Consider the following 72,089-nt stretch of genomic DNA (forward strand, 5'->3'; position numbering starts at 1 on the left):
AAAGTCAGAAACCTAGATGCACAGAGAATGCTGATTAGTAGAAGCCAGTGAACTTCAAGTTCACATTTGTAACATCTGGATCAATAAAGTAGCCATTCAAATATTAACAAAGACCCATCTATGTCATGTGAAACATCAGATTCTGACATATCATAAGGATCCAAACACAAAGAACAAAAAAAAAAAAAAAAAACCTCAACACTACATTGACTTCTGTGTTTGACCAGTGGCTTTACAGTATAGGAAAAAAAACAAAACACCACCCTGATTGCACACCATTGACCATGTCTTTTTATACATCAAAACCAGGAAAATTCAGTTCATCTACCATGTGCTACAGAGATATTGGGCTTTCAGACCTAATGCCATGTTGTGCTTCTCCATCACTCTTGGGTTTTTCCTGTGAAGAATGAGTTATATAAGTTTACTGAGTGCCAGTTTTATAAAATAAAGCAAGCAATTACTCATCATGTAGCTGGACTTGATTTTAATTGGAGCCAAGTTCATGAACCATTCCAACAGCGAGGCCACAGAGAGTCTGATTCCGTGAAAAGCCATCAGCAGCCTCCAGCACTGTTCATTGCCCCTTTCAACTCATAGTTATGTAGATAAGGTCAACAAGCAGACCTACATGCTGTAAGCAATATTGTTAGACATAGGCTAACACATGACACAAAGCAACCCTAGTTTCTTAATTAACAAAGGGGTCTTGAAGAAAGGGCATACAGTCCCACAAAGTCCCTAAATATGGCTAAATTGCTGGTTCCATGGAGCAGGTCACAGAGCCTCCGAAGAACAGAGACATGTAAACTCTTCTGCCACACTGTATTAGGCAGAAATAATTTCTTCGCACAAGCTTTAGTTGTGGCTGATTATAATTCCTATTAGAGTTGCAGAGATTTGTTATCACCATGGAAAAAGGATAGCTATTAAACAAAGTAGTGCAGATATTGCCTGCTCCAGAGAAACCATAATCCACATTCTTCAGATATAAGGTTAACAGTACTTACCCCCACCTACCCCCATTTGCTATCAGCCTTTATGTCACTTCTCTTTGATCCTCTCTGTTGCTGCTGTTTTTTCAGCTGCTGTTAAATGCCTGTGAATATTTTCCTCTAAGAGGAATAATTACAACATCATGATGAAAGCTGCTCCCAAATAAGTACATTCAAGGGCCACATTCCATTATGCACTTACAGTCCTAGTCCCCCCTCACATTTGAACACCACCTGCTTCTCATCTCTTAGAGGAGCAAAGTTTCACACTATCCTTGAGGGAACAGCTTTCATACTGTTTGATGCAAGTCATTCTCAACGAGGTACTACAGGAGCAAGCCTCGTGTCACACTGCAAAACACTACGAACGCGGCTCCCCTGCCAACAGGCATCCTTTTGTTACTTAGGGAAGTTGCTCCCATTTTTGTTGCTAAGAAACAATAACGACCAGTGCTTAAGATACAAAAGCAGCAACCACAGAGAAGTGGGAAGAGTGCTGGTTTTACTAACTTTACTGGTAGCTGAGGAGCATTCTCCTGGGAAGGGCAAAGATACCCTGAGATTTGGGCTGGAGGAATGGGCTGGGCACAGCTTTGGGCTCTCTCTCGCTCTCTCAGCTTTGGAGGAGGCCGGTGGAATTGCTGCTTACTGGTGGGTAATTTGCTGCTGCTGCCAAAGCCCAGTCCAGTCCTGCTTCTTCTGCCCTGGGTGAGCCTTTGCTCGTGAGAGCAGACACTGAACTGGGATATTACTAACACCCCACCTCACTAAAAAAGGGACTTTCACCATCTGCTCAGGTGTCTCAGGGGAAACTCCGGGATCCCAAGCCCTTTCCCTCTCCCGGGGAGCCTTTCCCTGCTGTTCAGGAGCCCACGGGCCACTAGCCAGATCTCCGCAGTTTCTCTGTGTGAGAAACAATGCTCACTTTTAAAATCCCAAAAGCATATTAAATCTTAACAAAAATACAACAAAAGACTGAATAAGGAGAAAGAGCAGCGCTGGGAGCATAAGATTAAACCACCATGTGCTCGACTACAAAATTCTGCCTTTTATGTCCCTAGCCTCTCCCAAGTTGTCAGTCAACTCCTTCTCTGTCATCCATTGGTGATTCCTCTTTTACATCTTGATTGGAGGTCAGATGTCGTTTTGCAGTGACTCCTAGTAACAAGCTGGCCCTCCCCAAACACCCGACTACCAAGGCCATCCCATGACAAAAATAGAAGGGGGAGGGAAAAGAGGACTGTGGGAGGATATATTACAATAATATAACTATACATCTACAAAACTTCTCTTAACACACTGTTCCGGTTTGAAAGATGGGTGTCTGCTAGGAAAAGCAGGGCCCTCCTTTGAAATGGAGAAAGCAAATTCTCTCCCTTTGAATTATTATAATTTTGAAATTGAGGGGCTCTCAGGCAAAGATATGGGGATAGGAATAGCAGTTCTTTACTAGTATATATAACAAGGCAAACAAAACAACAACTATGGAATTAACAGCAAACAGAAGAGGGACCCAGTAACGCTCCTCTCGGCCGCAGGCACCTTTGGTGCAGTTCCCGTCACAGCCAGCAGGGGCGCTGGCAGATTCCCCGTGGGCAGGGCGGGTGCGATGCTTCCCCCGCGGCTGCAGGGGCACTGGGGTGTGGCGGCTGTGTCCCAGATGGGAAGGGATGGAGGAGAGAGGCAGGATGCTTGGAAACAGCAAGCTAAAGCAGCAGGGTGTCCTAGCAGGCCTGGGGTGTGGGGTCCAACAGCAGCAGAAGAAGAGGCAGCTCCTGGCATTGGAATGGTGGTGGTAGCAGTGACCTTCCTCCTCTGAGAGGAGGAAGATAACATTTTTTGCTTTTTACCTACTTCTAATCTCACGGTGTGTCCCTGCCACCTCTCAGAGAAACTCACAAAAAGCCAGGGAGGTTCCCCTTCCTCTGCCCTGTCAGAAGGACTTAGCCATCAGTGCTTCTTAGCATGTCAATGGAAAAAAATTCCACAGCTAAAGAGGAAAGGAAAAAAACTCTCCTGCAACACGTATACATAATATTAATCCCTTAATTGTGAGAGCCAACCGTCACATTACTCATCTCACATTACATTACTCACATTACATTTGCTGCTGCTGTGGGTTTTTTGCTACGCTGTAGCTCCAGAGCCTTTGACGCCCAGATGCCCTGTGGTTCTAGCGACAGCTGTGGCGTTTCTGACACATCTCATTTAGCACTCCAGGATTTTGCTCATCTCTGTCATTCCAGCCTGCTGCTTCCGAGATCCCTGCTACAGCTGCTTTCGCCGTACAGAGGGCACCGACACTAACTGTGCGCTGGCAGTTCACACAGGAAGCCGCTTCTCTCTCTGCCCCCGCCCGCCATTGCCGTGAGGGAGAGCGGCCACAGCGCCCCCTGCAGGCGCGGGGGAATCACGGCCCCTGCCCGGCCGGGAGCCCCCAGCGCCCCTGCTGGCCGTGCCTGGAACTGCAGCGCAGGGAAGGTGCCGCAGATGATTCCACTGCCCAATCACCCAATCACAAAAAAGTGGAAAATTTTTCCTGACATCGAACCTAAACTTCTCCAGGTGCAGCTTAAGACTGTGTCCTCTCACTCATCAGTTGTCGCCTATGAGAAGAGACCAACCCTCACCTGGCTACAGCCACCTTTCAGGTAGTTGTAGAGTGATAAGCTCTCCCCTGAGCCTCCTTTTTTCCAGGATAAACAACCTCAGCTCCCTCAGCCATTCATCACAGGGTTTGTGTTCCAAGCCTCTCACCAGCCTTGTTGCCCTCCTCTGAACACATTCAAGCATCTCAATGTCCTTCCTAAACTGAGGGGACAGAACTGGGGGTAAAGCCTCACCTGTGCTGAGTACAGGGAAAGAATGGCTTCCTTGGTCCTGCTGGCCACACTATTCCTGATACAGGCCAGGGGTCATTGGCCTTCTTGGCCACCAGGGCACACTGCTGGCTCATGTTCATTCAGCTGCCATTCAGTACCCCCAGGTCCTTTTCTACCTGGGCACTGCCCAGCCACTCTGTCCCCAGCCTGTAGCACTGCAGGGGGCTGTGGCCAACATGCAGGACTCAGCACTTGGACTTGTTAAACTTCATGTTGTTGGACTTGGCCCATCCATCCAGCCTGTCCCAAGCACAGACCCCTGAGGGACACCACTGGTGACTGATCCCAGCTGGATGCAGCACCATTCACCACCACCCTCTGGGCCCAGCCATCCAGCCAGTTCTTAACCCAGCAAAGAGTGCTCCTGTCCAAGCCATGGGCTGCAGCTTTTCCAGGAGTTTGCTGTCAGAAGCAGTATCAAAGGCCTGTCCAGGTTGAAGTCCAGGTACACAACATTCACAGCCTTTCCTGCATCCACCAGATGGGTCACCTGGTCATAAAAGGAGATCAGGTTGGTCAAGAATGACCTGCCCCTCCTAAACCCATGCTGGCTGGGGATACCCTGGCCATCCTGTAGGTGCTGTGTGATGGCACATGGTCTTCATTGCAAGGGAAGCTCCTGCCTTCCTTGGCAGACACCTGTCTTTCAAATCAAGACAACTTGGTGGCTTAAGCTGTCTGTGGAGGTGCCATGCACAGATCTGCACTGCTGCTAGATGCACCCCCAGCCACACAGGAGCTTTACACTAAAGACATCCTGCTTATATTAACAGCCACGCGTACATTAGGCAGGAAAAAAGGCCAAGTGTCGCTGTAAGACTTGTGTCTAAAGACTAGAAATTGCCAGAGAAATTAGTTACTTCTATTAATCAACTTCAAAAGCCTATTTGAATCTATTAGTTTTAACTTTCCTATCCAAAACGTGCTTGTTGCTCCCAGTTAATTGTAGGTTAGGGTGGGCATTCTTCTGAAATAACGATGGACTAAAAGATTATTTATTACAGCCAATTAAATAAACATTATAGAGAAATGCCTCCCTCTTATCATGGAATCATTTCAGGAAAGCTGTGTGTTCTGCTATATGGAAGGACAGGCAAGATGATCGTAAGGATTATCTAGCCTTGGAGTAATTCATTAGAAGAAATAGGAGCACAGCTGGGCTTGTGACAGAAACTGGTAACATTAATGGAGAAGGAATTAGTGGAGTAAATCCAACATTCAAGCAAGAAGGGGAAGGCAGCAGGAGTAGGGCTGTGGTAAAGGACACTGTGCCCCCTAAGATCCTCAGCCATTCACAAGCACCATCTTAGACCAAAGTCCCTCTAAAGTCACCTCCTCTATACAGATGGGCCCTTCCATCCTTAGCATTCCACAGAGACTTATAAAGTAGGATATATTCAACTATGGAGCACCTTGAACTACAGAAATCATCATCCCTAGCCTCTAATCAACACTGCTGACAACCAGGCTCTTCAAGGTGAAATTCCATCTATCACCCCCACTAAGAGGGGACTTGAGCCTGTCTTTGCCAAAGTTGCTGCACCATGAGACAATTTTGGCCAGTTTTCCTAAGGTAATGAGCCTTAGAATTCATAAAGATAATTTTTGCAGAACTGGTAAGAATGTAATTACTAGAGTAAAGAATGGCCCTTACTAATGACACACCACTGACCAAAACAGGGGCTGAACTAAAATGTTACACGCTCTCCCTGCTCTCAGCCTGGCTCTGCACTTCCCAGGGAGCAGCAGCACTGAGCACTGTCAGAGCTGCAATTAAATCTGGAACTGGAGAAAGCAATGGGACAGAAAAGAAAGCCAGAGAAACACACAGCTCAATTTCATTCTTAATGGAACATGCACTGCTAAAGCAGCATCTATTTCAGTGTATTTACACAGGAAAGTTGTTAGCAAGTTGTAGCAATTTTTGTGGATACAGAATTTCACAATCAGGACAATTGAGCCCCTTTTAAAAATTAGGAGTATGTTAATCCATTACAGAAGATAATACAGAGACCAGATTTCATTTGCAGGATATATTTTAATTTAGTCCTGTGGTGATTTCGTTGAGTCAAAAGTATCTTAAAATGCTTCTGAAACTCCATTTGCAAACCTCACAGAATTCAAACCACTTTCCTTTAATAAACTGGTCATTCCTCTTCTTTAAATGTCATTATATCTAACATTTCTGCTTTGTTTCTTGTAGCATTAATCTCAGTTATTGACAGTCAGCAGTCAAACTCAAGATGAAAGGAATTTTCTTGCCATGAGTTAATGCATTTTGCATCCTGATAATTCTTTCTTCATTCCTGCTGTTTTAAACAAAACTACACAGAAGCATCATTTTTGTCTTTTACTTTTAACTGCTGGCTGATAAAACAGACACGCATCCTAGGAGTACTTCATTATGTTATCTGCCCCCAGTTGTTTTTAAGACAATTAATTATTTGCTCACCAAAGCTATATAATGACACAAAAGTTCTTTGATACTCCTAAACAACAACAATCTCCATACTTTGTAAAAGTCTACTGTATAGACATGGCTATGCAGAATGCTGTAAAATTGCTTACAGACAAATGCTTAATAAAGTGCTACTGGAGAACCACTAATTTGTATTTTATCTTACTTGCATTTGGCTCTATTACTTCTTGTTTGTTTAAAAGATGTATTTTTAATTGATGGCTGCAACCACTAAATCTCTGTTTAATGAATCTTAACTTTAACATATTCAAATGCACATAAATATAGCATTTGCTAGTGTTGGCTGTTCGAGCCTCCAGTTTCATTCCTTTGTTCCTTCTATCATCGCAGATCATGGTAAACCAGTAGACAGAGGCATTTTAAGAAGTATCTTAGAATTTCTTAAAATACAGCTACATTTTCATATTTACTGTGCTCAAGCTTCCCATCACTCCCCACTTTATGATTTGGCAGCAGTGCAGATTACACTGAAGAGAAGGGACCAGACCTCATTTTTCCCCTCCAAGATCCACAGACTCTGATCTTCCATACCTCCTTTCACCTTCTCAATACTCCCTCTGCTTCAGCCTCAGACTTTAAGCAAGTTGCCAGAGTCACTGCCATGAGTGGATGGCCTGAGATGCAGGTTGCAGACAGGTAACATGGGCATCACTTTCTCGTGTGCTGCAGCAGGCAGCTGCTGCTCAAGGAACTGGCTCGGCTGAGGAGATGGTGTAGCAGCAACCAGCAGAGGCTAAATCATACTGCAGAGAAGTTGTGCACAGAGAGCATTGCACCAAGCAAAAAGAGAAAAAACAGTTCTCACCCCAAAGAGTTTATTTCTGTAACACAAGAGGTGGATACAAACAGATGGGGAAGGAGGAGGGAATGAGAAGACACTCCGATCAGATCATCAGCACCCAAAGTGCTGTCAAGACCTGCCAAAAACAAACTTTAATGAGATTTTTAAGGGGGTGGATGCTCATTAATTTTAGACAAAAAATGTAAACACTAAGGGCTTACAAATCCAGTTCAGTTCAGAGAAGAAAATGCCATGCTACTGACTAAGAGGAACAGGATTGCCTCTCTAAAGTGGGCACCAAGCAGCACCTGTTGGTTTAATGGTGCAGAGTTACCATGGCAGTGCAACCTGCAAACCCAGAGCCCACATGCCTGTGCTGCCCTTCACCCAAGGACTCTGGACAGCTCGGGTACCTCCCCAGCCTCACATCCTCATCTCTGGAAACAAAACAGCTGCCCAGGCCAGGGGGACATTGCAGAGCTTCCTGATTTCCTCAGAGTACCACAGACAGCTCCCAGATCGCTGTCCTTTATTCCTGGTGCTGTTCCATAGGCCGGTTCAAACTGCTCCAGGGCAGAGACTGGGGTTGGGTTTTGTCACATGATTTTGGGAGTCAACTTTTCCAGATATATCACTGCTCTGGGTGCCAACTCCCAGTTTGAAAAGTGGTGCTTACAAACTTGATTCCCTTCAAAGAGTGGAGGCATATTAGGTGCCTAGATCTTTTTCAGCACATGAGATCTAGACTTTATTTTATTTTTAAATAAAAGTTTCCACTAGACTTTGAGAATATTGGGACTTGATAGAATCTGTTGATTTAGAATATGAGTGAATGTTAAGATTCTTTTTCAACTGCAATTTTCAAATATAATTAAGAGAATTTTTATTATAAATCTAGAGAGATAGCTATTTTTTTTTCTGTTCAACACAAGGTCATTGCTAGACATAAAGAAGCAAGATAGATTTGGGGCACTGTTTGCTTAAGGGCTAAGTCTCATTCCAAATAATGATTAACAGGAGATCAAAAAAGGGAGAGGTTGAATGGAGTAAAGCAATTAAATTATAAAATACAAATGGAAAATGAAAAGCATTTGTAGCCAAATGAACATAGACCAAGTGACCAATGGTTTCAGGGGATTAGACTCTCATGGTAATAATTACATATTAGTAATCAGTAACAGCATATATTCAATATTCAGCTGAAATGAAAAAAGAGAACACACAACTCTCCCACAACGGACATTCAGTTTAGATAAACTGCACATGGAGAAGCTTTGTACAAATGAGTGCCCATTTGCAAGGTGGTTTTGCTACCTCTACTAGTCTGAACATAATTTCTGAGCACAGTTAGGATCAAGTGTGGTTTGACCTGAGAATTTTGTAGCTCTGAAAGCTCTTGGAAAAAGAGATCTTTATTAGACACAGATACCCTTTTTTATGCAAATTAATTCATTTTCAAGCCTAGCACATGTGCTCAGATTTATACAGTACAGCTCAGAGAAATCAGCTCCATTTTAGGTTCCTAAGTCTCTCATTTTAACAGAACTGCCCTGGAATTTGTTTTAGAAGCCTGTTCCAGACCATGACTAATCAGAAAGGTGCTGCAGTTGTGCAACCATGGATTAACATGGTGTACTCTGTGACTGACACTTTCAATTCTAGATTGATCACAGAGGGCTGTTTTCTTCCTTAAACTAAAGATAAACTGCATCCTTACCATGCTATTCATTCATCCTCTTGACAGCTATGCTCTAGAAAGAAGTGCTGCAGTCAGCTCAGCTGTATCTATTTCACTGGCAAATCCTTCAGGGAAACACCCACACACAAAGCTCCAAGCTTTACTTGACCTTAAATAAATAAATAAATAAATTAGGATGTTAGATGTTTAGGAAAATAAAAGTGCTACAGAAAGTGGTATAAGTAGTTCATTAGACAAACTCACTCCTCTTGTGTCAGAAAAGAACAGGAGGCATCTTTGCACTTGTGTTTGGGAGGAGGTTAAACTACCTGCCAGGACTGTTTGTCACTGAACACAAGAAATACCTGGACAGAAGGCTGTGTTGAATATGGCATTAGAACATCCTGCTTAGAGTAGGAACTAGAAGCATTGGTCCATACTTGGGATGAGACCTGAAATATATCAACATGAGAGATAAAATTGGAAATTTCAAAAATGCCTCTCAGTGCCTCTCATTTCCTGATGGCAGATGTTTCTTGATACAGCTCCAGCTCACTGGGTACTTTGTGGTGCACAGCAAAGAATCAAACACCATAGAGAACCCAGGCTAGGGGAGAATGAGGGCATCAGGCAGATACAAACTACAGCTCTTTTCAGCAGAATTTCTGAACCCAGAACTGACTTTTTTCTTAATAGATTATTCCTTTATTAAAAAAAAAAAAAAAAAAAAAAAAAAAAAAAAAAAAAAGTATTAACCTAAAAGTCAAAGGTTTTTATCAAAAATGCTATTTTCTTACAAATTTTTCAGTCACTTTCAAGGGTGAGAGGAGACAGTAAGAGCTTATTCACACCATGATTTTCAGTGTAGTGTCCTTCAGCCTGTGGCTTAAACACTCTCAGCCGAGGCAAGGCTATAATTAGTCTGTACTGCAGCTAAGCAGGAGAGTCCACATAGCTACTAAGTATTTTTCATCTGAGGGAAAGTAACATCCAAATGCCCACGGAATGACAGACTGTATTTTGTGAGCAAACGCTGAGAACCTACAGATGGTTTATGGTACCACAGAGTAAAAAACTCAAACCCAAACTGCATCAAACCCCCTGCTCATTCGTTCTAGTAGAAAACAGAAAACCTATCTGGTGGTTGAAGGTAGAAGGAGAAGCAGGAACCTGCTGCCAGTATCTGCTGTCAGCAGCAGGAGGAGGCTGGGGCAGGAGCTTGGCTCTGAATGCTCCAGGCAGCAGAAATGGCAGCAGGGAAAAGGCAGCAGAACCATCAGTAGCAGACAAAGGTATGAGAAATGCTGTCTTCATCAAACCCAAAATCATTCCCTTACTTTCCATGTAAGAACACAATCAAGTATAAAATTTAAAAATGTGTAATTTTCATTCTTCTGATGTTCTATGACATTCTGCCCTGTTCCTGGCATTTGTTTGCATATGTCTCATCAAAGCAGACTGGGGCATGACACTGATGCATCATTAGAAAGGACAAAGCCTACTGAGTACAAAAATGTCACCAGCACAAGACATGTCCCCTCTCTCTTCTTGATCAAATGATGGCAAAACTGGGGCTTTGTTTTTTCATCAAATTGGGCCAAGAGAAGGAAAACTACAGAGACAGTCCATTACATCATTGAAAGTCATTTTATAGGAACATAATGTAACACAGAAAGTGGTACAAAAGAGTGCAGGTTTTGGGGAAGACTGAGGAGTGTGGTGGTGAGTACAGGAGGTGTATACATGTCAGCCATCCAGGTAAGTTACCTGTGGTGCCATTTCCTCCCAAAGAATCTCCTCTCTTTCCCTGCATGTCAAGCTACATACGTGACATCTCACCTCTGAGCTTGCCCCTTCTCTTCCCCTCAGTCACTCCTCCAGCCCTCTTCAGAGAGGTGCTCATGGTTGAAGCTCATAGCTCATAGCAAGTTCTGTTTTCTATCCCTTGTTTGCTCTTTCCTTGCAGTTCCTTTCAGCTGGTTTTTGGCATTTTCTAGTCTCTCCTCTTGGAAAACTAGCATGATTCAGTCGTTCCCATTCTAAAGCATCTAACCTTCAACTATAATTGGCTCTCCTACTTCATTTCCTAATACACTTCTTGCCTATTTCTATCCCTCATTGGCCTTTTTTTGAATTTGTTCTAATCAAGATGAATGATAGTCTTACTCAGGTCCCAGAAACACCACTGTGCTCCCACTGCTGTGCCCAGTACTTGCATCATACATGACCAAGCTGATACTCTTGAAGTTTCATCTTTTAGCAATCCTTCTTCTCCTCCCACTTTTTGAGGTAAAGCTTTGACATTATCTTAGGTAGATTATCCTCACGAATTCTGGCAAGGGTCCACAGCCATGATGACTTTGGCTTTCATTTTTCCCTCTCTTAGCACTTTCCCAGCTGCAAGCTCTCAGTTTGTCAGCAGAGAAGGGATCTGAGTCAGAGATCCATCCCTCCACTTTCTGGTTCAACAAAATAAATTTATCTGCATTCAGAAGTCTTTGGCCAGCTTTGGCTCTTGTCTGAACACTGGCATAATTTATTCAAATCAGCACAGGGTGTTTATATCCAGAAATACAAAACAAGGCTCTCAAATACAAATAAAATGGTATGATAGTAACTTTACAAGAATTAGAAAAATACCAATAAAAATTTGTTGATGGAATAAGCAGTAGGGTGAATCAGCACCTTAGTGATAGCAAATTTTCAAAAAATCAGGAGTACTGCTTCCTGCTAGTAGGAGGGAATAACAGTTAGTAGGAGGGTGCAAGAAAGGACTATTCTCAACATTTCAATTCCAGCCTTAGCAGCAGACAAAATTATCCAGTGTCTCAATGTACAATTTCCTGTGCATCATAATATAAAATCATTGAACAAAATCTTCTTTACTTGACTGTCACTTTAATAAAAAGTACAACTTCAGAAAAACCCATCATCTTAATTTGTGCAGGAAACAAGACAAGTCTTAGGATGTGTTTCAGTGGCCTAAACTGAAAGAGCAAAAGCAAAACAAAAAGCACCATGACAGAGTTAAAAACTGCTCAGGCTATGAAGCTTCCTACAATGAGTGTCTCATCCTCACCTGGAGCAGAAGTTGTCCATTCTGGGGGATGAGCTACAAAATCATTGACAACACGCCCCTAACCATGGAATGATAGAAAAATAATTTAAGACACAGCTTCTCTGGCTCTGCAAAGTAAAGGAAGTTCTCTTTGTTAGACTTAGAAGAAAATACAGATACCTGTACTTCTGTTAAACACTCCTATATCCAATAATCTAATATCAAGATGAAATATGTTTTGTGATGGAAAACCCGTGTAGTCCATTTACTGATTTTATCAGTGAAAATGGATAACTGAAAGTGTATCTCCAGATGTTTGAGAAAGCACCAAGAATAACTAAAAAGTCTTAAACTTTTTTAGTTTATTAGGGTAATATTCTCAAGAAATCAGGTTATAACTCCAAATTAATTCATGGCAAGGTACTGGCCATCTATTACTGGGAAGTTGTTCTTCAAAGGGCCTTCCAGAATCCAGTGTAGAGGACAAAAATAACACCCATCTGAATCGTTTGTAAAACAAAATGAAATGGCCATCATAATTTCTCCAAGAGACAGAATGTGACATGACTACAGGACTGCAAAATATGCACCTTCAAACTCTAATCCATGGGCAAATCGTTTTTTGCCATTTTACCTGGGAATGTACTGTGTACTTTGGGGATGACACACTGTCAGAACCAGCCTTTGCCATACTGGCACACCTCCTGTAGCTAAATATGAGCTCAGAGAGGCTGCACTTTAGCTGCTTGAAAGCTCACAACAAAGCAATGGCAATGATAAATAAATCATTTGCTGGATTTTCTTTTCACTTGCTAGTGCTACGACTGGCAATCACTCCAAGCTGGGAAACATTCCTCACTTGCTATTTTGGAGTAGCTTCACCACTGACATAGCAAAGCACTGCTTGCATTTTGGTCTTTTTGGTTAACAGAACATCTTCATTTTCCTCTGAGATATCCCCAAAATACTTCATGCTTTCTGGCCAATGGGATTATTATGAAAAATTAAAATAATTTTGACTTGGGTTCAACAATACTCCAGATGTGAAATAAGCCAGGAACTTACAGGAGACAAGTACAAAATTACTAATTTAATTCAGCCACACAACAGAATACCTAGGTATCATTTATGACACATTTAATTGTTACTCACATTATGTGAGGCACTAAAGATATTTATAACAGTCACTGATTCATTCCATTTCTTTTATATTCAATGCCTAAGAACATAAGAGGTTTAAAAGTGATGCAACCATCAAGATTTTAGGCTTCTTTAGGAATTTGTTTTGTTAGAGTTTGGCTATGTAAGCCTACACATTCAAGAGAAACTCCCACAAGTCAGGCTTGTGTGCAGACTCTGAAAGTCATGGGTTTAAGAGAGCCTGAATAAAGTCTGGAGCAGTCACACAGGTTCCCATGCTCCATTCATTACTTCATTAGTATTGTAGCCACAGTCTAAGAATTCATGTAAAGAAGCTGTCAAAGGAATTTGTGTCAATGATCCCTTCCTTTTTTTTTCCAGCACTAGGACTCCAAGAGAAAGGATCTGAACCATATCTGTGATACTTTTCCTGAGCTCACTCCTGTTCCCATTTCAAGAGAAAGGTATTTTAGTTGTCTTCATGGAAGCTGAGCTAGTTCCAGTCCACTCTTATTTTCCTCTCCCCCTTGGTCATTTGGCAGCTCATTTAAACTCTCAGAAGCCCCCAGCATGTGCTGCAGGTGAAGGGGCAATGTTCCCTTTCTGAGTAAAGGCTCTCAACACAGCATGCTGTGGACCTGTGAAAACTTGTCTCATCACTAATGGCTCATTCTGTCATTCACCAGGGAGGCATCTCACATTGTAGAACAGAACAGAACTGTTGCAGATGGAAGAGACCTATGGTGATCATCCAGTCTGACTAATTTAGGGCTGACCAAAAGTTAAAGCACGGTCCAAATGCCTCTTAAACACCCACAGGCTTGGGGAATCAGCCACCTCTCTAGGAAGCCTGTTCCAGTTCTTGATTACCCTCTCAACAAAGAAAAGCTTCCTAATCTTAACTAAACTGTATAAACTTGGTGCTGCCCAGAGATTAAAATATTTTGATATGCTTACACGTCTGCTGTCTTTAAAATACATTTTCGAAGACACCTCAAAACATCCCTTCAAAATGCAAGAGATTTAAAGAGTCCATAGCAAATTCCAAAAAACATGAACACACAAATGCCTCAGGGCAGAACACAGCCATGTCCTCAGCTGCTGTTCCTAGCAGCAGGAGAAAGGCAATTCAGAAGTGTGGCAACACTTCAGCACATGAAGAACTGAAACACCTCTCCCTGTGTACCCCAGTTACACTAAGAGGAAGAACTGTTTAAACACCAAAGCTGGCTCAAATGCACAACATTCTGAAAGTGATCTGAGCCCTCTAGTGATGGAGAAAAATAGTGAACTAGCCACTCCTTTGAGTAAGAAAATGTTTCTCATTAGACTTAAAGATGAAGCAATGATAACATTTCACCAACTCCTTATGCAAGTTACATCCTGGAATTTTCCTTATATTTATAAAACATAAGGTAACAATACAGCTGAGTCATACATGAATAGTACAGAATATATTAAGTACTCTTCACCCATTTTATTTTGATCTTGGACATTTTTTACTTTATGAGAAGTGCTATGACCCTAGTACTACACTAACTATGAAATCCACCAATAGATTATGAATTGTTAGTTCTTTTCCAGTGATATTCTATGTCATCTCCCACAACTGAACAAAAGTTTTATAAAAGGAACAAACCTACTGAAGATGAGAGCTGACCACAAAGACTTAAAAACACTGCTAATACATAGATTAACAACCTGATATTTTCTTCTGACCCCATTTTCCTGCTCATATAACTGACCTTACACTCACAGTATTGATCTTGGCCAGAATGAAGCAGGTTTGGTTGCATTTTAAATGTTTCGAGCAAACAACCCTCTGTCCATCAATCTTCAGCATTATACATCACCTCAGATAAAAACACATGGTAAATTCTGCTCTGTAGGAAAGATTGTTGGTTTAGGGTGGCCCAGTCAGCATCCATGGGCCCAAATCAGCCTTGGGAGCCCAGCAGCCCAGAGGGGCACAGCTGGACACCTAGCCTGACCTCCAGTGAGCCACAGCAAGCTGTGCCTGCCACAGAGGCACTCTGCACACCCCACAGCCCAGGTCATGTGCAAGTCTGTGGAAGGGTTCCCCAAGATGTTCTAACACTTGTTAAGTGGTATTATTTCTCATGGCAACCACCACCCAGGCTTCTGAGAACCCTGTTTTAACTCTGATTTACAACTTGACGCCATGATTTCTCTAAAGGCAGGAATTTTCTTTTACTGCAGAGAGCTCAGGTCATGAATAGTCCCTAAAGAAAACCTGATTCTTGAAAACAAGTTTTCAGGTATAGCTCCTTGGTGAAAAATGCTGCTCCATGCCTGGGAAAAGAGGGCTTTGTCTCACACCCAGGCCCCCTAAGTGCCTCCAAGATTAGTATTAGCTGGAGGCTTTTTAGCAACTCAGTTTTCGAGTAATGTTGAAATCTCACCTAAAAATTCCTTTTAATCCATCCCAAAGTGATTAGCAGCACACATTTGAAGAAAAGTCAGCAGATTCCCACTGGAGAGAATTTTGAAAATCCCTTGAGACCTCAAAAAGAGACAAGGTGAAAATATTTGAGATAAGGGGGGAAAAATTTGGACCAACAAACATTGCTAGCAACAACTTAATTAATACATGAGTAACAATTAAGATTAAATTTAGATACGCAGATGAAGAGCTTGTGATGATATTCTTAGTTTGTTCACAAAATACAAATAAACTAGGTGTGTCCCAGAAATACTGACCCTTTGAATTATTTTGCATTATTTGAAGACAAACTATGTAAAACAGGCTTTAGTTAGACACTGGAAAATGTAATTTTGCATTCTTTTTAGAGCACCCCAGAGGACAACTTCATGTGTGTAAACAAATACTCCTGCATAGTCCTTGCTGGTACTAATAGGAACCCCCATTAACCACCTGGAAAAAGATAATGATTACCTACTGAGACTAGACCTCATTAATTAGCAGCACTGCTAATATAAACAGTTAAATGCTAAGCACTAAAACCAAAACAAAAAACAAAAGAAGAGGCAAACAAAGAAAGAAGAAGGTAGCCAGCATGAGAGTAGGACTGTAAGCTGTGCCTGTTACCACAAAGAAGGGCTGCAACAAAATAGGACGTTAAATTAGTTTCAAGAGACTGCAGTGGTGCATGAAATTATTTCTTATGGTGTGCTGCATAGATCCATCCCCTGTGGGAATGCAGACCTCAAACAGAGATAGCCACAGAAAAAGGACTGCTCACAGGGGTTGCTTGAATCAAGATGCCTGAAGACACAGGGCATGTGAATTTCACTGCTTTATTCCTGAAATACCAGTTTAAAATACTAATAGTGGTCAAGTTTAGTTCACCCTCCATGAATAATTGTCTGGATTTCTTTTCTGCAGAACTGATTTCATGGCTAGATTTCCAATATTATTAGAACTTCAAATCTATTCTCATAGTGCTATTACACTGATGGGTCGGGCAAAACAGTATTTTCTCCAGGTGTAAAGTAGTAGCAAAATGAAAGCCCATCAAGAGGAAAAGCACATATTAAACCCACCTCCTAGCAATCATTATGAATGGAGTTATTTATACAGCCTTATTATATGAAAACCTGCATCTGTGCCTTCTTTTGGATGCCTGGTAAAGGCACACACCTGCATATCAGGTACAGGCACACACCTGGTACAAGCACACACCTGCATATCAGGTACAGGCACACACCTGCACACATGGTACAGGCACACACCTGTTAAAGGCTCACACCTGCACATGTAGTAAAGGCACACATCTGCACACCTGGTACAGGCACACCCTGCACACCTGTACATGCACACATCTGCACACCTGGTACAGGCACACACCTGCACACCTGGTAAAGACACACACCTGCATATCAGGTACAGGCACACCTGGTACAAGCACACACCTGCATATGTGGTACAGGCTCACACCTGCACACCTGGTAAAGGAACACACCTGGTACAGGCACACACCTGCACACCTGGTATAGGAACACATCTGCACACCTGGTACAGGCTCACACCTGTACACGCACACACCTGCACACCTGTACATGCACACATCTGCACACCTGGTACAGGCACACTCTGCACACCTGGTACAGGCACACTCTGCACACCTGGTACAGGCACACCTTTGCCTCTTTGCTGGTCTGTACCCTTGGGGTGCCAACATATGGTTCTCTACAATTTCCAGTATTGTGATTGTGAGGCATTCAATTGTGAGGTATCAATTGTAATTGATACCATTCTCCTCATTAGAGCCATTTTCAGCAGTTCTATGTACTGACCTTTTTCACTGCCATTTCCAGATATGAACAACACCTTTTTGGTACAAGTAAACATAACATCAAATAAGCATCAAACAAGAGATATAGAGAAGAATGACATCATACAGGCCCACCACACCAGGAGCTCAAACTTCACATTCTCTCTTGAGGCCTCACATAAATTCTGACCAGTTCATAACTAGTGGTGGAATAATGGTCCTAACTGTCCTAATATCATTTCTCTTTGTAAAAAACTGTATTATCTCAATGAAGCTAAGGCCACTCCAAGGAGGAAAATATCCAAATGGGATCCATGCTGATAGAGTACAAGTTAGATTAAGGGCAGCCCCAAGGCCAAGCTTAAATACTAGATGTTTTGATGCCCTGTCTTCTTGCATGGCCAAGCAGAAGTAGGGCACAGTAGCAGCTTAAGGGTTGGGTAGCTGAGGGGGTTCAGTCCAGGCAATCCTTTGAGTGAGAAACTTGTTTGTATGGATTAGGGAACAGAGCTTCACCATCCTCTCAGAGTCAGTCAGAAATTGTCCAACAGTAAACAGAGTCCAAGGAAAAAGACTTCAGAAATGTGAAACAACTACAGGAAGAGTGGAAGGCTCTTTGCAGCACCACAGATACACATGGGGTGGTCTGAAATGTTATGTACAGTTTGGAACACATGTTGAGTCTGATGAAGACTCAGGATTTGGGCCATATAGGACTGCCTTCCCAAATCTACAAAAACTGAGTTCTAAAAGGTAAAATTCAGGGTTAAATCCACCTGTTAATGCAGATAAAGCTGATGACTCAAATCACAGGATCGTGGAGCGATGAAATATAGAGGCACCAGTTGCACTAATCTTTTTGCAGCCTCTTATCTGTTTAGATTGATGTTTGAAAACAAAATAATCTCCAGCAAGGCTAGACCTTGGGAGGCCTTTCACCATTGCATTTAATTTAAAAGCTTTATAACGCTAATTAATAAACTCACCCAGTTAATTACAGTATATTATTATTACTGAGATAAACGTCTTGTTTGCAAAGAAAGGTCTAGGAAGATAGCAGTATTAAGTGACAAGCATGAGAGATTAATTTCTAAAATATTCCTTAATGTCTCACAAACTTTTAGACACTAAGACTTGCTAGACAGTGACTCAAATTGAGCTTGGATATTTGCCAGGTAAAGGCTCTATGTTATCTAACAGCCCTTCTTCCAAATTGGAACTAGATGTGATTCAATTCTTCTTCCAGTGAAGCCCAGAAAACTTTTGCTGAGCACAGTTGATCAAATAAGCTTTTCTAAATAGTTTTGTATTCTGAATACTTTTTTCCTATGCATGTGGCCAATGACTTACAGAAGAGTAAGTATATGTTATCTTACCAGGAAAATGGGAAGGAGACAACTTGTGATAAGGCCTGAACCTACCTGCATTTAAATCTATTGCAAACCTCAAAAACTCAGTGGAAAGGTTTAGACTCATCAACCTCCCATTCACCACAAAGACAGATGAACACAAAGGACACTGGCACAACATCATTTGTATGTTACTACATAGTAGTACCCAGGAACTCCATGCTGTTAATGCTGGATGTCCTACAGCACACACACAAAGCTCATAAAATGCATAACAAAGCACATTAAATGACTCCATTAATGGTTCTGTCCCTGAACAGTCCCACAATTTATTTTTTAAATTCCAGCCGACTGTTGAAGTTGTCCATATAGATGCAATTCAGAGGACCTGGAAGAGATTTCATTTTTGCTATTGCTAAAGAGAAAACTTCTGAGCCTCTCAGTGACATTGGAGAGGAAAGTAGAATCATTCAAGTGCTACTACAGTATTTCACAAGAAGTTAAAACCTGATGGTATTCTGCAAGAAAAAAGTGGGAAAGTATTTACTAACATACTTTTAATTGGGAATTTGGCCAAAGTTATAAACAGCATATAATATTAGTCAACATCAATTATTTTTTTCATAATAGCAGGTTTTTCTCTAAGATGTTTAATTTACAGCACTTTTGACAGCATTGAGAGCAGGTGTAGTACCAAAAATGGTACTGTTTATGTTGGAATCAAATATCAATTTCAAATTTTGTTTCATTTAAAATACGTGTTCCAGGCATAAGCAAATCCTTTACATCTTACATTGCTCCTTGCAAGAATGGAAGGCAATACTTCTCCTTCCATAACTGAGTCTGTATATAAGAACTTAATCCTGGAAGGATTGACCTCACCTCTCAGGTTTTCACCTTGGAAAGAGACTCTTTGCATTTTTTTTTTTAAACAAACAACCAAAACCTCAGAAACCAAAGAAAGAAAGCTGGCAAAATGTGATGTGATGAAAGCCAATGACAAATGTTACAATTCTGTAAAAAATAACTATTAATGTTATTTAGAAATGTATGTTGAGACAAAGGGATGCTGAGTAAGTTCATACAACAGGCAAGCATTTGGATTTGGATAATCAATAAGCATCAGGCTCCATTCAAAATCTAGGTTAACATTAGCAAAGACCAAGCAAACCTTTTTTATAATACTGTTAGGCAAGATGTGATGTATCCCTCCAGAAATCATGGATTTTTGTTCTTCATGACAAGATCTATTCTTCTGAGGTGAAGGTGATAAATTAGTTAAAAGCACAAAGCAGCCAGAGAACTGAAAGATGTAAGCTTCTTCAAGAAGCTGTGAATCTTCAAGAAGCTGTGTTAGAGCCTGTGCCAGCAGCTCTTGCCAAACACAAGCACAATTAACCAAAGTGAGTCTGCAAAAGTCTGCAGGGAAAACAAACAGGGGCAGGGAGAAAAGGAGATGGGAAATGTTCATCAGATCTCATGTCTGAACTATGAGACAGCACAAAACAAGGTGGTCATGTAGCAGAGAGGAAAAAGCTCTGTTGAGCAAAATAGAACATGAGAAGAGATGGTAAATGGATACAGAAACACTGCAAGAAAAAAAAGGTCGGTGAAGGTACAGGTCTTTTTAAAACCCTGAGGATTTATCACACAGAACATCAGGAGACAAGGCAGCTATGAGATTGTGTGCCCAAGAGGAAAGCAAAGCTGTAAGGAGGAGTTAAGTGGTGAAGGGACAACAGCAGATGCTCTCCCTAAAGCACAGTCATGGCAGAGTTTGCATGGCACTGAAATCACTGTTGGGAGGGCTCTAGTTTGGCTGCAGGGCAGGTGTGTGAATGTTTGTGTGGGTGGGTGTGGCTGTGCTGACAGGCTTGCTTAGACTCCCCTTGGTGATCATACCACTGTATCAGGAAATAATGTGGGAGGAACAACCACAACAGCTATCTGCATATCCTTGAGTTATTATCTATGCAAAGACAGAACTTTGCAGAGGTCAGTGTAATTACTTGTAATAAAGGGGTTACAGAACCATGCAGCTGTAAAAAAACCCCAAGCCAACAAAACAAAAAACAAACCCACAGCACTTAACAACCTTCCATCTAGCAAGACTACAACCCCTTGGTATTGCTGATCTTAGGAGTGGCAATACCCAAACACAGGCTGAGGGAAATATATTATAAGAAAGAACTTTATTATAAAGACTCATCATAAAGTAGGAACAAAAGAAATGGAAGAGCACTGAAAACACACAATTTCACAAGCATCCATCAATGCTATGACCTCATGGCCCACTCTATGACCTCTCCTTTCCTTCTGGTGGATATATTTTAAGCCAACATCTTTCCCACAAAAGCACAAGAAACAAGACCACGCAAGAAAGCCCCTAGGCTGCAGTTTGCATTACAAAATCCATGATATTTGTGCACAGCTTCTGCTCCCAGGCAGAGGCGACTCCAGCTGCCACTGAGGTCCCATGTCACAGAGCACTGCAGGACCTGCAGGAGCCCTGGAGGGAGCAAACAGCCTTGGGCCAGCTGGACCTGGTGTCTCCAGCTGCTCTGGGACTCTGGCACCTCACATTGGCTGCACCCCGTGAGGCAGTGCAGCAGCTCAGACTGGGTTACATGGCCTGTGGCTGGCCACATTTCACCATGCTCCTCAAACAAATCTTGTTTGGTGAAATCCTGCTCCCACAAACAAAAGCAAGTTCAGCTTTTTTGTTAAACAGCTCCTCTCTTGCTGCTGCCCCTGCTCCTGGGGACCCATCACGTGTTCGTGCTGCAAATGTGCAAGATGCCAGGGCTATGATAACACAGAATACAAGATGAGGGCTAAAACTTGCAAGGTTCATGTAGAGAGAGCAGGGTTTGATCATCCAAAGAAGGCCAGGAAGCTCCCCCAGTAGATGGAGTGAGTCACAACATAAAATTAAAAAAAAAAAAAACAAACGCTGAAAGACCCCAAGCCCATTTGTTCTATATTTGAGATAAAGCAACAAATTCTGGAAACTTTCCCAAGAAAGATCAGGAGTCACTTTTTGCCTGCAAGCAGCCAACCCTCAACTCTTGTACATCTTGGAAAACCAAGCAGAGGCCACTAAGATCTCCAAATAGTAGGGGGAAAGAGAGATGCATCTATGTGGTCCTTTTCTGTTCCCCTTTTACATTTTCATTTCATGTTGCCATTTTTCATTCTTGCCTCTTTCATTTCCAAAGGATTTTCAGGATTTTCAAAGTAGTGCTGTTTTAAAAAGCAACAGTTACTAGAGAGTCTGCACTAATTGGATGATGTCTCTCCAGAGGTTTTCCAACACTGACATGGTGTTAGTATTCCTCTTAACCTTTTGATATCATAAAGCAAGCATAAGCTCTAAAGTGAGATAAAGTAAAATACCCATGAAATTAGTAGTTTCATCTAGTTGCACTGCAATGCACTACCAGTACTGCAGTATGTTTTTCCCTGACAAAGAAATCACAAACAAATATCAAGGGATTTACTGAGAACCAGAACAAAAGTGAAGCAAATATGGATGGGAAGGAAGAGGATGGTAAAGAAAATGTCTGGAGTGCTGCTGACCTTCCTCTGTGCAGGGCATCACTGTCCCCCCAGCATCCCTCTGTCAGCTCTGAGTGTCCTCTGCAGACAGACCACAGTGTGAGTCCATCATCTAGCATGCAGCTTTGTGATCTTCTGCTATCCAGAGGCAGAATTTTAGATCTAATCAGCATTGCCTATCTTACAGAAATAATGAGAAAGAGTATGCCTGTTCCATAACTGAATGTCATTCTGCAGTAGCTTCATTGGTCAATCTTATCATCAGAATTATAAATCAGAGAGACAGATGTATAGCCTGGGAAATTTTCCATTTTCCTCAAAGAAAAAATGGCAAAACAGAGGCTACTCAGCAGTGCCTGCTCTCAGAAGCCAGAACTATAAAAATGCTACCAGCAGCACTGAAGATGATTTGAGTTTACTTTGTGTAGGGATCAACTGCAGCACAGAGCACTTTTTTGGAGTTCTAGGGCCAGCCAGCTTCTTGATAACCAATAAATTAAATTGTCCTTTCTGACAGCCACTCCACAGACTTCTCAGCAGGGAAATGTTTGTTTTAACTGAATTTATTTCCTAGGCTCACAGGGGAAGGAGAAAGAGAACTTCTAGCTTTAAATGTACTATATAGCATGCTGGTAAATTTATATTGACTGGTAGAAATGCATTATGGTCAGTGTTCCTCCACTGTTAGTTGCAAGTGTCTTCATATCTACAAACATTCTGTCACATCTTTCCCAGGGCTCAGAAAAGGAGAATGTTATCCCAAACCACATTGCTTCTTTAAATACAAGGAAGCATTTCTAGCACTCAAGTTAATTTGAGAAATCCAAAATTATCTGTGTCTATACATTTCACAGGAACATTTTAATATTGGACAAGTATGTTATGAGTTTTTTAAAAAAACTAAAGCACCAAAACAACAACAACAGCAAAAAACCCCCACCAGTTTGCAATAAAGCTACTACTCATCAATTATGTGCTAAAGCACTACTCCACAGCAAATTTTCTGAACAAGAGTACAGATTGGTCTTGGATTTTTCTTGAGTTTATAGTTATAGAATTACCAGAATGCCTGAAGCAAACAAAAATAGTACACCAGCTAAGAAAGCTTTTCTTAGAAAGCTGGTGTCTTCACCATGAATGCCCTTCAGATCCCCCAGTGAACAAGACCTCCACAGGCAAAAAAATGAACTTCTGCTCACTGAAATAGACCTACAACATTTTCAGTAAAATATACTTTAAACAGACATAAGTTCTTTTTTATTTTTTTTTTCCAATCCTACATATCAAGGGATCAAACACTGGATTATTTTGTGGAAATTCTTCCCTCAGACTACACTCCAGCCTAACTGTCAGTCTCTTCAGGTGCTCTCTTTAGAATTCACCCAATTTAATACAGGCATGTGGAAATTTGTTGTCTATGTATCAGCTTGTCACCTTAGGCTATCTTTTTCATAAAGACGGAGAAACAGGCATTTTCAGAAGGAAATTCACCTTACCTGTATCTAAGTTAAAATTTATATATGAACCTAACCCTCAGCTATACAACATTTTCTAAGTATGGGTTTTCCCAAGCTCAGAGTCTGCTAGTTTCTAGTAAGAAACTAGTTATGGTCAGAGGTGAGAGCAAAGGCACATAACATTAGAAGAAAACAATTTTAAGAAGGTGGTGATTTTGAATTTAATAATGAATCATCCTTGATACTCATACAGCACTTGGTCAAAATGATTTAACAACGCTGCAAGGTCCTTAACCTCCTCAAGCAAAGATAGGGAGTGACTCATCATTTAGCACCAGTTGGAATTAGATTATTCTACCCTGAGATATTAATTCTTTACCCTGTGAAAACAAAAAAAATATTCAAGTTTGGAGTTCACCATCATATTCTGCCTCCCTGTGAAACTTCACTAATAGCAATTCTAAAACAGCATTTCCCTACATAACTGCAAATTGGTTTCACTGCACATTTAAAGGATGTGAATTTTCCCTTTGTGATGGTTCCTTCAGTTCTCATTCAGAGTAAGAAGTATCTGGTGTGGTACTTACTGGGGAACTGATGTCCTTTTTTAATGAGTACCAGAAGAGACAGATACACAAAGCATGAGGAAATAGTGATTAAGTTTCTGCTGTCCATGGTATCCCAGAGCTTAGCTGTATTGCATTTAATGATTTTACACTCAAGCAAAGAGAACTGTGTATTGTTTATGTAAGGACTTTGCCTCCTCTTAAACATGAGATGAGACACTTGATGTTATATCCCAATGTAAAACGAGAGGAAGAGAACTGATCAATCACTGTAAAGGAACTATCATTCTGGGGAAAAAAATGTTCAGTGTCTCACTGTCACTTACCATGCCCAGCCAGGAAAAGCTGGCAGGAATAAAACAGCTATAAAATAAGCCAGATCAGCCTGAGCAAGCACTGAAGAGACTCAACAACCATCATGGCTTTTCAGACTGGGCAGGGGCAGCAGAGAGGCTGCTGGCCCTTGTGAAACTCTGGTCTGGTGAGAAGAGCATAAACTTCTCAGGAGAAATGCTCGAGCTTCAGACCCTGTTCACAGCTCCCACTTTGGTAGCAGGGGCTGCTTTCCCACCACAGCAGCTCCACACACAACTCACACTCAGAGTTCACTGCACTAATGAGGCCAGATCACTCCCTGGATATTATCAGGGGTATCTAAAGAGAGTATCCATCAGAACACACTCATAGTTTCAGTGTCATTCAGCAAAGCTTGAGATCTCAGCCCCCACGAGTTCTCTCTTAATGATTTCCAAAACATCAGTCTCTAAAAGTCTTTCGTTTTTCCCTTGTAGAGAGCAAAGAATATCTTTATGTCTTCACTGAGAGCAGAAAAGGTTTACAGGAATGAACAGATGAGAGCTGGCACCTCACCATTTCAAAGTACACATGGGACCATTCCTTTCTGCACAACAGCAGCAGAGGATAGCATCAACACTAATAGCCAACACTTCGACTAGAAGTGACTGTACCAACATAACAGTATTGAAATTAAACCATTTACCAGCAGCTGAGCTAATTCAGATATCTTTATGTCACATTCCTGTTGCTGCAGAGCAAAGGAAAACATCTAGAAATGTGAGACCTAACAAGACCAAAGTTGTACCTGCTCATACTATATTGTTTTATCTTAGCATTCTGCAATTTCATCCAGCTGTAAAGGAAGAACTCAAAAATCATGGCTCATTGAAACAGCTACAGAGGAAGGAGAATGAATGGACCCTTCCCCACTCAATCATGACTATTTGCAGAGGAAATTGTGCTGAAATAGGGGTTTACCAGATCTGCAGCTGGGTAAGACCCTGCTGCATCGATGCATCAAAACAGGCACCCACTGGCACGTAGCTGATCCAGGCTCTGCCTACAGCATCTGCTCTCTTTCCCCTTTGGTTTCTAGACTCTAATCTCTCTTGTCTCAGCTAGTTTGGCCTGCCCACTGGGCAGGCTCCTGGGAAACAGCTGTATGTGGGGACAAGTCCTGGAGCTCCTCCTCAGGTCCACCCTCCTCAGACAGGAGCCTCCTGGTTGTGATGCATTCTCCCACCGTGGCTCTGTCTATCTTCAGCATCTTTTACAATCTGTGGTTAGCACAGAATATGCTCTTCTGAGTGACTGTTGTTCCATCCACCTCCTCTATAGTTAACACTGTTTCTAGAGTGTTAGTTATATGTACAGCTCAGGCTTTTGTGTAGCTGCTTCCTTTCTCTCCCATCAATTTATTTTTTCATTGTTGTAATTTTGTTAATTTTTCCTATAAACTTTCACCTACAATTTAATTTAGGCTTTAAGTTAATGAAGTGTTCAGTTTATAATAAGCCTTTTTCAGTTACTTATAAATTCTGTTTACCAGAAAAATTTAAACTACTTGCTGGTTGAATTTTTGCCAAGGCTGTGCTTAATAAAGCATTTCACCCCTGCCTATCCCACTGGTTTAATATTTGGCATCAAACCAAGTGTGTCAGCTCTCCAGATTGTGTCAATGCAGTTCACCTTCTCAGCTAACATGCTTTCCTACCTTGCTGTATGACCTGTATTGAGCATAATTACATAATGGCTAAGAAGCAGCAAAGCACAAGTGGCTTGAATGTCACAATCTCTAAAAAAGCTGTTTTGTAAAAGCTTTAAAAATGTCAGTTGGTTAGTCAAGCATAAAATTTTAAAAATAAGGGCTTTGAGTAATTTATTACTTTACTGAAGGATCTCTGCCTTTAAAGAGGGCTTTACTCACACACGTCTTTACTTCGGAGCCTGAACTTTTCTGGGCAAGAATAACATTACATTTTGTTCAGAATATTTATTTTGTTTTCATTAATAAATGCATGTGGATAAGAAAAATGTAGATATTTACTTTGAATGTGCCATTTGTTCCATGTAACATCTTGACATCAATGCTAAAGCATTTCTTTTTCTTCATTAAAATTATTATTCAAAGATAGGCTGTCCTTACCACTAACAGAGTGCATCTTCACTCTAACATGAACTGGAAAGAGTAAAATTGTATGGACTGAAGCAAACCAAATGACAGTCATTCACTGCTGTGGCTTTCAGCACAAGCCTCAGTCCACATCTTTCATTGGGAACAAAAGAGGGAGAGTTTCTTTTCACCTCAACACCACTTGTTTCATTGCAACATACAGCAGGAAAGCTAATAAGCTTTATGACACGTGTGAAAAACAGAGAGATAATTGATGAAAATAGTCTGACAATAAGTATTTTGCTGCCAAATGATGTGACTAATGCAGTGCTAGGAATAAAACTCCACAAACTGGCACACTGAGAGCATTCAGTTCACACAAGGCCTAGAAAATCTCTTGAAGTGATCCAGTCCTACACTCCAAATTTTGCTTTAGATTTTGACGTGTACTGCTAGAAAGAAAATTAATCATTTGTACCAACATATTTCAACTTCACAAAGAAGCACAACATGGACATGCTGAGGAGACCATGACACTTACCCAAAGCCAGATCCTTTGCTACAATTGGCCTGATTCCACATTCAAAATCAAGATAATCCAAAGTAAAGCAAAGTACAAGCAGAAAGGGGAGCCCTTCTCCAAGTCATTTAAAGCATGATTTCTTCAAACCTAGAAATCTACCTTTTTAGAATTCTAAAAAAATGTTTTAATCATTAGGAAAGTTAAGTGTATCTCCAGCCTGAAGCTGAGAGCCTATCTTTAAAACAGAAATGTCCTATTTCACACAAGGAAAAAAGTAGTTGTTTACTTTCAAAAAACCCTAGAGGAATGTGTGATTCATTGGTTGTTTACTTGAGCAAAATTTTAAGCCGCTAGAGATTCATCTATTGCTAATTCAAAAGTTGGCACAATTAATGCAAACATTTGTTTCACAGTAGTATAGATTAATGGGAAGGGGAGGAGAGGGGGGAAGTCAAAGGATTATGAAGAAGCAAATATTTTCTGATAATCTGACACTTAACTGTCCTTATTTGTGAAGTGTGTTTTGCATAACATTTGAAAGCTAACAGAAATCACCACTTTTGTGTAGGCAGCAGGTTTAGAAAGAGGGATGTGAAATTTTTAAGGCAAGAGTAATATTTTTTTTACTTAGAAATAAGAGTTTTATATTTGTGCAACAGATTTTTGAATTGCCTGATAAATCATGCAGTTCCTTTTAATAAGAAAATAATCTCACTTTTTCAGTCTCTGTAAAGGGTAGGTTTCACCACTGAGTTCAAAGGACCAGGCTTTCCTGTTCATAGGAGTTTTAGAACCTTATCACTAAATTATTTTGTCTCATGACATCCACTTGTAAAGATTCAGTCACCACGACAATTCATCCATAACTCTGCTGTTCTAAAGTAATGCCTGTTCTGTTTCTGTAATGTCTGTTTCTGTTTCTGGATGGGGTACTGCATGGCCCCTGAAAAGAGCACATCAAACACACCATCACTGGGAAAGGCCCCCATAGCCCAGATCCCACCTTCAGCACTGGGGTGGGCTGAGGGGGTCAGTGTGACATGGCCAGGACACAGCTCTGGGATGGGATGGGATGGGATGGGATGGGATGGGATGGGATGGGATGGGATGGGATGGGATGGGATGGGATGGGATGTGGGGGTCAGTGTGACATGGCCAGGACACAGCTCTGACCAACCCCTCCACAGCCCAGGCTCTTCAGTCCAACACCAGACACTTTCCCAGTCAGCCACTGAGAATTAACTGCATCTTCTCCTTCGCTGCACAGAAATAAATGCCAACTGCCAAAGAAATCCTGGTTTTGTTGGTGGCTATGTTGTCATTCAGTGAAGAAACGGGGAGGAAGCTGAGATTTTTTTTTTAGCTCAGATCTCCTCCCTGGGCCAGGGAATGACCAACCTAAGCAGACATTTGTAATTTTTCATGAAATCTTTTTAAGCTTTTATGAGGAACAGCAAGTCTTTACAAAGACTTTATGAAGACCAACCAAGTCGAAAATAAACATGCCATACAAAAAATATTAACCAAGGCAACAGAGAGCAAGAAAAAAACTTTACAAAAAAAGGATACAGGAGTCAGAGAAGAATCTGAAATAAATTTGGAGGTATAGCTGGCAGTGCAAGATATCAAGCAGTTTTTCTCAGAGTATAGGAGGGGACTCAGCCAAGGATGAAGAAAGATCATTTCAGAAAGGAATGAGAAATACAGTCACAAAGGATTGTAAAGCAATTCAAGCATTAAATGAATACTTACATGTTTACAACAAAGATGCCTAAAAATCTATCAGATGACACTGGCTATATATCTGCTATCATGAAAGAATTCAGAAGTAGGTAGGGAAAAGCATTAAGCTAACTGGAGCAGTGGAAATGAAGGACAAGACCACTGGACAGCCTCATCTGCAAGACAACCCAAGCAGGCTCAGATGAATTTGCCAGTCTCATCAGTGCACACAGCAAAGACAGGCTCAGCCTGTTGACTGCAGAGCAGCACCTGGGGACAGTGCCCAGCACTGGCACCACTCTGCCCACTGGAGTCTGAGCCAGGAGAAGCCTGACCCTCACAGAAACTGATGACAAAGTTACATCAATGATCCTCCTTTAAAAATTAAATAAAATAAAATTAGCCCCCCACAGCTTCAGTTGGTTTGATTATGCATACAAACACCCAGGTGGGCAAGACTCATGTTGATCTGAATAGTAAAATTTTAAAAGGGACAATTCCACGATTCAGCCTCTTAGTAGTTGCAGAGTGTTTCATGTGTGTTCATGCAGACAGTGATGCTCCTTAAGAGGTTTAATTTTACAGTAAGTCTGCTACTGCCTTCACACTAATGACTCAAACAACATGATTGCAGTATGGAAAACAAGAAAAAATGTTTAATAAAAAACCAACAAAACTGATTCCCAGCTCCAACAGGCCTCAAAGCTCAGATGGAAGACTGAACTAATATGTAGTGAATCATTTACTTAATGAGTTTGGCCTCCTCCTGTTTGTGAATTGTCCAACACTTGGCAGTTTTCACATGAGCTCCTTATTCAGAGTTATTTGCAAAACATCTCTTTCAAATAATTCTGATATTCCAGATTGCTCACAAGTACTTCATTGTGATTATGCAGGAGTAAAATAAATAAATAAATGAATTGGCCTGTCTGGTTTGACTAGTGCTGCTCCCACAGCACACTTTCATTTCCCAGATTGGATAGCACTTAGTCTCAGTACTAGGCAGGTCTGTGTCCACTGGCTGAAAGTTCAGTTTTCATGCATTTCTCTAAAGGCAGATTTAAAATCTGCATTTTCCTCCATACATCCAATACAAAATGACCCTGAAATTAGCTTAGTTGGTGAGAGGGTGGTGCTAATAACACCAAGGTGGCAGGGTTCATCCCTGTATGTGCCATTCACTAAAGAGCTGGACTCGATGATCCTTCTGGGTTCCTTCCAAGTCTGACTATTCTGTGGTTCTAGTGCTGAAAATCATTTAACAAGTGACTAAGTGACAAAGAGCAGAGATACAAAGGGGCTTTTTTAAAAGAACACTGAGACTAGGATTTCAACAGCTTTCATATTTTAAATTGTTATCTTGGACTGTACTGTACAGTTTCTCATGGCATAGCATCCTGAAGGCTGACCACTGAATGCACAGGTGCTTAATTTTTTTCCCCATCCAAGCAGAACACCCCCCCTGAAGCCACCGGATTTTTTATTGGGAATGCAGCCACCCCACCTAAGGCTTTTGCTATGTTAAAAGTTACTGTATTGATAACTTTATAGACTTTTTCATATTCAATAAATTATATTTATACAAACAGTAAGTATCAGAGCAAAGACAAGAATCCCTGTAATGCACATACAGATGAAAGCCACCACCCCAGAAAGCCTGCAAATATTTCAATGTACTATATAAAGTAGAACTATGTGGAGGCTAAAAGCCCACCAAAACCACAATCTTATGATGTGGGCCTTGATCCCCTTTGAGATGAGGGCTTCATCAGTCACGCTGAAAGCTGGCCCATCAACCTAACTTTGGAAAGCAAACCTGTTGAACAGGTATCTCTCTTTACACAGCTTAAAATAATGAGATGCAGAAAAAGATTTGTTAAACCATGCAGGATTCAGCCTGAATCATCCCCATGTGTTTCACAAAATTATTCCTGAAAAGATCTTAGTCTTTGTAGAGAATAAAGGTGTTTCATGTAATCCTCAGATTCACGGGGCAACTAAATATTTGTTTTTTCACTGTAAGCTATTTATGTATAAGATTCTTTATATTGTGGACCTAATCACTTTTACAGTAGTCTGTGGAAAAAACTAGCTTGGAATTCCAGGCATGTCTCTACAAATATCTCTGGCAGTTCCCTCCAACTCATACATTATTTTTATTCTTTGGTGCCCTCTCCTTAGTGCCAAGTTAGACTTTTTTTTTTTTTTTTTTTTTTTTTTTTAAAACAAAAGTATTCCTCTTTACAATTTCAGACTTCTTATTTCTGACAGAAAGGAGGCAGAAGGGTTCTGCATTTGCTGGGAATGCAAGCACCAAGCTAGGCACAATTTCTCTAAATTACAATCTGCCTTGTCAAATATCTAGGCATCCTCAGCTGATCATGTTTTAAATAGGGCTGGCTCCTTTTAAACAAATCACTGGAAAGCCTGGTTCAGAGTTATTTAAAGTGGCTGGTATTTTATGACACCACGAATGCTGCACAATGCAACTGCTGAGCTTTAAAAACACAGAAAGTGGGTACAAGAAACTACCATCTGTCTCTTGAAACAATTATCATCCTGCCATCTGTCTATACACTAGATAATGTTTTTGCTGTCGATAATATTTGATTGAAAAAGCTCTCTATAGATACTAAGAAGAGGAAACCATTTTAAGAAAAACAAAAATATATTGCTGATCATTCAAGTTTCCCTTTTCCAAAAGAAAACATGCCATTGCACTGTGCTCTACTGTGAGACATAACATGAAGGGTACATTGCAATGCTATTGGACCCCTTTGTAAATGAGATGGTCTTCTTTACCATTATTCCATTCTTTATGAACTCCTTACTATACAAGATGCATGAAAAGTCCAAAACCTAATTCAAACTGGGAATAGAATGAGGAAATGTATCTTAGAAATTTTCTTTGGACTTTCTTCCTCACATTTGTTTTTCTCCATCCCAGAGTAGTCCACAGCAGATGGACTGATCTACTTCAAGCCCTTCAATGAACCTGGTGGCTGCAGTCCTTCATCGTCCAACCTAAAAAGGGATTTAGATGCCAAGACAGGAGGGACAGAAAGCAGGAGTTACAGATCCATAACTATGGATGCTACTGCTCCCTGACACACTTCAGCTAGCCTGAAGCACAATTCCATGGGCTTTACTGCCAAAAGAACTTCCACAGAAGATACCCTTGAGAAGACTGTTCAGATCCTTAGCTCCTCCCAACATTCCAGGTTTTGCCCTGTACTTTGCAGCCTTTGGGACAAAGGGTGTGTAGAAACACACTGCCAAGTGTCACACTGTCCTGGTTTGACAGGCCCAGTGCCAGGCATCCACAAGAGTTCCTCCCTCACCCTCCCCTACCACAGCTGGGCAGAGAGGGAAAATGTCAAGCCCGAGGTGTCTCCTTAGACCTGAGATCAGCTCAGGAGGACATGCAGGTGCTCTGGAGCCCAGCTCTTTCCAATGCCCATCAATGAGAGACTGCAGGAGGCTGTTCTTAGAGGTTTTCATGGTTGTTTATTGTTCCTTATCTCAGGAATGCTTTGTCTGCTCGCCAGACCTCCAGGGCAGAATCTGCCTGCAAAGGCAGGACTTACCTTTTATAGTCTAATTTACATACTAGGTATTTACAATTGAACTCCCAAAACACTTCAGTCCTATAACATGGTCCAGCTTTGTCCCCATCCAACCTGAAAGTGCCAGCATGTCCCCCAGCATGGATGACACGGAGCAGAAGGAGGAAGAGGTACACCCTGCCCCAAATCCTCCATCTTGGCCACAAGCCCCTTAATATAAACATTCTAGAAATCTGCTAATTCTACATTCTAACAGTCTAATTTACACTCTATTTTTGCAGCTTGCATTTCTTCTCTTAATGTTGGTAAATTGTTCCAAGGAGCTAAATCCAGCCTCTGAGACACCTGGGTCTCATTCAGGGGTCTTTGGGGATCCCGCCAGGGGTGTCTTAAACCTCCCAGGGAAGCCAGAGGAATACTCTGGGCTCCCACAGGAAAAGAAAAAGTTAATGAAGGCTTCATGAGTTGAGATAAGGACTGGGAGAAAACACTTTAAGGGCAGAACAGACTCAAGGTTGCAAAGTGAAATTTCTTACTAACAGAATCAGAGGAGGATAATGAGAAGTAAAATAAGTCTTTAAAACACCTTTTTCCTCCCAGCTCCGCCCTCCCTCCTTCTCACCAACAGCTCAGGGAGGCAGAACCTGGAGTTTGGTCAGTTTGTCACCTGAGATTCTCTTCCACTGCTCTGGAGAGGAGTCCTTCCCCTGTGGGACCGTGGGGTCCCTCCCACAGCAGACAGCTCTGGGTGAACTTCTCTGTGTGGCTCCACTCTCACTCTCAGCCCTGCCAAAACTGCTGCAGGTGATTCCCCCATGGGCACACAGCCCTCCCAAATCTGCTGTGACATGAGTCTCTCTTTGCACAGGGTGCAGTCCTCAAGGACAGGCTGCTCCTGCCTGGCAGCAAGGGCCCCTCTCTGCACCAGGTCTGCCTCTGGATCTCAGCATCCTCCAGGCATCCACCCACTCCAGCAGGGACACCTTCCCCAGGGCTGTGGGTGGATCTCTGCATCCCCATGGATCCCATGGGCTGTGGGTGGATCTCTGCATCCCCATGGATCCCATGGGCTGTGGGTGGATCTCTGCATCCCCCATGGATCCCCAGGGGCTGTGGGTGGATCTCTGCATCCCCATGGATCCCCATGGGCTGTGGGTGGATCTCTGCATCCCCCATGGATCCCCAGGGGCTGTGGGTGGATCTCTGCATCCCCCATGGATCTCTGCATCCCCATGGATCCCATGGGCTGTGGGTGGATCTCTGCATTCCCATTTGATCTCCATGGGCTGCAGTGTCACAGCTGTCTCACCAGTTTTCTCACCAGAGCCTGCAGAGGAATCTCAGCTCCGGCACCTGGAGCACCTCCTGCCCCTCCTTCTGCACTGACCTTGGTGTCCCCATCTTGTTTCCCTCCCATGTCCTCACCTCCTCCACTTCTCTGGCTAGAAGCAAAACCTGTGACCTGTCATCACAGAGGTGTTACCAGCCTCTCTAACTGGCCCAGTTTTGGCCAGCAGCACGTTCACTTTCAGAGCCATCAGGGATTGGCTCTGCTGGACATGGTGGAAGCTTCCAGCAGCTTCTCACAGGAGCCACCTCTGTGGCCTCCCCACTAACAAAAACCAGGCTGAGCAAAACCAGTACATACACACACAACAAAGTCTGTAATAGAATCTTGAATTTGAGCAGGTCAGAGTTACCCTCTGGTTATGTCATTAGTATCTTCATTGTAGTTATGATTATTAGGGCTGTAACACTCTTATAAGGCCAACCCCTAAAGCTTGGATCACCCAAGACCTTTCACCAACACTCAAAACCCTAATGAAAGGCTGCATTTGTTTTCAGGCTGTTGCAACTTCTCCATATCTGGCTCCTGTGGAGTCAAATGAATGCAGCACCAGTCAATTACAGAACCAGCATCTGTTTAGAGTCTAGTGATAATGACATTTGTAAAATCCAATGAATGTTTTATCAAATGAATCAGCCATATTTCTTGTTGGGAGAGAAAAAATAAACAGGTTAATGCACAGTTTTTCCCCTTCTATAAAAATTAAATCCTTTAAATGGGAAAAACTTAGTTTTGGGATCTAATTATAATCCTTTATGACAAACAAGTAACCTAAAATATTTCAGTCAGTCAGTAAAGTTCCAGTGACAGATGAGACACATTAAAATCAAGGACTGATAAAGGGCAGGGAGAGCTGCAGATATGTGATCTTACCTTTTACTTGAATTTCATTTTGGGAGGTTATGGGTTTGGGGATGGTAGTAGTGGTTTTTATCAATGAATATCATGTTTCATGTAACATTTTAAGAGACTTAATAGTATTTTAACAGATTACCAAAAAATGCCCAAAACGCACTGTGTACTGAGAATGGAAGGTGACGACGCATTAAAAGACAAAAAACCAAAAAGTTCACTTGTCCTGCAGCAGCAGCAGCACCCACCATTATGGTGAAGGGGCACAGGCAGCTTATGTCAAGTGTGCTCTGCAACATGCAGAAAGCAAGTACAGAAAATCCTTACTCATAAAATCACAGTTATTAGTGAAAAGCTGAATAAGCATGGCTGTATTTCCAAATGGGCTTGAGTATAGCAGATGTTCCCTGGAATCTTATGACTAAATCACAAAACTTGTCCTAGCCTGGAAATGCAAAAAACATGAATACAGACTTAATGCTGGGGGAGGAGAGGAGAAGAAAAGAAGACAGCATAACTGCACATAGCAGCTGGATTTCCCAAGGCATGTATTTTATTCATAAGTGTAAGCTGGTGAATAATTCACATGCAGCAGCATGTAGCAGAAGCCAGTTAAAGAACCCTACAGGGGTCATTCCTGGACTTTGCCCATTTGCCTGTTGCTGAGCTACTTTAGCACTTTTTGAAAACATTCCTCCAGTGGAACTGAAAGCAGAGAGCTCAGTTGTTTTATTCCAGATCCATAAAGTGGTGATACTCTTCTGGGAGAGTTACCGGGAATAATAAATCAGAGTAGTAAAGAAAGGTCTTCAGATAGTTTTCACCCAAATGTCTTGGAAAAGCACAAGCACATTTCATGAGAAAAGCTTTCACCAGCAAGCTCCAACTGCTTTGCATCCATGGAACTGAAAACTCACCAAATAGGCCAACAAAACTGCTGAAGGCAACCAGTGTAGTTAAACATATGGATCTGACTGACTGGTTTAATCTGCACCCTTATTCTGAACTGGAGAAAACCACACAGTGATCCAGAGCTGGATGAACAGGCTCAGTTACTAGAGCTATCTAAGCAGTGCCAAGCCATTCCACAAGCTCCACTCACCAAAGGCACGAAGGTGGAAGATTAAAATGTTAAAAGGAAGAAGAATATCACTTGTAGATAGTTTAGTTTAAGCTTTTTGCATCACTAAATGCCAGTTAATCACACTGGATATTTTTTGATAGGGACAGCAAATCATATCTAAGTAGTTCAAATGAAACACTTTCCCTACATTTTGAGTATTAAATCACTACATTAAATATAGTTTCTGATATTTAGCCTCTAGGCCACAATCTATCAATTTCTTACTTCTTCAGTCAGACTCCAAGGCAATAAATGAAAGAAGGATTTATGCAAATAAACTCTGTCCAACCTCATATCACAGCTTGATTCTCCAGGTTCCAAATTCAAAATCTACACACCTTAATCACATATTTCACTTATCTCACCACACCATGAGTAAGCATGCTGTGTGGTAAATAAACTTTTATAAGATTATAAAATCTTAACATTTTGTTTTAGTGAAAATAACAGTGAAGCTTGTTGCAAAGGTCCAGTGAGCAGAGCATCCATCTTCCCCATCACTCTGGGACTGAGGAGGAGGACACAACTTTCTCAGCTCCTTAATCCTTCTCACAGGCCCCAGTTTTTCTTTCATACCCATACCTATAATTCCTCTTGAGTTGAAAACTAATCAAGCCAGTCTGTACAGAAAAGGGCAGCTTGATAACAGAGAGGGATTAGACCAAGCTAATAGCACAACTAAGAGAGCAAGATAAAACCAACCTCTCTGGTATGGCAACAGGAATGGAAATGGGATAAAGAATCTTTTTCTCCTGATGCTTCTCTTCAGACACATAAGTTTGAACATCTCTTGGAAATGAAAGTGGAATAGTGGCCACAGCTGTAGGAATGCTGGTCTGTAGAGTCTGGACACCAGACCAAATACCACAGCACTTCACATGTGATAGCCAAGCTGGAAAGTCCCCATGCAGCACTGACAGAAAGAGCTAAAGGCCTTTATTTCAGTTTAGCACCACTGCCCACAGGAGATTCACTCTGCCTAGGCAGCTTCACTATAACTCTTCCTTGCCCAGGAAGATCAGCTCCCTGAATTCACAACTGCAAAAACAAGTTTCCAGTGTGCTCTGTGAGGCACCCTAAGTCTCATTGCTCAGTTCAAGTAGCCAACATGATTGCCATTAGCACTGGGGGTGTATGGAATGAAAGTGAAGGTTAACTTTGATGCTTTCTCACAGCCTCTAGATAGTCCTGAAACAGGATAGTTTGTTTTATTCCTCACTGACATTTGTGCTAGAAAACATGAAGTATTCAGGAGTGACATAATGCAATAGTGAGGCCCCTGACTCCAGCCTGTCCCTGCATAGACTGGAGTCAGCCAGCAGCTTATGGGAAGCACTTGGCTTCCCCATAAAGGTCAGCTGTGTCTTCTCTCCTGTCCAGCAAGCAGCAGGGACAGAACAATAAGGTCTCCTGTGCACTTCTCTAGGTACAGGATTCAGTGATGTGTCTGCTACAGAGCACCTTGTATCCACTAGATAACCATCCTGATTCCAAAAGATTCAACCCATAAATGCAATTGACTCACAAATGAAAGCAGAAGAGGGCTAGGACAAGTAGTAGGAATTTTCCCCCTTCCTTTCCTTTATCATACAATGCTAATTATGAAGGTCAGATAAGCTAAGGATTTTATGATGTTATAACAGGAGGGATTAAAGTCCTAGTTTTTTTATTCCAATCTCTCTCAGAAGTAGAAAATGAGAAATCAAAAGCCAGTTATTTTAAGAATTCATAAGTTATTGCACTCTACTGCCCAGTACAATGAACTATTCTCAGTTCATGTCAGTCGTTAATAAGACTTTACCATAATATAGCAACTCAGCATGATTAAAAATATACCACAAAGGACATTCAGCTCTAAAAATAGCTATTAAAAAATGGACAAAATCAATCTGAAAATAGATAGGGGGAAAGGAAGAGAAGCAAAATAGATTAAGTAGGGCAAATACTGGATGCCAGGAACGGGTGCATTATTTCAAGTTCATGAAACATTTTTAAATAAATGTATAAGTAAAGCATGCAATAACAAAGTGTGCATATTAATCCAGAGTACCCATACACAGTCACTTATTTTAAACCAAAAACAGCAGAGGCTCCAGCTCTCTTGTTAAGGATCCTTGCAATGGATTCATTCATGCAAGATAGTGAGAATTCTGGCATTAACAAATTAAGGGTCTCTGTGTGCATTAAAGACATGAGTAGTCTTGCCCACTGATTTTAGCTTTTAAAGTTCACATACACAAAAAAAAAAACCAAAAAACAAACAAAAAAACCAACAACAAACAAACAAAAAAAAAAAAAAACAAATACACACAAAAAACCAAATAAACAAAATAAATACACACACACAAAACCCAAAAAAACCCAAAACAAACCCCACCACACAAACCCTGCAGCTTTACTGTGAGAATTCAAACCAGCTCTGAACTTGCATCATGGAAGCAGATTTCATTAAAAAAACTCAAGTCCATTTTTCCTGAAGTTATGCAGACACCCAAATCCTCCTTTGGTTCAGTGACAGAGCACCCAGCACTTGGGCTGTTCACCCATAATATAAATACACTATTCCACCTATTAATTGTGATTGCTATCATACCACATAGAGCTAAATGCAGTGCAAGTATTTAATGGGTTTAGCACTATTATTTTCTAAGTTTTCAGAGAAAATACTGGTACATACATTTCTTCAGAAATCATCTGTACAAATCCCAGAGCTATTTAAAAAATTAATTATTTTTCTTTCTTCTTCTTTGGAATTCATGTACCAAAAGATACAGAGTGTCTAAATCTATCTGGACTCACCCTGTCTAAAAAAGAGCCTTATTCAACATACAGCTGTGAATATTTCCATGAAATGTGCTTTCCCTTATGGCTTCCTTCCTGAAACCAAGTCACTTGAAAATCAAGTTTAGAATAAAGATTTTTTGGTTCACAGTGATTAAAACCAGCAAGAACAGTTGAATTTGAATGCCAAGTGTGTGCAATTCTCTTGCAAAATCCTTAGGTCTACAAGTCAGAGGGATTTAACTTTCACAGAAGCTGCACAGCCACTTACAGGTTTATTCTGTGCCATGGCTTAGCTCCAACTGGAAAGAAAGAGGAGCCAAGAGGAGGGGAGTTCAATTCCTCCAATGCAGATACTCAACAGAGATTCAGTGATTCCCTCCTACAGACAACCTTCTCAGGTATATAGTGGAATAAAGAAAAAACACACACTATTTTGAACAGCTCAGGTGAGTCCTGTAATGTTGCCAGTGTGAGACCACATGAACCATGAAGTGACAAGTTTTTCAATAACTTGCCTACCTTGAATATTTTAGAAAAAATTACTTTTATGGGATACAGGAATACATTTAACTACACCTACAGACATCCACTGGCTGTGATGGACAAAATATGCAACAAAACTCACCCCAAACAGAACACCCTGTCACCTCAATATATTTTACCATCCAAAAGAAAGGTTAAGCTTTGAAAAGATCTTATTGAATCTTGTAAATACCACTCTTACCTCAACAGTGCAAAACTCAATTTCTCTTTTCTACTGATATGGATCTATTGAGGCAATTGACAGGATTGAAGTTGAGTCATTTAAACTGAGTGAACAGGTTAGTGCAAATGCTGACGAGTCCTGCAAGATCCTGTGGCCTTTGCAGAGTGAAGTAGTCTGGACTTAGGTCGATGAGTATGTTATTTTTGAGGATCTTAAAAGGGCATATGTTAGTAGAAAACTGAACTGTCTCAAGCTTTGTGCATTGCTTGAATTGTAGCAATGGGGAGCAAAGACACACGGATATCTTTCTTGCTTGCTCCAAAGAAGATCATTTATTGCATCAAACCAAACCTTTTAATGTTCTAAACCAAAATGAGCAGGCACTGGCTGCCACTGTGGTGTCCCTGTTCATGTGTCCCTTTACCCAGCTCTGATCACAGTGTCCCTGTTCATGTGTCCCTTTACTCTCTGATCACAGTGTCCCTGTTCATGTGTCCCTTTACTCTCTGATCACAGTGCCCCTGTTCATGTGTCCCTTTACTCTCTGATCACAGTGTCCCTGTTCATGTGTCCCTTTACTCTCTGATCACACCATGTCCATGTGTCTGAGCCCGTCACTGCCTCACACACAAGGTGACCACACACCAGCCATAGAACCTGTTCTCTGCTCACAGAACCTGTTCTCTGGTTGTGGAACCTGTCTTTCACCTCCCTGTTAGCTGAACCTTTCCCAGAGTGCTTTTTGGTGAGCAGGGATGGACAGAATTCAGCAGGATTTCTTATCTCCCCCAATGAATAAAATGTCTGAGATACAAAATTTATAATTTGTATTACCAGGGCTTGATCTAAAAAGGTACTCACAGATCTGAGCAGAGTGCAGAGCAGGTATTTATTGGTATATTAAGTTTAATTTTTCTCCCAGAGCAACAAACAATAAATATGCACCTCTGCATTTAGTCTTTGCTTAAAACCAGAATTCAACTGCCTCAGCATTAGAGGCTGGAAACAGATTTGTTTATTTCTCTGCATAACTTAGCAAATATTTTCATCTTCACAAGTACAAGCTGATAGAAATTTCACAAAAATTAGGAGGTTAATTAAGATATTTTAATGTGAAAATTGTTCCTATTAGATCCTTGAGAAAATATTTTTGATTTATATTATGCATCTCAGGGTTTAGGCATTAGCAAAGGGGATAGGTGAGTGATTAAAAAATTACCAAGGGTATCAAAAGGATTAGATAAAGGTTTGTGAATGAAACAATGCTATGTTACCAATAACTACCTCAAGAACTTCACCTTTCAGGAGACCTCTGGTAAGGACATAAGAGTTTACCAAGCAGGCCAGATGAGATTAGTCCACCAGCAAAACCACACACAGGCTGGATATATTTGCTGGCCACCTGATGATTCAAGAAAAAAATCCAGAAATTACTTCTTTTCTGCATCAGAAGTCTCTGTACTCCTGGAGTAATGCTGCCATGGTGAAGAGAGAAAAGCAAATTGGTGTAGCAAGCAGAAGAGGACACAAGGAGAACAAAAGTAAGAAAAATGACTCCTGCTGGTACCTGTGGAGCAGCAGGCTTATCCACTGCTCTTCACCTGCACCCCTCCCATATCACCACATATGTCAAAACAAACACAATCCCAGCCAGAATGGTGTCAGAAAAGATAATAGAAAAGCATGTTCTGTAATCATCACTACACAGTCGTTCCTGGTGTGATTGCAAACTACCATCTTCAATAAGGTGAGGTCCTTTTTAAAAAGTGACTGGAACTTCTCACTGCACTTGGTAACAGTCCCCTCATCTGGGTCAAAAGGCCACTAGAGATGCAGTCATCCTGCCACGTTTGTTTACATGGGGATGTAGCCCTTGCTCACAGGAGCAGTCATGTGAAAGAAAAGTTAATGCATTCTTTCAGATCAATACAGGCATTATTTAAGAATTCAGAGTTCAGGACTGATGAAGTTCAAGTTGCTGATATGAAAGACAAAAAACTATGAAGTAAAGAACACATAATTACATGTGTATATTCCCCCCCCCCCCACTTTTATTTAATCTCTTTCATGTAATATAGGAAATTTTCAGACCCTCTGCACAAAAAAAAAAAAAATAAAAAAAAATAAAATTACCTCAAAGGATTAATTCAGTTTTTAGCAATATAAATATATCTCTATGCACAAATGCAATACTCTTATCTCTTAGCAAAACATACAACTGATGCAGCTAAAAGACAAAAAGTGAGATCTTGGCTATCAGCATTGTCATTCTAATCAAGAGTTCCAAATCCACCCCCGTCCCCCTATACCACAGGAGAAAGAAGCTTCTGTTTATTTTTTTAATGCAGGCTTACATGCCCCCTGGCTATTGGAATACAAACACAAAAGCAGATGCAATGTTAATTTAATTCTGTAACAAGTTTTCAGTGGTGTAGGAGCAACATCAAAGACAGTCTACGAATATCAAATTAAAGCCATCCATCATTCTTCTTGCACCACATTGTCCCAATGGCTTAACCAATATCAATGGGGATTTAACTGTCACCAGCAAGTGGAAACATTGGTATTGTAGGCCTAAAATTAGAGTAGATTTGAGTAAATTGAATGATTATTAGAGGGGGCCATGAACACAAGCTTCAATCCAGCAAATTTAAAGCCTGTAATCAATCTTCACCAGGTAATCACCACCCATTTGTCACTGAAAATATTGATGCTTTGTTAGATTGCAGGAGAATACCAAAAAGCTCCTAACTTCATTAACATGAAAGTACTAAGCAGATCAATTCTAATTCAGGATAGCACCTACCCCAGCTACATACTTGCTCTGTCATTTTATCTGCAAGCCTCAGCTTCCCCAGATGCCTAATGTATGATATAAAATACCTGCCCTTTGTGGAAAGCTGTCACCACTCTGAAGCCTGCAATCTGTACTTTCTATCTCCATTTCTATAAATGCATAGACAAGTTTTTGGGAAAGAGTTATAGGCAGAGAATATGAAGAGCAATTAACACCTAAAAATAGGAACAGGCTAAAACACTTGAAGCCACTGAAGGAACCAGTGCTGAGTATTGTCCTTTCCCACAGGCCAATTGCACACTTGTCTTTATAGCTGGTGATTCTTCACCTTTGGGACTTAGCCCATTGAAATACTGCATATTATCCTTAGCATATGAGGGGGTACATAAGTATTTTTGTAAATCTCCTGTTATTTAACAGCTTGTGAATGAAGAAAGTCAAGACAGGCTGCATAACACTCTGTGCTACAGTCTGACCTGCTGCCACAAGTGTGGAGGAGGACTTGGTGCCAAGGAACAGCTCTGGAAGCAGAAGCCAACTGCATCAGTCAAAGACATCTTCATGGTACAGCCAGAGGGGAAATCAGTGGGGAAGTCTTGTTTAAAAAAAGGGAGGGGAAAAATAAAAAAGTATCATCAACTACTGTCCTGGATTGCCCATGTCCCATTGCTGACCCTGGGGCTGCAGGAGCCACTCTGAGGAGAGCTGGGGTGCTCTCCCTGGTGGTGCCTTAATCCAAGTGTATTTAATAAAGGGCAAAATGCCCCTGGTCAGTGAGGCAGAAGGTGTGAGAAAAGCCATGCAGCACCAAGGGGATGGAGGAGCTGTCCCAGGCCCCAGCAGAGCCTGCCTTCAGCACAGGAACCTCCCATTCCCACTGTCCCTGTGCCCTGCAGGGGCTGGGAGTGAGGGAGTGAGATCAAGCCTGGACAAACCAGGGAGGGAAGGTTCTCTAGGATTTTTGTCTTTGCTGCTACCATCCTACTCTAGTTTTAACTGGCAATAAATTAAATTAATTTGCCCCAAGTCAGGTATGTTTTGCCTGTGGCAATAACTGATAAGTAATGTGCCTGACTTTATCTCAGCCTGCAAGGTTTCTCATCTGATTTTTCCCGAATCTTGCTGGTCTGGGTCAGGGGGGATGTAAGGGAGCAGCTGGAGGGGGTCTGGCAGCCATACAAAGTCAGCCAAATCTGACAGCACAGCTGTCTTGTAAAAATCATCACACCTCCTGCCTGAGGATGAGGACTCTGAAAGCAGCAAAGAACTGGGAGGGAGGGGAGCACATTTTCTGATTGTCTGCCACCATCCAGAGAGTAACTTCAAAGAAAATTGAAAATTGAAACTACAACTTCAGGAACTATGCAAAACCACTCACAAACACACTCAGACACCTAGGATGCTTTTCAAAGAAAACAAACACAAACCAAACCTCAACCTTACAGACAACAGACCAAAATCCATATTGAATTCTTTGGCCTTTGTCACTGGAGAAAGAAAGTTCTGATACCGAATATTTATCAAACACTAAAGTATCTGGGAGGTATTATCCCAGTGCACATAAACAATGCAAAGCAAACATTTAAAGTTCAATTTAAATTTCAGTTATATTTGGAGCAAAAGTAGCATTTCATCAGATAAGCCTACCATCTTCAAAAGAAAGAAGATGAATTACAAAAATCAATTTTCCACTCGTTACAGAAAGTGTAGGGATCACTAAGGATCGTCATGACTGCCATAGTGCTTTCTGTAATTTATACAACAATTTCTCAGTTTTTCATGGTGGACTGTCACATATAAGACAGCGTGCAAATGAAGAACGTAAAAATAATTCAAGTAACGCTTCTGAGAACAAAACTGTTACAGGAGGAAAAAAAAAAAAAGCAGTTCTTGGAAAGTGATGTGAAAGCTCAGACAAAAACCCATAGGTGGTTGCTACAGAAACAGCCAAAGTGTATCACAGTGTCATCCACACTTATTCATACAGATCCCTTAACTGAGACTGCATATTAAATAGACCCCCTGCTCCACAAGAGAACAAAAATGATACATTGCAGTAAAACAAAATCTTTGTGTACTGCCAGCAATACACCAGTTACTCTTTTAAATGAGAAAACAATTATAGACTTGGCTAAGAAGTAAACTTTTTAACCCTTCTGTGGCTCCTAATACTTCAAATCCTGGAAACAATTGATGTGATTTTCATAACTATTTGTCATTAAACAGCTGGGAAACAGTAAAGCTCTTTTAGAAATATTTGAAGCGTAAAAGTCCAGCTAAACCAAATTATTTAAATTTTTGAAAATACCAGTTACAAGAGGTAATTCCAACAGTATATTTCAGAGACAACCCTCTAACAGTAAATAAACACAAAACCAGTGTAAACACTTGCTTCAAACTACTCAGTTCATTCTTAATGGTGTAATGAATTGTGGTACAGAAAAATCATCAGTTTGGAAGATGAGAAACAGTTTCAGTCATTTTTTATCATTTACAAAAATAATTTCAAAATTAGAGGACAGACTTAATTTTATTAGTCCTGAATGCATAAAGAATTGAGCCATGTGCCCTAAAAGTGATTATTTCTTCATCTTACTATCCTATTATTTCTGAATTTTACAGCAAAAAAGCCCCAGAGTTTTCTGAGTGATAGAAATTATTTTTGAGTGAACGCTGCAAGGAAATGACTCTGGACAGAATTTTTCTGTGATTGTATTATAGTGATTACTTTTATTTCATAGTATCATGCAGTGACCTTCTTCTAATGGAATAAAAACTGTTGACTTTTCAAAAATTGTAAGCAATCCTGAAGAGCTGCAGTTTGCAACAGTTACAGAAGGATCATCTGCATGAGGATTATCATGCAGAGCCACAAATGTGCTCCTGAAGGCTTATATTGGAACACAGTCACATGCTTCACCTTCAAACTCCAGTTCTCAATCATAAGATATATAATTTATCTTAGTCTGTATTAAATGCAGGAAGAAAAGCTTCTCTTTGGTACACAGACAGCAAAGCCTTTTGATGTGTTGATTCTTTAAGGAATAAGTTTGATCATAATTAGTTTCAGTTGAACCTACACAGAACTTTATTATCAAAAAAGCAAAGACAAAGCCATACAAAAACATATTGACTCTTTAAATAGTAAGTTTAAATTTATTGCAGTTGAATACAAAGGTACACATAAGATAAAAATATGTGATATATTAATGGGCATCAAAGAGAAGACTTCATCACTCTCCACAACTTCCTGAAAGGAGGCTGCAGCATGATGGAAGTTGATCTCTTTCCCCAAATATCAAGTGCTAGGAAAAAAGGAAATGGCCTCAAGTTCAACCAGGGGAAGTATAGATTGGATACTAGTAAAAATTTCTTCTCTGGAAAGAGCCTGCTCAGGAAAGTGGTGGAATCACCATCCCTGGAGGCATTTAAAGTAGTGTAGATGTGTCACTTGGGGCCATGGTTTAGTGGTGAAATTGGTAGTGCTGGATTAATGGCTGGACTTGATGATCACAAAAGTATTTTCCAAAATTGTTCTGATTCAGTGATTAAATTTCCCTGAAAATGCCCTCAAAATATGATACAGTCCCTTATTTTCCATGTGGTTGCTCCTTTTCATAAGAGAAATGATCAACTATTTCATGATAATACATAGCATTCAGTAGAAATAAGATTGAAGCCCAGTATTACAAATGTTGTATCGTGCTTTGTAGCCAGCACTCATAACACCATTAGTACTTAACCCATAAAAGGGCCCAGGCTTTTCAATGTCACTTTAGAGCCAGGTCACAATCTGACACAGGGCATGAAAGAAGCCCTAGTGACAGTCTGACATATTTAAGCAGAACCAGACTTATCCTTTTTCTTATCCTCTCCTCCTTCATCAAAAGATGACACTACTTTGCAAGGCTCAGATGCTAAGAGAACAGAGGGCCAGCCCTCTCCTTAGCAGTGGCATTCCAACCTAAAAACTGAAACAGATAAATCCTTGCAATAGATAGAACCAGCAAGCTCTGAGAGCTTCTTTAAACATGTATATTTAACTGGGCATCAGGGAACCTGTTTGGCACAAACCTTGGCTAGTGCTCCAATTATATGAACAGCCTCTGTCTGGAGGGTCTTGCTGTACCAAATTAGAGCATCCCTGAGCCTTCCCAGGAGCTGAGCTGTCATCTGCCTTCCTCCACAACTGGATAGATGGAGCACAGCAGATGAGAACAGGTGTACTGGTATTTCATCTTCCTGCAGCAACATATTTTCCTCAAGGACTCTCATTTCTTTTCCTTTGTCACTCAGTCTTTCTGCTCATTTTTCAGTTTTCCAGGCCAGCCCATCATTCTGGTTTGCCAGGCTGGCAATGCTTTACCAAAAATGGCAAGCACATAAAGGGTATCTGCTCATGGTTCACTGAGCAGGCTGATACTGAGAAGGGGAAGTGGTAAAGGATGTTCAGAGTTTTATCGTAAAGAAGGAGGTAAGAGGTCAGTATATAGAGAACAAAAATTGTTCACAGGGAACTTTTATCAATGCTAATCATGCCTCTGAGATGCAACAAAGCAGAAAAGGTAGCCAGCCCCTCCAATGTCATCAAAATGTGATTCTGTGGGAAACACCATCACCTGAAAGTGCTCAAAATATTTTTTATTTCCTAAGATTCCAGAGAAAGTAATAATAATACATTTGTACTAACAGGGAAAAAAAAGTTGCCTATGAAAATCAGAAAGATATGCCCAAACAGTCAGCAATTAACTGCACAGTTCTGAAAGCAAATCCTATACTGAATGCAGCTGATGTACTGGCCTCACTCTGGGTGAACATTAATTATTTTCAAAGGTGAAGTGATTTTCATTTATGCGCAACAGGACGTATTTCCCCAAAAGTTGACAGTAGGTGATACCTGACACAAGAATTTGAAAGGTTTGCTCAGAATTATGATCTGTGGCCCTGCTAATTAGCTTGTTCCATTCACCAGAGCAGCTTGATAACTCTGTTCTTAGGACAGGGCATGATGAACTTTGTGCTGAGGATTTACATGTTCATCTGAATGTAGTGTCTGTTTTCTCTGTTCTTCTGTTTCTAATATTCTTGTCAGATTTAGCACCAATGACCAATAGAAAAAATATTACTATATATCTCACTGAAAAAAATCCAGTGATATACAGTAACTACCATAAGCAAAATAAAGTTATAACTGCAAAAGAGAGAAGCAGAACATTGACTGACCAAACATTATCCTTCCTTACATTCAGTAGTAAGTGGCCCAGAATAAAATCACAGAAAATATCTGTTAGCTGTTCCAAGGAGCAGATTGCACAAAGAAAACCTTCCTTGAGATAATCTGTCCTTCCAGTTATGTGAGAGATCAAGTGATGCCAACCATTTCTGAGCATTGTGGTTCCTGCACCCAACCTGCAGGACACCTGGTCTCCATGAAGAGGGAACCTGAAGTGCACAGCTTGAAAGGGAGCTCAGATATCTCCCTACCAGGTCCCCAAACTTAATGTTACAGAAACCACAACCCCCAACTCGCATGTGGCAGACTCTAGGCATGGTTCACATGTGCTGCTGACAACCATGCACCTTCACCTCTCACCAGAATAACACTCTGTGCCAATATCCACCTCTCAAATGTATAATCTTTCTTCTCCATCTTTTTCCTCCATGAAAGAAGATGCAAGAAACTAATTTTTCTCCTTCTTGTTGCCCAAGTGTTTGGAGCAAAACATAGCAGCAACCTCTTTTGCTAATCTCCTATTGAGGGTTCTCAATTACGTTTGCAGGGGAAAAAAGAGAGCTTTAAAATTGCTTAACCTGCTATGATCCCAGCAGGAGAAACTCGACAGCTAATAAGAGATTTCAAAAGACATATGAAAAGCTGTCCCAGTATGGTTCCTGCAGAAGTTTGCTCTTTTCATAAATCTTAAACTTAAAAAAAAAAAAAGTCTGATAGCAAACATTAACTTTAAAAGAGACCATTTGGAGCCACCTTCTGAATAAAAAATAAACCTCTGAAGAAGGTTCTGAAACACCATACACATGCACACTTTAAACACTTTTTACCCTTCTTTGCTATTTGAAGGTGACTTGGACACATTTTTAGACTCTGGGGAACCCCAAAAGAAAGGATATAAGCAGAAGAGCTGAGGGTACAGCCAGAAATTGAGCAGTTGCTGAGAAGGTTTTGAGAGGGCTGCTCAGCAAAGCTACATCTCAGCTCTGCTCCTCCCCAGCCACCCCCACTGCTGAAGGAGGCTGCAGAGAGGTTTTGCTGCAGCAGGGTGGGAGAAAGCTGTCTCTCAGTCAATGAAGGTATGTACCTCCCCTGCACTTCAGGACACAAATTCCTACTGAGTCACAGCACACCAGCCTTCTCTGCTGCTGCCACTAGCACAGCCATTAATTTTGCCAGTGATGCTGTAAGTCTTACACAACTCAAAGAGGTTTCTGATTTTATTGCTCATGGGGCAGGCAATGACATTTTGAGGGCAGCAGTTCTTCTCTACTATCTCCTTTCTGGCCACCTAGCTTTGAAGATTGCTTCTATCAATTGCCTGCTGCAAATTTCGTGACTGTAGCAGCACTAACTAAAATTAGGCTGAGTGCAAGAGGTGCTTTGCATTTGTGGCTAGATTAGAATCCCTCAGAGAAAGGTGTCAAAAATCAAAGTGCTACCAAAATTCCCCCATCTCAGTGAGAAAAGGAGGAGCTTTTATAGAGGTACTTAGCAGCAGATAAGGGACAGTTGGCCATTTTTTCTTCCTGAAGGAGAAACACAGTAGGGAATTAATTTAGGGAATTAATTTTTTAATTTAGGGAAATTAAAAAAATGCCTACCTGTGAGAATTATGGGACAAGACTTGGGAAAAGTATGAGTGGGCCAAAAGGCCCTCACCACAAATTGTCTGAAGACAACTGTCCTACATCTATGATACTGGACACTTAAGGCTGACCTTCCTGTTGCCAGAGGCTACTGAGAAAAAAAATAGTCAGTACCAGAAGCAGGCCAGTCTAAGAAAGACCATCTAATTTCTCTTCTGGACAAGCACCATAGCAAGAGAATTTTCTGCTTCTAAATGCAGGGTACAGAGAAAGTAGATGGCCAAAGCTCTGTTCCAAATACCAGAATGTGTTTGCCACTAAATTTTTCCTCTTTCTCCAAACAGATTCTAAGTAAATGCAAAAGCACTTGGCAAAGTAGCCAGAGCACACATCACAGAGAACTCAAATAACTTTCTGAAAAAAGGGATTTCTTGATAGTCATTTATTTTACTACAAAAACTTCATTGTTCTCTCCTGCCAGCAGCACACACAAGGCTTGTTCTACTAACAGGCCTCTAATGTCACATCCAGCCTGGAAATTCTTGGCAAGATGCAGCAGCTTCACCTATGCAAAGCATGACAGGCAGCCCACCATGACACAGCCCATCAGGACCTGCAGGGTGGAACAGCACACTGGCAGATTATAATGGCAGATTATAATGACTTTTACTGCCTGCTATAACAGAAGCTTCTGCAAAGTGCAAGTTAAACGATGTGCAATATGCCAGCAGATGGAGAAATGCAGTTTAAGGGACCCCCTGCCCAAATTGCTTGGTTATTACTGGCTTCAAAAAGAGAACTCCTTGATGGACTTTTCAAATCTCATAGACTGGCACAGGAGGTCCAGCAAGCCCACCACAGAGACATGAACATACACACAAACCTGTGAGCCAGGACCAACAAAACCCTTAGCCAAGTGTTTCTGCTGCATTAGTTAATTACAATGGAATTAATGAACCATGTATAAAAAAGCTGCAAGGCTTAAGTCAGGCTGATTTTTTTAACAAGCACACCACTTTTGAAGGGCTTTGTGACCACTTACAACTAAGCAGTGTAAACTGCTTTTATGTGATGGCTGCCATTACAAAACTTGCTTCAACCAGACAAAAAACAATTTCAAAAATACACAGCACTCAGCCAATGAGAAATCTGGCTGTCCTTGTGCTAATTCAACTCACTCTCACCCCCAGGCTTCTTTGCATAATTGCCACAACAGAAGAATTTGGTAAGAAATGCTGGGGAATCCATAAATGCAGCTCAGCATGGCTTCAACTTTATGCATGATAGGGGAGAAAGCTGATCTTTGCCAGCCTATCTGTTCATACAATCAAAAAAATCAGACTGTTGTTCAAAGAGGGCAACTTCGTGTGCTACAGCTATAACTTCATACAGTATTTTGAAAAGGCTGGAATGAGACAGCCAAAGAGTCCCTGATTTCAAGGAGGGAACATTATGAACTCCATTAAGCTTCCAGATACCAGCAGAGTTTCTGTAGACAACTTACACCTACATCTTCAGAATACATCAAATCAGCCACAAACCAAACTCACAGGAGAAGTCCTGTTCTTTCTCACTCACCTGTCTCTACCCTTCTCCAAGCTGGCAGCCCTACACAGAAATTGATTGCTCTCAGAGAGAATAGTGAGGAGGAACATTTTTTTTTTTCCACCAAAAGGGAAATTATGAAGCCTTCTTACATGGATTTGCACTTGATTTCAATAATGGATAAAATAATGGAGAAAAGTCCTGAAGGGGACTGCTGCACAAATGCACAGTGACACAGTATCTTGTAACAGCAAAATCTACAGATCTCTTATCACCAACCACTCAAAAATGCCAAAAAAATTCTCAACCTGACCCTGCAAATAACTCACAGTATAGAAAAAGAGCAACTTGGGAGAGTCAGACTGAAGAGGAGAATGTACATAAACACTTTTGTTAGCAGCTGTGGAAAAATGTGACATATTCTATTTTTTCCTATCTTTGACACATGCAAGAGAACCCTGTCAAAGTGCTGATTACTTCAATAGTGTCCATAATGGGACACTATACAGATGGCAGTGCAACATCTTTTTTCTCCATCACATGTTTGACAAATATTATTTAAAAATATGGTATGAAGACTGTCATCTGCAGTATCAACATGCCATCTTTGAGTCCACACTCATTGTCATTTATGCTGGCTGAAAACCTGGCATTTGCTTTGCTAAGGTTGGTAATTCTGTGCATTAGTTAAATTCATTGTCTTCCCATTTTAAGAGCCTGTTTTCTCTTTCCTTGTAGGGTTAGCCAATGTATGCAATACTGAATATATTTATAACAGGTCTTATCTTTTATCTGATTTGAATTACACACAAACTTCAGCCAATGTAATTCTTCACAGTAAAGAAAGCACATGTAGATATTTTTCTGTGACTCTCAGCTGGAGCTCTGAGATCTATCAAGATAGTTTCTCTACTATGAGGTCTCCCAAAATGACCCAAAGTCAAATTTTTATTAGAATAAAGTTTGGATACTTCATTTAAATAGATAAAAATTCAAAAAAGACTACAAAAAAAGTGGGATAGAAATTAGTTGTATGCTCAATACTCCTATTCACCCCATCAGCACAATACCATCAACTTCTTAATAATTTTTTTCAAAGCCCTAGAGATAACAATTGTGGAATTCAGTAGGCATAAATTAGGGCCAGATATTCCCTATATTATTCTCATAAGAGACAATCCAAGTTGGCCAGACTTAGTTTTAAAGAACTCTAAATGGAACACAGTCAACAAAAGCCCCAAATTTTAGTCTTTAAAATACTGCATAATCTCATTGTCACCAAATGTGCTCCATCTTTTCCTACACATAATCATGACATACACAACTCTACAGAACAATGACATCTGTGCAGCATTGAATTTCATCTGAGAGAGTAGGAAAGAAGTTCATAGACCCAAGAGAACAGGAAAAGAAAGGCAATTGAATGGCTGCTACGAGGCTGAGAGACTGGCAGGGACACAGACACAGGTATTCAGTTTGCAGAAACTATTCTCAGTCACAGTGAAATGCTGCCACTTCAATATCAGATGTTACAGATCTTGAATTGAATACCACAAGCTGGCAAAAGACTTTTGACCTTTTCTCTTTAGCTTCAGCTTCCCTGAGTTGCTGTCACTGCTTCATCTCCCAGGCTTGTTGTGAAGATAAAGTCATCATTAGTGCTTGTGAAGCTCTCAGACACTGCAGTGGTGACTGCTGTTAAAAAGCCTGTGAAGAGATTTAGATTTCCTTTTCAGAGCAGAGTTTCAATAGTGTGCCATAAATAAAGCATGGGACCACACACTGAACAATGGAGAAAACATAATACTGAATAGCTGCTCATTTAGTGAGTGCTATTCATCCTGCTTACTGAATGAGGCAAGAGGAAAAAAATAGCATATGATCCTGTAATTAAAGACTGTATCATGATGTATACACACAAGGGGTCTGAATCAGGGTTGCACTGACAACTTTACGTCTGATTGCTTAATTTTGCAACCTTAATGATGCTTCTTTAATGTAGTTTAACATTACATCTGAGTTATTTCTTTCAGAACTGTATTAGGCAGCATTTCTCAGTAAATGCAAATAACCCAATGCATTATGTATATTTGGCTCCCTCCAGGTCTTTCAGTATGAAAAGAATGGTTGCCAAATAACATTTTTAACAAGGTTTTCCACAAGTTTTTCTGCAAAGTTGTCTCCTGTTTAAATCCTTCCAGTGGATTTGTTAAGTATCTCCAACACAAAGCTATAAAGCAAAACAATACTTCTGTAATTATTATGCAATGAAATTTAAGTCAGAAGCTTTTGTTTTGCCTCTCTATAGAAAAAAAGAAAATTTCCCCTCTATCCTAGTAGGACTAACTTGATAAAATGGCAGTGACAATTACTGGCAGCCCTTCAAGAGGCCAGTGAAGCCACTACTGAGGAAATAGAGAGCTGGTGCTGTTCCATTTCTTTAATAGGAATAAGTGAAAATGTTTTCATTGGTAATGTGATTTGTTAAAATATTTGCTATACCAGCATTCTTGTACTCTCCTGTAGGCTAAAATTGGAGCAACAATGGCACCTAGTATGGCAGAGCTATTCCAGCCCTCAGTTGCACTTGCACAATTTCTAAGGGATTTGAATATTACTGTCAGGCACATACAGTCATGGAAATCAAAACTCCTACATAATAATATTACGACTTCAGCTTTGGTTTTGAAATTGTGTTCTAAGGCACTTTCTTTTAGTCAGGAGACAGCATAATTTCCTAAAGGTAGAGCCCACTCAGAACATCCCAAAGAGAAATGCACACTGTGCTCTCCCCTTCTCACTCCCCCATCCCCAGAATATGAGATTCTGGTATTTACAGCAAAACTATTTCCTCCAATGGGTACTTACATAAGGCACTGGGATGAATAAAGTACATCACCTCTTTTTGTACACACCAACCCCTCAGGTCAGCTGCAATCTGCCAGAAAGCCACCAGGTCTGTCCAGTAGTGAGAGGCAGATGGAAGCTACAGTTCTCTGTCACAACTGATAACCACGTTTGAAAACAAATGAACAAAGCTCAGAGCATCTCAATACAACACTGAGGGGTGTCTGGGTACAGTCTGTCTGTAGACCAGCCACACATAAGCATGACAACTCTTGGACTTTTCTTTTGAGGGCCAGGCACAAATTTCTGGCATCCCATCCCTTTTGCAGAAAGCCTCTTTTACATTTTAGCTGTTGAAGCACATCTCTTAGTTGATTTTTCTCCTGATAAGGTTAGAGCTTTTGTTACAGAATTCACAGATCATTAATTCTTAAGAGAAAGGAAGACATGTCTCTCCCCTTTTTTTAAATTTATTTTTTCTTTATTAAAAGATCACAAGGAAAAGTTTTGATTAGAGGTCTGTGTTCCAGTGGAGTCACTAGGACAGCCTTCCAAAATAAGAAAGTTGTTTGCTTTACATCTCTGAGCAAAAAAAAAACCACAAAACACTCTAAACAAAAGCTTGGAAGAAGACTAGTCAGTAGCTATTTGATTCAGAGGCCACCCAATAAGTGACATAAATAAGTTACTGACAGCAGTAACAGAAGCACATATGTACAGACCACTCCATTAAAAAATCCATGTGCCCAGCCTTATGGATTCTATCAAATATTATTTTTTTGTTTGTTTGTTTATTATGTAGCGCATTGTACAAACAATATGCAAACAGTCACTATCTGATAGCCCCCAAAGACTGGATGATATTGAGGTGTCAGCTACATCCAGAGAAGGTTTTTCACCACAGATATGAAAAATACTAACAAATTCAGCACAGAGTTGTAGGTGCCTCCTGTAGCTACAAATCTTGCAGGTGTAAAGGAGAACCACTGGAGCTCCAAACACAGACTAGGTCCTTCTCATCCTACAGACTGAGCACAAGGCTTCCAGCCAAGGCAGATGGCAGTCCTTGGGCAACAACTTTGCTCAGTGTTGTCTTAGTTAGAAACATGGAGTATTAGCTTCCTACAGCTGATATGATGAATGAGACACCTCAGCAAAGTGAGGGGCAGAAGATTTAAGCTACTTATAACCAGGCATGGATGAACTTCATCCAAAATGTGGAGACACCACCATTGCAGAGGTGTTGAAGCATCACAACACGCAGGTGCATTGGTCAGTGTTGAAGCTATGAAGAGTTAATCAAATGCACACTGTTATTTGATGCTGCATAGAAAAAGATGTTAAAGCATCTAGGCATCTTGGAAGTATTAGCATCTTACAGGCTACAGATCAAGAGAGAAGTGAGATCACCTGCCTCTTGCTAATGAGCAATGAGGGGTAAAAAATGCCCTCCTCCTAACTCCAGCACATGAGCTGCTCCCTCTGGGCAGACTGGCTCTGAGACAAGAGTGCTACAAAGCAGCAGTGGAGATGGAGTAGGTCCTTTCCAGCATCCAGCTCCAGGGCTGTGGCTGCTGCAGGCAGCTGGTGTTTGAGGGAACCTCTGCATGCCAGGGCAGAACAAGCACTTCAATTCCTGTTTTTTTTAATTTGTGGCTTGCATTATCTGCTGTCATTCAAATCTCAATGGTCAACAATAAAACACTGCTTACAATTACTGCTTCCAGAATGACTGCATTGAATGCTTTCCTGACAAATTGTTAAAGAACTGTACATTGCTATTATTATTATTATTTTCAAATCAATGCTTAAATGGATAATTTGTATGCACAAGCGAGCATTGCTTGAAATCTAGTGACATGTCTAAAAATAAATGTTGTGCCAATGGGTAAATTCTGGCAAGTCACTGAATCAAGAGGAATGTGACAGAGGTGATTGCAAGAGGGAAAAAATCAAGCTGGGTTTTTTCCCTTTTCATCATGAAAATGAAATATTTTGCCGAAGTGCAATATGAAGTGCTTTGTAGGAGACACCTTTCCTTTTCCTCAATTATAAGCCAGTTCCAACACCCAAACCAACACCCTAAAAACCAAATGCATGACTTCAATGCCTTTTTTTGTTAATTTCTATCTTTTTTTTCTTTAAATGCCATTTTTAGAGAGCCTGAAATGTAAAAGAGACTCTTGAAGTTCCCCGAGGAAATGTGCACAACAGATGGTAAGACAATGTAGTTTCAGAGGTTTGGTTAGAAGAGTTGGAGATTCTGCTGGGCTGAGGGCAGGGTGGAGAGCCAGGAGCTTTCAAGCTGTAACCCCACTTTACCATTTGCTCCCTGCCTCTGGCAAGTGGTCTGGTATTCTCATCCTGATTTACTGCAAAATTCAAACAGGGGTGGTTCTCACAGGATTGCTTAGAAGGATTAATCTAAGGTTTTACTCTGCTTAGATCTTAAATTCTAGACACACTCTGTAAATGAGACACTACCATTAAATCAAATCAAAATCTGCATTGTTCTACAACCCAAAATAGTATTTCTGGAAAAGTACATTTCTTACACCTTTGCTCTAAGTAGATCATCCAGAAAATAACTGGTAATCAACTTGAATAAAATATACTGAGACAAATTCAGTGTGAATTTTTTCATGTGGCACTTATACAAATGTGCTGTTTTAAGGATTAATTTTATAAACAGAATTCTGTACTACACAGCAAATAGCAAAAAAACCCCAAAACCAACAAAACCAAAACCAACCAACCAAACAAACAAACTCAAAAAAATCCAAGCAAACAAACCCTGCAAACAAACTTAAAGCAAAGACATAATTGAAAAGAAGCATATAATTGTGGTAAGAACTTTGTTATATTAAGAGCTCATAAAATATCTTAAAAACATGTCTCCAGTCCTGAAGTCCTAATAGGCATCTGAAATACTTAATGCTTACAGTAAATATTTGATTTTGCACTATCTTCTCTCATACTTTTTTTCCCTTCGTGAGTTTAGTTGTGTAATCCACACTTCACTATTTTTAAGCCAAAAGCTAAATAGTTTAATGAAAAAGAGAATGTTATAATTCAAGGCTATACCTAAAAAGCATCTATACAATTGGTCCAGAAATATCAGATGTAAAAACATCTTAATTCAGCAAAATTGAGGATTCCGTCAACAACCGAGAGTCAAATTATTTCCACTAAGAGGCACAGCTTCTAGAAGTAATCTTTTGCATAGACCCAACTCTGCAAAGTATAGGAAATTCCTAAGCTTTTTGCTTATGTATTTGTAATGGTTTTGAAAGCAAAACCAGTGAGAGACTCCAAGGCAGAAATACAATTTAATAGGGAAAAATAAAATACATGCAATAGCACAAAAGAAAAACCACTGAAAGAGTCAGAATACAACCTGACACCCCGTCAGTCAGGGTGTTGGTAGCAGTCTGATTAAATGGTGGCTGCATCCTCCTGCAGTGGCAGATGTGGTTCAGCTGAAGCAGGTCCTGTAGAAGGATGCAGTTTTCCTCTGGAGATCCAGTGATGATGTGGAAAGGTCCAGTTTCCTCTGGAATCCAGTGGAAAAGGCTCCCTTGGTGTTCCAAGTCTCAGGTTTTATCTAGGTAGGAAAGGCTTGGCTCGATCCCCTGGCTGGAGCATCTCCCAGTGGGATGATGTAATTTTATCTGTCATACAGTGGGACTCAATTGCCCATTAACAGCCAATATCTTCCTGGAGGAAGGATGGGTTGTGGAAAAGATAAAGGTGACTGCCCCACCTGGTTTTTAACACATGGCCCATTAGCAGAGAATATTTCCCATGGAGATAAGGATCACTGCCCCACCTGGTTTCAGCAGATGGTGATAGAATACATACTTTTGGTTATATCCTGTATTGCAACCTAAGACAGTATTTAAAACCTATAGAACAATTATCAGTTAAATATAATTCACCCCAACACTGGGATTTCTGTGTTTGATCTCCAGAACCCAGTCTGCATGTTTGAACTAGGAGGTATCTCCTATTGCCCCGTGTCAGCAACACAGCAGAAGGAAGCAGATGTATCACCAATGGCCTGGATCTCCTCCCTTGGCTGACTCCTCTGCCCAATCTGCTAATCCAAAGCACAAGCCAGCCTGCTTGACCCACAGGAAGAGCATGAGATAACAAGCAGAACATGAATCCTGGCAATAGCTGAGGGCAAGGCTGAACAACATCTCACTTGTCGGTCAGTCCATCAACTCATAAGTAAGCATCGAACACTGAAGAAAAGAGCACCAAAATAAGTTGCATAGAGGACATAGAAGTAAAATCCTACAGCCTGAAACCATTAAATACAACTAGTTAAACCTAGAATGTGTGTTTGCAACAAAAATCGTCCCCAAAAATTCATACACATGCCACAAAGCTTCGACATTTATTACAGGAATGAAGGGGAGAGGAGATGTAGGAGGGAGAAAAAACACCCCACAAAATGAAAAAGTTCAGTCACTTTCACAGGATGAAAGGTTCCTCCCACATCCATTCAGTAGTAGTTGGTTGCAGGTTTGTCATATTCCCTGGCTCACTATCTGCTACATCATTGCTGAGACATCCTACACATTCCTCCAACACTTGGCAGTAAAGCCAGAGAGAACTAATGATGACCATCCACAATGCTCATCTGTCCACACTGTCCAGGGCTAGTGGTAGAAAGGAAATAAGGCATATGAAATATTACTTGTATAAGGAAATGGAGAAGTGTAAAGCTCAGATTTATGTTAGCAAAGAGTATTTATTCACTCCTGCTTTAATAAAAATGAAATGAAAATGTTTGATACAGAAAATACTCAGTGCATTCTTACAGGAAAAAGAAAACAGATGGAAAGACATTAATCAGCTCAGGGGCAGAAATATTTTCATTTATACATCCAAAGATCATAGAATTCAAAGAATTGAAGTTCCAGGTTTAGAATATGAGACTTCACATTTCAAGACTGTATAAACATAAAATCAATCAAATCCCTAAAATTGAGTGCCATAGTTGTGGAAATGGTCATGCAGTGCTGTACCCAAACCAACACACAAGGTCATGAAAGCAGTATAAGCAATTGTCAGAGCTGTCAAAAACATGAGTAAGAGACACTAAAACCCTCACATACCCCCGCAAGCTTGAAAATATTCTTGTATGCTTAGCCCTGACATCACTGTGAGTCATTACTTGGCTTCTAATTGTTAAAAAATTAGGGGGGCTTAGATGTATTGCAGATACCCACTAAAAGACCTTCATGCAGCACTTTGTGAACATGGCTGCTTTTTGCCTGCCCTTAGAAACCCAGACATACTGTGTTTCACTGAAAAATTCCTTACTGTATTTTTAGTTATTTATGTTTCAAGATCATTTTACATTGGGGAATGAAAAAAAAAATAAAAAAATGAAGGAACATGAAAAATCAACTTCCAATGCTGTATTTGTCAGATGTCTGAAAAAGTACAATCTCGCCCCGAACCAGAAACTGAATTTAGATGCTGCTTTGACCTTATTTCTCTTATGTACAATCGCATGTAAACTATGCTATTATTTCCTTGTACCTTATCATCCATTCTGGATCCAACTGTGCCCACAGAGAGGAGCTGTGTTTTGATTTTAAATTTTGGAGCAAAAGGTCAATCTGCATCCGTATCAGCAAGAGAGAAAATTAGAAGAGAACTGAGATTTAATGGGATCCCATTTGTTTGGAAAGCAAATACATAGCTATACAAGAACTGCCTTTTAATTTTATTTCTGTAAAGCAGTAGCATGAAATGCAAATCTGTCTTCCCATGATAAAATAATTTCAGTGATGCTTTTTCTCATGCTTAGAATAATGTCTCGTACTTCTTTATTCCATCTTTAGGATTAATTCAGGGAAATCAGGGGCACGTCAGTGGTGTGCAGTCGTGTGGTTAACATTTGTTTCATATTACCCTGCTTAGTTAGGATTTACTTCACCTTTATCCACAATCATGTTGTGTTTGCTTACAATCTTAAGAAAATAATTCAAATAACTACAGTTACTAAAATAAAAGTTCCTCTAGTGGAGAAGAGTTCCTTCCCCTGTGAGTTTCAGGATTCCAGGAGCTATTTCAGGTGTTCTCAACTGTGGCATCAGTAAGGCTGTTTCACTAATTTCACAGAAAGTAATTGTAAGCTTAGAAGGAACCAATAATTTCCTAATAGATCTCAGAGCCAAAAAATTACAAGTGTTCTGGATAAATCTGGGCAACCATTTACAATGCAGAAAAACAGAAGCAAAAACCTTCAGCAGGGCTGCCCTAGATGCTGAAACTATTGCAATGGATGTAGTTACATTTTCAGGATTGCACAGCTACATTCACAGTTTTGGTCATCCAGGACAGTTCATCTAAAGCAATAATGCAATTCCCCTGCTTTTTCTAACAGCCTGCCCTGTTCATGTTTTCTTCAATTATCTGAGTGAAGAAATATTTATCAATTAATTCTATTCACACCCATACTGAATACCAAATGGTTACATTTTTTTGAATTTTTGGAAAGCATTTTGTCTTTTCCACTGACAGCAATAAAGGCTTACAGCTAGTTATCTTCAGGTACATCATTACCTTTGAGAATACCATTCTCTTTTTTTTATAGATAGCCCTTCGTATATGCTTAAAATCACTTTAGTGATTAAAATATCTCAGCCAAGAAGTTCTCTGTTACAAAGTTAATGAAAAACAGAAACCAGATATGCAGTCACTAGTGCAAGGATTTACTCAGGAAAGATAGTTCAGTGCCCTTCATGCTCAGAGCTGCTCAGAATTCACTCAAGAAAATCTTTGGGTATTAATTCAGTATGTCTGTTTTGGGGCAAGTAAGATCACTGCACTACTGAGCAACTCCAAGAAGAAGATGTTTACTGAATTCCATGATCACACACTGAGTTAAGTTTTTCTCAGGACTCAAGAATTACTGACAATCATTAAAATATTTCTTAAGGCAGGCCTCTATTTAGAGAGTCCTTTAGGGTAAATTAGTATGGGTTTATGGTTTTCCACAGAATTACCATAACTAACAAAGTGGTTAAATTCTTCTTTCCTATTTACCCACCTCCTATTCTTGTTTGGCTTAAGGCTTTGACTGCAAGGCTTAGAGATGTACACCACAATTACTGAGGAGTGGATTATTTTTAACAGTTCCGTCCCTTTCATTTCCAAGGATACATTGCTTCCTATTGCTTGACAAACATTTCCTAGTATAATTTATGAGAGCAATTGGGGGGAAAACAGCATGTTTCTTTCCTAAACCAAAATAATAACAGTAATCCAGGCCACTTCTAGACAGTTTGATATAACAGGAGAGTGGAGCATGCGAGTCTGTGGTACTGGAAGTGGAGGAAATTAGACAAGCCTGAAAATGTCATATAAAAGCTAATGCAGATAATTTCAAAGCAAGAAAGATCATGAGAGTCTTGGAATTGATGAGAAAGGTCTGCAGGGTTCTCTATCATTCATCTTGAAAACTGCATGCAACATTATGCTCTAAGCGTAGGCTATTGCTAACCTACAGAACAGTCAGCAACACTTTCCCTGAGTTCTAATTACAAGCAATTAATTCTGGGCCAATTTACTGCATTTCCTTATACTGCAAAGAAAGTAACAGAAATCTGCATCAACTTCATGTCCCCTTGCTGCCTGGATCATTTTCCTAGATGCAATTTCTGTTCCTATATAAAAACTTGCTTAAAGAGGTAACTTGATTGACCTAAAGGTTTCTGTGCCTCATACCTCTGGATCTACTTCTGTTTGACCTAACTTACTGCCCAGCTCCACACACATTTTCTCATCCTCTTGAAACCTGGATTCTGAAAGATCAAAATATGCTATCATAAACTTCACTATGAGAACATGACATTGCACCTAGGTTTTGAACCCAGTGTGCACAGCCCTGATACAGGCAGAATTTAATTAGCTTCACTGCCAAGCACAGGTTTCAGAAATCAAACTGATTGAGCCTCCAAGGGAATGACTTAAAAGCAAAGTATGCAGCCCTTTTTATTTTAGAATGGCCTCAGGACCATGGGCAGTAATTGCAGCTACACAATATCAGTATCAAAGGCTTCTAGACTCTCTTACAAAGTAAATTTATGGTCACTGAGAAAGGTGTCAAGTTAAATCTAACTTTGAAAGAGACATTGAAGGGAAGCTCATAAAAGCAGCTGGATATACTGCACAATACATTTCCAATGATCTTACACATATGCAGAAAGAATATGGTAAAGAATATTTTTTATCATTTTATTTCCTGTATTATTTTTCAAAAACAGAGACAGTGAGAGAGAGAGAAATGTAGTCCTTCTTATTATTTCCTATCCCTTAGTTTCCCCTTTCTAAAGGGTCAAGTTTCCACAATTATTAGTAAAACTGAGTTCTGCAAATGGGGGTTGGTTTGTTTGTTGTTTGATATTAGAGGCTGCTGAAATTAGCTCATTGATAACTCATTGTGGCTGGTGTATTTTTGTGCTCTTCCAGAGACAGGGTGGGAGATTAATTCTAGCACAAAATAGGCAAGAGAGGGAGGTGACTTCAGGAATGCAGCACGAGGACAACTGCAGTGATATAATTATGCTGAAGTACTTCCCCCTTCCTAATACAGGCAGGATTTAGATCTTTTAATATTGACCTTTGACTAAAAGCCAGGAAGAAGCTGCCTTTAAATGCAAACTCATCATTTGTGAGTCTATGCAAAATGCCAGTTGATACTTCCACTTGGAGCACATATTGGAGTCCCTATTGACTGTGTGTTTGGTATGTAAAGACACTTATTTTAACCCATGAGTTTCAAAACTATTCTTCAAAATAAAATTTACATTCCAAAATAAAAGCACAGAATGCTTCTCATTCAAAAACAAAACAAACAAGCAACAAATCTCCCCAAAACAAACAAAAAAACAACAACAAAAAACCCAAAAACAAAAACACAAAAACCAAAACAGCAACACAACAACAAAGGCATTTACAAGACTCTACAGGCTCAGAGATTACTGACTTTTGTTTTCATAAATATTTTGGCATCTCAAAGGTACAAGCTAAGAATACTCCTTCCTCTGACAAGCCTAATAACCAACCAGGCTGAAGTCCTACTGGTGGGTAGGCAGACTTAGTTGTTTATCTTCTGCTGTGCCTTGAAAACCAATTTATCACCTAAATTCCTAGTACCTGACTACTTTTTAAATTTGATGTAATAGGTTGTTGTCATTTAAACCCAGTCAGCAACTCAATACCACAGAGCCACTCACTCTGCTGCCCTCAATGGGATTGGGAGGGGAACCAAAAAATATAAACCCCATGGGCTGAGACAAGAACACTTTGACAATTGAAATAAAGAAAAATATAAAGATAATGATGATGAAAAGGAGACTGAGAGCCAGAAACAAAACCCAAGAAATGCAAGTGAAACAATACAGTTGCTCATCACACGCTGCCCAAAGCCCAGTCCAGCCCTGAGCAGGAACTGGTGGCCTCTGAGCAACTCCCCCAGGTTTCAAGCTGGGCAGGCCTTCTGTGGTGTGGCAAATACCTTGGCCAGTTTGGGTCAGCTGTCCTGGCCATGCTCCCTCCTGGCTCCCTGAGTACCTGCTCCCTGCAGGTGACATGAGAAGTCCTTGACTGCGTGAGCACTACTGAGCAACAGTTAAAGCATCAGTGTGTTATCAATGTAATTCTCACACTAAATTAAAAACATATCACAGTACCAGCTACTAAAAAGAAAATTAACTGTATCCCAGCTGAAACCAGGACTTAAAGCTAAATCAGAAGATAAAAATCAGTGAAAGTAGCTTGTGGTATTAGTCATTAACATTCAGGCGGAGAGGAAATTACATTTCTAGTATTTCTTAAATTATTACCTCCAACTTTACATTCTTGTTGAGAATTTCCAAGTTGAGATCAAGTCATACAGACACTTCTCTAATTTCCTTGTCTTTGAGCTGAAGCTTTGATTGAGGGTGACAACTCTTGCAAGGACAATTTAAAACTGACCCTTGGGCCAGCAATTGCCAATCATCCCTTCCTATGTGCTAGTCATGCATTCTGCAGAGCTGTAGGGTTTTGACTTAACCTTATTTCCCTTCTGACAATCTTTACAAAGGAATTATTTGCAGTTGATACAATGTGTGATGGGTTTGAACTTAGGTCAGGGAGATTAAATTAAAGCAGAGGGCATCCTCGTGATGAAATCATACCAACTTTTCCAAATAAAATTACTTATCCACACACACCAAAGAGTTGAATAATGTAAGGTGTCCTTTTGTGATGGGGATTTTCTTCTCAGGAGAACAGGTTATGCTCTACTGTCAAAAATATTTAAAGGTCAGGGGCATCACAACCTACAGCAATTCATTTCAATCTGTGAAAAATGGTTTACATCTCCCCCCACTAAACTAATTTGGCAGCTTGAATTAGGCAGCTAGATTTCCAGCTCAGCTACTCACCTCTCAGACTATCTGTGTTCTGTGGTGCACCCCATGTGTTGCATTACACAGCTCTAGGGTAATTTCCATACTGTTGGGTTGTGAATACAAAGTTTAGAGGCCACAAAGCTGTGTTTTCTGAAGGTTTGCATTTAACATGCAGCTCCACTGCTACCCTGTACACACAGTGATGCATCATTAGCACTAGAGCAACTCTGCTTCTTTATGAAGGGAACTGGCTGCTGTAAAAAGAAACATCAAAACAAACTATATCCTACCAGATAAATTAAGCATTATAAAGTTAGAAGAGTTCAATCCCAGTAGGAATGGGGGTGTCACATTCCATAATTGGTGAAGGCAACAGGGACACAACCCACAACGAGGTACTGCCATCAGCCCTGACACCAAAAGTAAGGCACACTGGAAACCTCATTTCAGGGGGTGCAAGGCAGCAGACCTTCCCTGCTTTGAGCTGATGATCATATCTGAAAAGAGCAGATCTGAACAGTGAAACTGCTGCATCTGAGACTGCTCCCACTGTCCTCTGACCTGCCAAGGACTGCCCCTGATACATAACCACACCTATGGATGTGTGGAAGTCACAGGACTTCCCTCCAGAGTGCTGGACAGGGCTTCTCTTCTGCCTCAGCACAGCCTGTGCTCTCCTCTTTCACCACCTGTCCTTGACAAAAAGTACTAAGCACAGTTCAGAGCCCCATATAACTCTGCAGATCTGGTGTCACTCTGCCACCCTGTTACAAACAGAGGCCACAAACACTTGATCCTTTTCCTCCATTACACTTTTCTATCTTGTAAGGTGTTTAACACAGAGATGCCACTTTAACGTGAAGCCAAAGCTCCAAAAATAATCCAAACTTTTTATTAAAGGCAAACAACCCCTTCAATCCAGCCACAAGCACTACAATTTTATTACAGGCTATAAGGACAGCTGTGGAGGCCCTTGAGCCTATTAGGGGAATTTCTAGGGGAATGCCCTGGAAACATCTGGCACAGGCTTTGAGAATGCCTCACTATCTGAAATGAGACAAAAAGACCTTCCTCATGGTGCCCTGCAGCTCTATGTTGATCTACCTCTATTCCTTATAGGTCACTGCACTTTCCTTGCCCTTGTACCATCCCTGACCCCATACTTAACCCCAGACACTGAAGTGATTTTGTCTGTTGTCCCTGGACTCCTTCAGCGTGACCTTGCAATAAACTTTACTGGAACTCTATACAAGAGACCCTTTCTATTTTTCTTCACTGAATTATCTGTGGTGTGTGTAACTGTGCATTCAGTGACTGTACCCATCCAAGCAGCTTTCCCAGAAGATGCTCGGGGAGGTAACAGCATTCAGCATCCAGTTCCACTGACTTCAATAACTTCACCTGCAATGTGCAGGGCAGCATCTAAACAAACAAAACTACCATTACTGGATTTCTTCTTTAAAGCCACCATGTGTATAATTTCTTTAAAACTCTAACACAGATTCCCAGAGCAGCAGAAAAAAAGCAAATTGGAATCTCAAGTGGAGCAGAGGATATGACTTTAAAATGTAACCATGCCTTATTGGTGCAAGCTGCTCAGGGTTACACCAAAATGAGTCATTCCTTAGTATTGTCACACACAAAGTGGGACAAGGATTTCAGCCACCTATCCCATACAAAACAGACTTAGTAAAAACATTTTGCCTTTAATTCACAGCCTGAATAAAGAATGTCATTGTCAATGTGACTTTGGGAAAAAATCTCCACATTCACTGCATTACTCAGATTTATTCCCTTCATGTGTTCAAAGTTAAACAAACATTTCTGCATTTCACTCCTGTTATCTCAAAGTCACAGGAGTGATATCTGGATTCTTCTCTGGCTCTTCCATAAGCAATACAGGCTCAGTTCTTAATTGCACTCACCTAACAATGAGGAGCTTTACTAATTTCCAATAATGTGCAAAAAAAATAAGAGGGGCCCAGCACTCAGTTTATCTGCCTGCCAGTCTTTTTATTTTCCAAAATTAGGATATATTTATTTGCAACCAAGTTTTTTAGAAGGCAACTACACAAATGAAATATAGAAATATGATTTCACCTCATGCATATTGCAAATAAGTATTCCAAATTGTAAAGACGCCACTTAATCTAATTAAGTGTTAAAAGGGATTGTTCCTCTTTAGCTTGCAGAAATTACTAACTCACATTTTCTCATGAATAACAGAAATACTATTTACACAGACCAGTTCCAGCTCAACTCTAAAAGGCACAATTTCTTTCTGGTATAAAAAAATCTGACAAAGGAATTCAGTTTTTTTAAATGTCCTTATACATGTCACTAAAGGATTTATCATTTTTTTTCCCCACAGCTTGCACATATTTCTCTCTCTCAAGGTTTATTTCTAGCATTCTATATAATTAAAGTCTGGGGATTGGTCTGTAGGTTGTTTGGATTTTTTAAACATTAAAGCAGTTTCTTGTAGTAATGTCAGCCTCGAGTGCAGACAAGAATGAATAAAAACTCAAATACTGCATTTTAATGGGAATCAGATTAGACTGGTCTCATCCTAGGTGGAACTTGTCAACATTACACACAGAATGCCCACTGGATGTGTTGGCAATTTACCTTTTTTTCCTTCCTCTGTCCACAAGGAAAGGTCTTTCTAAACCCCCTGACAAAGCAGGGAGGCTCTGTCTGCCTAGGAAAAAATTTGTGGACAAGTTTTCAACTCCTGCCATCAACTGACAAGTGTTTTACTTGTCATTATTTAAAACTGTTAAAACATGTTTCCATGCTACTTATAAATGCAGATACATATACAGACTAATTAACATAACTTCTAATAAGCTTCATTAATCCATCAACTAAGAACAGGTTGACATTTAAAGCTGTCAAGGAAACTTAATGTCTGAAAGGGATTCATCTGCAGAAGCCCAAACCTTTTCAGTGGCTTAGGATCATAACAGAAGGCTATAAAATGGAAACAAAGGCTTGGGAAACCTTGTCTCAGCTAAGTCAGTAACAGAACTACCAAACCTTCAGAGCAGCTATGAGTTCATTCCTGGTACTTAGGGCTGTGCCTGGAGCCAGCGTACACAAGATTTCACAATCCTCTGCTCTCTGCCCTTCTCTCACCTGCTGACTTCACTGCTTCACAGCAGCCTCATCCTAAGCCTATACTTAGATATTCCAACAGTCTCATGGCTTCCAGGGGCCATTTACCTGTTTAACTACAGCAGGCACATATGCATTTTGCTCACTTGAGGACTTCTGTCCCCTCAGACCCACATCTCACCATATATTCACACAATATCCCACTGAGACCATGAAAACTTTCACAAGGGCCAGTAACAAATGGCACACAAAAAATACCAGCCTGGTTTCCCTTCCCTGCAAAGCTCTTCAGTGCAAGGACTGCCTTTGAATTGTATGTGCATAATACCCTGAGCTAAGCCTCTATATGATGCTACAATAGAAATAATTTAAATATTGATGCAAAGCTAATTAGTACAGTGCTGTTATTCCCAGCAAGTAGAGCTAACCTTGTGTGATCCAAGAACACCCCAACTTCTCATATTTCTTTCACATGTGGGGTTTCCCCACCCTTCTCCTACCTGCCCTCCCATCCCCTGTCACTTGATCTATTTCTGGAAAGCAGTTCTCTCCATACACAGATCACATACTAGAACTTACCTAGGGAAATTTGATTTCCCAGTTAACCCTACACCACTGTAAGAAGCTTCCTCTATTGTTTTAGAAGTAAAATTAAGCTCCTTGGTACTACTGTGCTGCACATGGCCTTAGATTAATGTCTTTTCTACTTTTTTACTGATGAAGGAGTTGTCAAATAAACGTGCCCTTTAGCTAGCTGTCAGGGAAAAATCAAGCCTCCTGTGGCATTCAGGAAAAATAGCATAGAGCAGAAAGCAGGATTTTGTACCCCAAAGTAGATAAATCTATATAAGCTGAAAGCTGACTTCCACTTGAAACAAAAAACAAAAAAAGCAGTTCCCCACTGAAAACCTGAAATGTTTTGCAAACGCGTTGTTATTCACAGAAGATCCCCCTACCCAGCAGTACAAACCCTCATTTTTCTGCTCCCTCCAGATGCTTTACAACTCCTGCATCCTCTGCAAGACACAGCCCAGCCTCCAACACAAAGCAGGAGGTACTTTCATCCTGAGGGTACCACTGAAGAGCACTGGGCTCTGTGCTCCCTTCACTGAGCACGAAGCAGAAAGGGCAGAGTGAGCAGTGCTGGCTCCTCAGCAGCCCAGGGGCTCTGGATCCTCATCAGGCACAAGGAGCCCCAGGTGCACAGCCAAGGATACCCAAGATGCACACCACTGATGACACCCAACTGAGTTCTGAATTTATGTTTCATACCAAAGAGAAGCAGCAAAATTTGTCTTTTGCTGGTCAGTGAAGTTTAGGAGAAGCCACAGTGCAGAACCTGCAAGCTCTGCAGGAGCTGCCTAAGAATGACAAATTTTGGGGAAGGGAATTATTAGCACAGGGGAGCATTACCCCATGGGTACCCTGTTCCTTGAGGCCCGGGCCTCAACCACTACACAGCCATTTCTTTGTAAAATTTCCATATCCTGACCTATCTATGGAACACTGCAATCTTCTCCCTCATTTTTCTTTGAAGGTGAGAACAGCAGGAGAGCCAGGGAGTTTGCTCCTGCAAATGCAGCCTGATCCAGCCACACTAGAGATCCCTAATGCTGCAGAAACAGACTGTTCACCCAGCAAAGCAGAACTGCACAAGGAAGGAACAAATGAGTTACAAACCCCTGTAGGGGGGCTGCCATCAGGAAGTGCAGTCAGACATTTCACACTGATTCTAACAATCAATAAAATTTGATTATTATTTTTTACAACTGTCAACTGAAAATAATTTTGCTAATATCCAGCTTGCACCACCTAGTCCTAATTAAAAAGCAATCCAGGTAACTGCAAAAGTAGGAACAACATTTTTTTTGTGGTGTGAATTCCCCAGTGAATATAAAAATTAACAGATGTTTTCACAGTACTGGTTATTTATCTGCAGCACTACTTCATTGCTGGGGGACATTCAGTAACAATCTGGGCTTTTACCAGATGTCTGCAAAGTAGTAGCTACTCCTTGATCCACTTGACTTCTTTAAAGCCCAAGGATATGTTCAGCATATATTTGGTAAGAGGCATTTGTATTGGTTCTATGCTTTATGTGCATCATCCTCATGCCTGTTGTCATAAATAATAGGGTATTCCAAAAGAGATATGATTCTGGGTAACAGGACCAAGCAACTGGAAAAAATTCTCCCTAGAATAGGTTTCCAGATTTAAACAGAGATATTGGTTAGACTGTATGCATTTGAAAACCTATTTCTTTAGGCAAAGATTAGAAAGGCAAGGAGAATCACAAAGTCAATTTTAACTGTGAATATGCACTTAAAAAGCACATGAAATTGTATCTTTGTCTGTGGCTCATGCATTTCTCCTATGCCCTCAAACAAGCTCAATAAGACTGAAATCTGGATGAATTACTTTAAAACTTAAAAGAAGATTTTAACAGTTGGCAGTTTGCAGCGAGGTTGTTCTCATGTGCACTTGCACATTTGAGAGGGAGGGAGGGAGAGACAGACTAAAAGAACTCTGCCTTCAACATTGTATCTTGAGCCCTGAACAAAAATATATTCTAAACAACACAAATGTGACACTAAAGGCTTCTCCCCTGAACTCAGCTCATTTCCAATGCAAAAACACCTCGAGAGCTTCAGCTGAAAGCATGCTATGATAAAGCCTGAGGAAAAAAATGCAAATGGATTGAAATCTCCCAGGTTAACTAAATAATTGTCTGGGACAGATCAGTCAAGGGAGCTTTCACTAATTGGGGAGAAAATAATAATAATAATAAAATTAAAAAAAAAAAGAGAGAGAGAGAGATGCAGCTTTTGAATAACACTGGGAAGTCTGGCCACTTCTTTTCAGACTCAGAAACTGAAAGCAACATCTGATGACAGCTGTGGAGCTCTGCCTGAGCCAACATCTGGCCTTGGGGTCTGGGTAGCGTGCCCAAGCCAGCAGCCCTGGGGACCAGGAGCTGGGGCAGGAGCATCAGAGCACTCGGGGTTCAGAGGGGATGCAGCAGACATGGGTTCATCAGGAGCTTCATTCCACTGAACACCCTGGAAGGCACTTGTCAGTTGTTTCTTACCTCTCCCAGAGAAAGGAGAGGGTAAAAGATCATCCCAAAACCCAGAGGAAAGGACCAGAATAGCTGGTTGTTCGGGTAACTCATCCATCAGCCTTTATTTTTATTTTTATTTTTATTTTCCAGACGGGTGAGGAGGCTGTGGACAGAGGTGAGTATTTGAGAGGCCTCTCTTTGTGCAGATGCATATTTGAATTGATGGGACAGGCCTCAAAATGACAGATGGATGCCTGCAGCTATTTGATTTATTCACTGAATGAATAATAAATAAAAAAGCAATGCAGTGGCATTTAAAGGGCCTCGGACTCTGCCATCTCCCAGACAAGCAGGCTACCCAGCTTCACATATTGCTCAATAGAAAGCTTTACAATTCTCAAGGCCTTATTTTACTGCTGGGAGTGGGCAAAAATCAATGAAGCAGAATTTTAGTTTCTGCTGCTGAGAAAAAGTTCTTTTTCCACAGTTTTATCCTCACCAGAGCTCTCATGGGCTTTATAAGCCTAACAGGAATGGCTGCTGCTCTGGCTGTAATTAACCCTTGGCTTCACCAAAAGCCTCATCCACTGCAAGCAGGGGAAGAATTTGAATTAGATTCTTAATACATACAGGTACTTTTCCACATGGTGCAGAAGGATGAAGCAACAACAATAAATGCAGGCATTAAATGGGCTCCTTTCTATTACTAGAGGGACAAACTTATATCAGCAAGTTGGATCTATTTAATATACATCATACCAACTGTAATAGAGCCTGGTAAATCCTAGCCAAATACAAGCTCATTGTTCTCCTCCACTTTCCATTCCCTTAATATCAGAGCAAATATCCTCCCAAAGAAGCTGCAGCTGCTACTCCTGAGATGGTTCAGAAAAACTCATAGCAGCCTCCAGCTGTAAACACAAATATGGCACTTGGTTTTCTACTGATTTACCCCAATCCCCCTCCCAGGACATTTGCTGTGATAAAAACGCTCCTGGTAGTAAAGTCACGGCACAAAACAAAATACAGATGTGACTTGGCAATTTAAAAAAAAAAAAAAAAAAAAAAAAAAACAACAAACCATATCGATACCTGATTTCTTTTTAAGCTATTTAAATGAAATGTTATTAATGAGACCTCATTGAATCTACATTATTTTGATCACTAAATTGCTACTAGCTAAGCTTGAGGTTAACAGCTGTGATACACCACCATTAGTAAAATGCAGTTTCAGTTAAATTCTATTTTTATCAGAATTAAGTAGTACCTTGTAAACCAAGCTAATGTAGAGCCAGAACATAATCATTTGCCTTTGCAGGTGTTGGACACTGCCTGATCCCTACCTGCTCTTCATTCTGTGACAGAGCTCAGGACACAGCAGCAGCTCCTTTGACTTGTGTTACTCTCCCCTCCCTGTGCTTTGCACATCAGGAGAAAGCTGCTCTGCAGTGTGGCCCACTGCTCTCTCTGGGGAAGGACAGCACTGAGCATTGCCACAAGAGATGCCAAAACTCACAGGTGGCAGCTCCCCACAGCCAGCAGGTATCTGCACCTCAGGGGTGTGGTGGCACCATCCATGAAGGAATCACAGGATCTCTATCACAGGAAACTGGCAGCCAAAGAGGGGATTTACTGAAGCCAAATCAGATCTTATTCTCAGAAAAGTCAATTAAACAACTATTTTTGCTTTCCAAGGGAGGAATGGGTACAGCAGTCTACCCTGACTACACTGTCACAGTGAATAGATGGTATATTTGCAATAAGGGGAAACATGTCATGTTTCCTTTACCAAATCTGCTCCCAACAGGCATTTCCACTAACTAACAAAAACATCTTTCTTCAAGAGTTTAAAGATCCCCTTATTTTCTGCCAGAAATAGCTCTCTTGCCTACCTGAAAAGTAAAAGGTTATTTAGGCTATAGAGCATTGTAACTCTGACAGGCTTCCTCCCAAACACAAAGTAAACAAAAGTCCATCCAGTTCATGGACCCTGCACAGGCAGCTGGAGCCAAAGCAGATCTGTGTGTAGGTATAGAAGCACACAGCTCAGCCTACCCTGCCAGCATGAAGCTCATAACATGCAGTTTGCAGTACACTCCTGTCCCCAGACTTCCATCCTGGAGAACAAGAGTTCTCTATGGTGTAAGGTAAGGTGTCACAAACCCTTTTTGAAGGAACTTTCAAAAACCTATTCAACCTATAACCCCACATGACTCAAATTTTCTACAAGGAGAGAGGGGTTTGCCCAT

This window comes from Oenanthe melanoleuca, chromosome 4A, assembly GCF_029582105.1.
Source record: "Oenanthe melanoleuca isolate GR-GAL-2019-014 chromosome 4A, OMel1.0, whole genome shotgun sequence".
Classification (NCBI taxonomy): domain Eukaryota; kingdom Metazoa; phylum Chordata; class Aves; order Passeriformes; family Muscicapidae; genus Oenanthe; species Oenanthe melanoleuca.